At 46.3% G+C, this 72,089-nt stretch overlaps 2 protein-coding genes across 8 annotated transcripts in view; both read left to right on the top strand.

Annotated features, from left to right (window-relative positions):
• LOC119390836 (uncharacterized) overlaps positions 1 to 8,386 on the top strand; it is a 13,604-nt gene extending 5,218 nt beyond the window's left edge. Inside the window, exons 2-3 of the mRNA XM_037658545.2 lie at positions 840 to 889; positions 7,800 to 8,386. Coding sequence (XP_037514473.1) covers positions 840 to 889; positions 7,800 to 8,195 — 446 coding nt within the window. The 3' untranslated portion in view covers positions 8,196 to 8,386. The remainder of the gene's footprint in view (positions 1 to 839; positions 890 to 7,799) is intronic.
• Positions 8,387 to 25,796: 17,410 nt separating this feature from the next.
• LOC119390835 (nascent polypeptide-associated complex subunit alpha, muscle-specific form-like) lies at positions 25,797 to 71,061 on the top strand. Of its 7 annotated transcripts, none has more exons than XM_049414940.1 (7): positions 25,797 to 25,884; positions 31,414 to 31,484; positions 33,202 to 33,303; positions 43,905 to 44,031; positions 58,552 to 63,884; positions 64,137 to 64,281; positions 66,550 to 71,061. In XM_049414940.1, the coding sequence occupies exons 5-7, from the start codon at positions 61,255 to 61,257 to the stop codon at positions 69,994 to 69,996; spliced, it is 6,222 nt and encodes a 2,073-aa protein (XP_049270897.1). In that variant the 5' UTR covers positions 25,797 to 25,884; positions 31,414 to 31,484; positions 33,202 to 33,303; positions 43,905 to 44,031; positions 58,552 to 61,254; the 3' UTR covers positions 69,997 to 71,061. The 7 variants fall into 7 exon arrangements, with proteins under 7 accessions (XP_049270897.1, XP_049270895.1, XP_049270894.1 ...); XM_049414938.1 differs by having other exon boundaries at positions 64,137 to 64,533; XM_049414937.1 differs by having other exon boundaries at positions 58,552 to 63,632; positions 64,137 to 71,061.
• Positions 71,062 to 72,089: the final 1,028 nt, after the last annotated feature.

Below are 72,089 nucleotides of genomic sequence, written 5' to 3'. Positions count from 1 at the left end.
TGTGTCATAGGCTCGCGAACAAAGCCATTGGCTGATTCAAGCATCGCGGGTTTCATAGTCACCGCGACCGCCGCGCGGCGACGCCACGTATCTGCTCTGCGCTCTATAGTGCTAGAATGAACCACTATAGAAGTTCACCAACGCGCTCGTGATCACGCTGAAAGTGAGCCGCGCTTTAATACAAGACCAGACCAAGAAGTGCTCAAGATCATGACGCGCGCTGATGTACAGACATAGTTTCTTACCTGCTGGTCATCCGTGCCTGTGAAGCTTTCAGCGCGCTCGCTTGGACGAAAGCAGCGAGAAAGCGATTAGAGCGTTCGACAAATCCATGTACCTCCTCTCGTAGTTGACGGATTTGAAAAATATCAGCGGCAGTCGATTCGCGAGGCAGCGAACTAACTCCGATGGAGAGTTCATTCGATGACTACTTGGGAATGTGTTGCGGGGTGCCTTTAAAGTTTACTGTCAGCAATTTATTGGAGCCCTAGCGCGCAACTATTCTGGATAATATTATTACTGACTGAGTGCCGTAGTAGCTTGGTGGCGATGAGTAGAATCGCCTTTCCTTTGAGAAAAACTAAAACTTGCAGAAAGTTGCTCCTTCTCAATAAGCGAATGAAGCTGTAGACTTCATATGGAATCATTAAATATTTTGAATGTATTGAAGCTAGTCATGGTTTTTTTAATGCTCTGTTAACTTTGCATGGTGGTGAATTAATGCTTGAATGTGACATACAATATGTGAACATAGTATAATCACCGTCATCAATTTCGTGTATCTTTCAGCGCATGTAGTAACCAAATGACTCGGCTTCTTTTTTTGTGTTCTCATGTAGCGCTCCTGGCAACTGCTGGAGAGTTTCATGGTGTCGATGTGAGCGATCATGTAAGTTTCTCTCTCTCTCTCTCTCTCTCTCTCTCTATATATATATATATATATATATATATATATATATATATATATATAGCTTTTTTTCTCGCCTATCATATCAGCGAGCGATGAAACTAGAGCAAATTGCGAGTCGGAATTATAGCAGAATCATAATCAAGTGCCGACTTTCTTCAATAGATGTCCGTCGTTTTTCTCGGTCACTGTGGCCTCACTCTTTACCTGTTCCTCGTGAGATTTAACCCCAAATTTAGGATTTCTAGCATATAAATTTATATTATACTTGGAATATATTCATAGGAATAGCAGTCATCATACACGAATAAAAGGTTTTAATGCGTCCAGCGAACTAGCCGTTTCTTTTTCTTACCTTCTTGCTATTTTCTCCTTTTCTATTGCCATGTTTGTGTGCCTTATCCGTGAACAATGGCCACTGCTGTAAGTGCACGTTTAAGTGTTCGCGGCCGGCTAGCCTGTTTTGTTGTTTGTGTTTTCTTATTCTATAAATATTTTCTAATTAAATACTAATATTAGTTCCTTTTCTGTCACGTGCTACTGTGCACATATGTTAGAAAACCTTGTTCAAATGACCTAATTATTCTTGAAAAGCTTTGTGATATCCGTGACCATAACATATATTTGCATCGCATTTCATATAGCCCTTTAAGCGTTTGCAATTATATGCATATATGAATGTTTTCCACACCAATTAGTAATAAGCGGGCCATCATTTGTCTGTCACTCTAGTGTACTAACTTCATCTACACTCCTATGTAGATGAGCAATGCAACCTCAGCGCATGCGCTGGTTTATTCTGGTTCTCTTAATGGGGTCCTGAATCACTTTTCCAAGTAAACATCGAATGACCTCATTATCAGAGTTTGTTGTCTCACGAATAGATTCTTTCAAACAGTTTCTCGAATCCATAAAGAAGGAGCCGAGTTGCAAGGATTTGTAGCACGCTTTAAGCGCTTTCCCTCTTCTGTCCTCCCGACGATCGCGCTGGAAGCTACGCAGGAAGGATTGGCAAGGGGCAAAGAAGTTACATCAGCGCATGTAATGATCTTGAGAGTGCGTGATGAAACGTGATCGCTCTCTCGCGTTGTGATTTCTGAGCGCGAGTGTGACCCACTGTGCAATGCTAGCAGACTATGGAACGAGGCGCTGGCTTGTGGCGGCACGCCGTTGCAAGAAGCGCCTTAGATTCAAACGCCGCTTCTCACTTATGTCAACTATTGGCAATAGGAGGTTATCTGTTGTTCGACGTCAAACAGCGGGAACACCGATTAGAGTGAGGACAGGCCCCTGTCTGAAGACAACGGGCTTGAGAATATATTCACTTCGCGCTCCGCTTCTAACCTATCTTCGCCGCGCATAACTGCACAATTTGGCTGAGCTGTTCATACCAGCGTCTGCTTCCCGCAGGATGTGCTTTCTTACCAAGACCGATGGGTGGTTCATGACCTTTTTAATTTTTTTTTCTGGACCTTAAGCTGGTTTTGTTGCCGAGTTCGTCACATTTCTATAGCTGTTATTTTTCTTCGCTCACTTTGTCGCTTTTCTGTTGTGGATTTTCTATGATCCATGTTTATTGCCTCCGTTTGCCTCCTCCGGAAAGTTATTCAGCTTAGTTCTACAGTCACACCCGACTATATCAAACTCAGATAAATCGAATTATCCTTTATGTCGAACCCTTTTCGAATACAACAAAGCTTGAACACGAGTGTATAGAAAAATCTACGGCTATATTGAGCAAGAATGGCCGAAACTCCACATGCATCGAACACAGGGCACCGTGAAACGCCCCAAGAGGCTGGCTTTTCTTTACAAAGAGTTGGCATTTTCGGTAGGATGGGGCTTTACCGCATGCATTATGGAGCGTGCGCAGTGTACTTAGGAGTACGTCGCTCGAAGAGAGTAGAAACTGCTGCTTGCAATCGCATGCTTTGTCCCATGACTCCTCGATGTCGTGCCCGTCGGCCTGTCGTGCGCAGTGGCTGTTCGCATCTCCGCGATTCTCTGCGATTCTCCGCTGCCTTTTTTAACAAGATGGCTGCCGTGAAGCGGAAGAACCTGCTGTCCTGCGCGAAGCTGGCCATAACCAACGCAGTTCAACGTGGTGAACCGAAGCCTGACGTCGCTGCTGCGTACATCATGCCGAGAAGCGCGCTGTGCACAATATTGAAGGACCAGGCCGACATTTGGGCCATGGAACACAAGATACCTCTGGCGTTAGAAGCTGATTATCTTTAGCTTTCCTGGCTGTCAAGCTTCTCCGCTCTTCTGCGACGCTTAGCAGCATTTGCGCTCTCCTTCTCCGTGGCTATAGACCGTTGCATCGGGCGACGAGGACCGGACTGGGAGCCAGCGCTTTTTTCTTTCTGGCTCGTGCGCGACGGCGCGGAGTGTGCGGGCTGGTGCTTGGATTAGTGGCGTTTTCTAATCATTTTTGCGTGCTTTAGGTCTACCTGTGGATTTTGTTCTCATTTATTGCGCTGTCAGCCAGCGAAACGTCAACGGGAAGCCGCTGTGCAGTTTTTCGTTTTTCTGACAACTACTGGAAAAAGGAAACTGCTGTCTGAATAAGCATGCGACGTGCATCACCAAACGCGGAGTGTGTGCTGTTGCAAACTCTTCAAGGTAGATCGTTTGTGTTACGTTACGGGTTCCAAATCGGCAAGTGCCGGAATATATCCGGAATTCCCTTTGTTCCACGCAGTCAAATACCAATCGTATATGGCCAGATTTGCGCGCAAACATAAGCGGTCAGGTACTGCCCTGTCTGGTAAAAACATCTAAGTAGCACTCGAGTAGTCACCTGAGTTGTTTTAACGCAATAGCGTTAAAGAGCTCGTATCGCAGAAATTGCGCTGTCGGTGTCGGCGCAAAATATCACGTCTATTACAAGAAAAAAGAAAAAAGAAGCGCGCCGGCATGTCAACATCAGCATCATTTTATGTACCAACACCTCCCTGTAAACAGCTCTTACTTCGTCCACACCGGTGGGCAATAAACGAGCGGGTAATAGGCGGTCACCTAAAAGTTGAGAAACAAGAAATCGAGACTGCATGCTCACGCACGACCGCATGTACGAGCGGTAGTCGGTGCGACAGCACAAACACACCGCGACTGAAAAAAACAAACTAAAAGATTACAGTCCAAGAAACAAAATTCATTGTATACCCTAAGAGTGACGGAACTTGCATGCACTGCTAGAACGAGTCGAAATATTTGCGTGGTTTTCCAACAGACAGCGCCGAAAATATGTGACATCAACCACTTGCGACACGTTCGCGCCGCCATGTACTAACATCATCGACCCTCAACGAATAAAACACTTGCAGGACATCTCACAGACTCATTTCCTACATAGACCGCATCTCTTGATACGAAATTCAGCGCGCCAGAACGAAAAAAAAAAAAAGACTGCAACTGCGCGCCGCACGCATAACTTCCATACAAACGCGGTGCTTCGCACATGCCAGTGGGCTGCCAGGCTGGAGACGCCGCCGCCCGCTAGGCAATATGGCGGCGCTCACATAAAACGGGTCTATAATACACTGGCAAATGCCAGCCATCAAGTTTGACAAATGGCTAACCTCCCTTACCTTCCGTTCTTCTTTTCCTCCACCTCCCCGCTATATGTATGCCCCCACTGATACGTCCGCGTATCAAGCGGCTCCAGCGCAGCGTCAGGCGGCCACTGCGCAACGGAGGCGCACAGCTGGGCGCCGCCGGCGCCAGTGCGTCAGTCACGGCTATGACGTCACTCCTCCGGATATGCGCAGACCGGGCAGGCGCGCGCAGCGGCAGCCGCTCGGGACGCCAGCTATGTGCCTTGTGACGTCACTGCTTTTTGCGCATGCGCAGCACAGCTCTCAAACTGCCACGCGAAACTGGTTCGCCTCGGCCAGTGTAGCTAACGCTACAAAAAAAGTCCCGCGTATTGCTGCGAAGCCGGATTCCTTGAATTATCGTAAAGCAATGCATAAAGCAATGCGTGAAGTTACCTTGCGCACCGAAATTCGCACCGAAAGTGCGGCAAGTTCTTTAAAACTCTTATATCGAATTATACAATATAGCGAACTAATTAGGGCTTTTGTTGTTTTTGCGAGTTTGATATGCACGGGTTTAATTTATATGCTCCTTTTGAAGTTATGCCTACAACTCTTCTGATCTGCTGGCGAGCTCAGCAAGGGCCATATACCAACTCTACAGCTTCGCTAAATATTATTCATATAGCCGAAGGCGTATGTAATATTCCAAAGCATCGTCCAAAGTTTGAGATACAACACACACCCACAGGTAAGCGCACGAACACAAGCAGCACAAGTCACCCGCCACCGTTGCGCGGAGGCTACGGCCTTTCGCAGCTGAGCACGGGGTAGTAGATTTTATTCGCGGAAGCGAATTATTCCTTCAGCCGCGGCGAAGCATGAAAAAGCTCGGCACTTAGGTATAGGCACGACGTGAAGGTGGAAAATAATCAGGAGCCCTCTATTACTAAATCTCCCATTAACCTTTGTTAGTCTTGCAGATCAGACAAAATGAAAAGAACTCGCAGGGTTCCTTCTCGCATACTGAGACTTCACGTTGAAAGCCATTGCACCTGCGCTGTTTTAACGTCTATTAGCTCAATTAGCTTGAATTACTCCGAAATACTTTGAGTTACTCTTAATTACTTCCAATTACTTAAATGCTGTCAATTACTTCTTAAGTACTCTCAATCACATAGGCACTCACCATCACGCTTCGGTGGACGTTGGCAATCTTGTATGATGCATGAAGCCAGGAGGCGCGCACGTTACTTCTTGGTTTTTCTTAATTTTTTCACGCAGCGTGATTAATCGAGCATATTGGTTTCCGATTGTGATGCCACCCCAGCGAAGGAACTTGCAGTACAATGTAAGCAATCCGGGTACCTGTCTGACGGGAATGGCCTAATGGTCTAATCATGCCGTTGGATATCATATGAAATCGCACCAAATATCACATTACATCGTTGCAAGCAAAGGCGTGTTAACAATTTGATATTATCATAGTGCTAAGAACCGTAATGTTACCAACACGATGTTATAGCAACTCGTAGAAAGCCGTGAGCGAGTTATTGGTGGCAACATATTTCGTTAATCGGTACGAATCTGAAATTATGAGCGCAAAAATTATTTCGATTCGTCCTTCGATGCAGTGAGATTTAATGTTACAGTTATCCGTGTTACAGTTATCTATACCTGCTCGGGAAAAGAACGTGTTATGAAACTTCTTTATTCTTAGTTTTTTTTATGTGCGTTTTTTCACCCAAAGTTTTCTTTTGCAGGAGATACGCTAAATTTTCACCTGTAGTGATTAAAGGCAAACCGTATTGTTAGGATGTGTGCCTTCTATAGTAGTTCGATATTCTTTTTTAACTATGAGCCCCATGCCTTACGACCATAGTCAAGCACTGACCAGACATTAGTTTGATATAATAATCGTTTACTTTCCATCAGGGAATATCTTGCGTTTCTGTGTAGCAAGCCCAGTACTTTGCAGAATTTATCTGTGACATATCTAGTATCGTGCTGTCATGATGGATTTGAATATAAGAACAATTTGGCTATTTGTACTCCCTCACTAAGGCTCACTCACTCCTCGCTGTAGTTACAATATATATTATAAACAAACCCATCAGTCATTCGTTTATGGGTAAATGACATTCTTACACGTTTTCCAATATTAACTGCACTTTTCCTCTGTCGCACCAATGACACAATTCAAGTCATGCTGGAAAGAAATGCAACAGCTCGGGTCACGTAGTACTCTGTATAAAGAGCAGTTATCGTGTAAGGAATTGCACAGAAAAAGTGAGATCGCTACTGATATCTCGCAGAAAATTTAAAAGTAGCAAACATACATATTTTCACAATGCGCAGAAGTATAGCTGCCTATTTTTACGTCAGAAAGATGGAACTTCTTCACAGTAACAGTAATAAAGATTGGTAACATGCGAAGTCAGATAATGCTTTTTCATCCTAATACAAGCTTTTCTTACCTGGTGTGTTAATGTACCATTCCTAAACATGTACCGTTCAATATTGCGCATAATACGACAACGCTGAATGTTATTGCTTACAGGAATTCGTCAGCCGAGACACTCTAGAATGCTTTCGACCAATTTTTTTCTACATTGCATGGTATCTAAAATTTCATCGTTTCTTAATAACGCCTCCACTCACAGGGCACGCACCCACAGATTCTCTTATCATCAAAATATTTCGATGAGCAAATCACAACTGAACACTTGAATGACATGTAAATGTAAATAAATTGCGTCTGGAGCCACGGTAAGTGCGGCTTCGGGCAGGGGTGGCCCTTACACCAGCTGTTATCTCAACATGGCACTGGTCGCATTGACCAGTTGGTGCCACATGCCCGAACTATTATGTTCCGGTGATGCAAGCAGATGCATACCACCTTAGATGGACATGCCAAGGATTACAGTCGGAACGCTCCCGTCATCTCCTGCAAGCTGGTCTTCGCTACAGTGACACAAACAGTTATGACCGATGGATACATGACAACACATTCCACAAGACACTTCTTCACTTCATACACAACACCGGCCTAGCGGCGCACATTTAACACAAATATACACAACAAATATTATGCCTTAAGGGCAAGTCCATGTCGCAAAAAAAAAAAATGCGGTAAACAGTAACACGCAGTTTACCTTTGAAGACGAGCTGTACGAGCTCTCCTAGGTGCCGGCACATTTAAATATCTATATTTTATAGACGCCAGCTTGATATCGCGGGTGGTAATATAAATAAACAGCTGCTTTATTCGGGCGTTTTAAATTGGGCCGAACTGAGAAAGAAGTGGGATTAGTAGAAAGGTAACGCGTGTTGTTATGTTCCTATTTTTGCAGAATCAACGAGATGACGGCTTGGTGAGCAGCCTAGATAAGCGATCGGTCGCTGCCGACGCAAACAAACGCGTCCGACGAGGAATACTTGACGCTGCCAAGGTGGCCAAGGACATGACGACAGCAGCTATTCGCGGAGTAATGGTCGTCAAGGATAAAATACGTGCGTTGAAAGGTGAAGACGACGACGAGCCATTTGATCCCATCAACGTCAACGCGATACTTAAGGCTGAAGGCTACAACGACGAGCCATCGATACAGCACAACACTGAAGATGCATCCGTACCACTATCCCCTAATACACCTTTCCATCAAACAACATTCCATCCGCGAATGAATCCTTACAATGAAGGACACATGGAAGGCATGGAAAGTGAGGAATTCTACAAGGGTCAATAAAGTGTGGCGGAACGGTAACAATCTTTGGGGCACAATGGGTGCCGAGAACACTTATTTTTGTCCGATAAAATATTTGAAATGTGTCACGTAAATTTTTGCCGCCTCATATTTTCAGGCACCGATTTATATTAAGAGAAAAACGCTTGTTGTATAATAGAGATACAATAGTGGTTGCGCCACATGCACCAATCTCGCACCGTGCATCTATCAGTAACACGGCTCATGTGCTTTCGCTTGCATCTCTGATCTGACAGCTATATACAACATGCTGAGTGTTTACGTGCTCTTCTCATTGAGGGAGGCCGGTATAAAAGCAAGGAAGGGGTGTTTAATAAGCAAATAGCTGGAAATGGTTGCCCTGTTACGCGGAGTAAAAAAGGCATGCGAAAAATAGGCAAAAGAAAGAAAAAAAAAACATGGTTGATCCCCCCCGTCATAGGAATCGGTATAACAGTCAGCTAAAGCATGTCCTTACAGAAGTGGTTGAATGTTTACATTAGTGTGAGAGAGCTTGCTATATGTGTATTCGTGTTTGGCAAATATGTTGCACCATGTTGAAGATTGGTGGCACATCTCCATCCCGACGACTAAAGATCAACTATTAAAGAAACCTTTGTGGTAGCAGTAGTAGCTAAAGGTGAGAGCGCAATCACAGAAAGTGCTGTGACAGCCAGAAAAGCGTCGCCTAAAGGTACGAACACACTGGCGGCGCGGCACTCTCCCGCGCGCCGCTCACCGCTCGCGAAACGCCGCTTTTCTCTCTTTCTCCCGCGGAGCGTCAACGTATTTCTGCCGCCAACAGAATCGCTCTGGGACCTATTTTTGCCGCCGCCGCCCGCTGCCGCGCAAGCAAACCACCAATCAGAGCCTTAAGAAAAAACTGCGCAGCAGGACGAGACACCGAGAAAGAACTGACGAAAACGAGCGCTCGTTTTCGTCAGTTCTTTCTCGGTGTCTCGTCCTGCTGCGCAGTTTTTTCTTAAGATGTTCCCGTACCAACTCGCCCAACTTTCAACCCTTGTTATATAAATCAGAGCCTTCTTTTTCTACTCTTCCTTCTCGCACGGGCTGTCGTCATAGCAAACAGACATCGTTCTCCTCCCCCGCGCCACACCTCTCCGTCTTTCGGGGAGAAATTGCGAGCGGGTGGGCGCGCGCGCCTCGACATGTCCACTCTTGTCTCGTGACTCTCGCGCCTGCATTGTGGACAGCGCGCCGCTGCTTGCCGCACGGAAGTTCGGGCGGGCGGGACGCCGCCGCGGCCTTCTTTCCGCCAGTGTGCACGTACCTTAAAGGCCAACTCCGGCGATTTTTCGAAGTCGATGGATCTCAATGAAATTCGCTGGGTACGTTCCCTTGCACGTTTCCGTCAATTATGCCATATTACAGGCTTGAGACATGCGCAGATTCTTTGCAAATGAATTTTAAAGATTGTCTACAAACGCCCTCCTGGCTTCCCACAATTATTGGCAGCATTGCGTCTGTGACGTCAGTATTGGGAAGTGACGCGGCCGAGGGCACCGCTAACTTCGGCCGCTACAGCGAGCGTCTGCTGTGCTGGCCGAGACACTGTCACTATCAGACGCGGCACTGTCAGTAGCAGACATTAAGGTACATTCACACCGAAGGCGGGGCGGCAATGCGGCCAAGCGGGCTTTTCAAGGCGGCGAGGCGGCGAGCGCGCGTACCTGTTCAGACCGCATGGCTCTCTTGGCTGCCCGCGCGGCCGAGGAGGCGGGGCCTCTCGCGCTTTAACGCACGTGTCGCTATCACGTGGCACGGCTTCTCCCAAAGAGACACCCGCACCACCGCCGCAGCGCGTTCTGATTGGCTGCGGCAAAGCGGCGAGTAGCGGCGAGCGGCAAAAAATTGGTCCGAGAGCGATCGGACCTGCCGCCTCGTTTTCCGCCCCACTTTCGCCGCCTGGAGAGGAGGTTTTGCCGCTTTCCGCCTCACCGCTTTGCCGCTTTGGCCGCCCCGCCTTCGGTGTGAATGAGCGTTTACAGCTAATGCGCGGCGTGCTCACCTCTCCACTGTGCGCCTGCTCGTCCCGGCTGTCACAGTTTTCATACTCCGCGCCGGCGTGACCGGCATGTCTTGCACGACTTCCGGTTCGTTCGTAACAACGTCTACGTCATACGTAGACAGTACACTCGGTTGGGTTTCGGTTTCGGTGTTGCGCTTTTTTGCTTATTTAAAATTATTGTCCAATTTGTCGAGTATTTTTGCTATCGGGCCCATGACAGGAGCGTCTCAGGAACATAAAAGCACCATGACTTCGACATGGCCAAAAATCGCCAGAGTTGGCCTTTAAGGTCGCCATCCCACGGCATGTTAAAGACTAAACCGAACACCGTGGCCAGACTAGAAGGAAACGCAACGCGTGTCATGTCTCCCCTCTAGCCCGGACGCAATTTTCCTCTGGGCAAGCGTAAGCGGAGAACGCAGTGTTGCAGCCAGGCGAAGGAGGCGTGCGTCGCAGAGATAGTTATAATACGGGTAAATCCTATGAGCGAGGTCGAGGCTTCGAATAAGGTCGCCACCTCGCGGTGTGTGAGGTGTTCACAAAATTGCACTTCTCCTATAGCAAACACGCCGCAATGGACGGACGCGTAGCAACGACGCGCTGCAGGAGCTAATAGCCAAGGCCACGGTGATGATGCATTACCTCTCTTTACCGCTCCCAGACGGCGACACCTCCCCGGCAACCAAGAGCACCGAGAGAGGAAAGGGTGAGATATAAAAGGTGGGTTTGTTACGCCTTCAGAATGTGTGGCGGTGGCGCAATGAATAGCGTGCCCAGCATCTGCTGTTGCGGAGCAAGAGGTCGTGCGTTCGACTCCTATTGATGCAATTTTTTTCTTAAGTTTTTTGCCATCTGATCATCTGCATTTTTTAATGTCATTTCGGTGCGGGAAATACGCTTCGCCCTTACAATCTTCTCATGAACTTTTCATTCCCTAGACCATCAACGATTGGAACATATTGTCTCTTGAAATATTTTGCGATTATCCTTACTTTCATAACTATGTATCCTTCTCTTCCTAACCATACAACAAAAGCTGTCGGGACTGTCTAATATTGCATATGATTTGCATTATCTCTAGTTACGATTTGTATTATCGAGCTGCCATGTTACGATATTTATTTGTTATATTGTGTTCTACTGCCTTATCACGTTTTTACTGCTTTTTTTAATGCAAAGCATTTCTGAGCGAACCTTTGGCATTTTGAGCGTTTCTATCTATCTATCTATCTATCTATCTATCTATCTATCTATCTATCTATCTATCTATCTATCTATCTATCTATCTATCTATCTATCTATCTATCTATCTATCTATCTATCTATCTATCTACGTCTGGGCGATCTCATGATCGCCTCCTTAACTTGGTGCAGACGAAAATGGGCATGGGAGAGTAAGAGCATTTGAGGAATATGACTCCGGTCATAATAGGAATAACGTGACAATCCTGTCAAGTACGTTGTCAAACCCTTTCCACCAGACACGTGTGGCACATACCCGTTTGGCACATATAGCCGCGGTGGATACGGGTATGCGCCGCTGTGATTGACAGGTTATATCTACCCAGGAACGACGAGAACAGACATTAGTGATTTAAATGCGAGAGTGTTAAGAAAAACCGACGTATCTGCAGCATTGACCCGACGAATGGAGAGAATAAAAATAAGGATCCCAGCAGGAACCGAACCCAAGCGTTCTGCGTAGCAATCACGTATTCTGCCACAGAGCCACGCCAGGTCCAGAAACTGCTTTGGAAAAACAGCCTATGCAGGCGTAACGTCGGTGCAACGTCGATTGTGGTTGTGGTGCTTGCTATCTAATTTTACAAGAAAGCAATAAACCGGGATTCGATCCCGCGACCTTCGAGTCAGCAGTCGAGCACCAATTCTTTAACCAGGCGTCACACAATGCGAATTGAGCTACGAGTGGGCTGTTGGATGCTTCCAACCCACTACAAGGGGCTCTGCAATAATTCTTCATGGTCATCAGGCACAACACCAACAAACTGCGCATGATACCTTACACGTTTTTAGCGGGTACCACGGCTCTCCGTTGAATGACGAAAAATGGCATAGTGGCTGCTGCCCTACTTCACAGAAATTATGATTTATAGCGTAGTGGGTTCCTCGCAAGTGCACTTGCATTGGTTGCCAAGGAAGCCCATGAGCCCATCATCCATTTTCTCAGGGTCTCAAAAAAGTTCTTCCCCCTCCCTCTGTCTCTCTTTCTCACGTCAATATATGTTATATTGCATGGTGGAAGAGTTAAATAGCGACCGGGCGTCACACAATGCGAATTACGTAACTGGTGAGCCGTTTAAAGCTTCCAACCCATTACAAAGGGCTGAGCCACAATTCTTCATCGTCATCAGTCGTCACGTAAACAAAGGGCACATAATGCCTTACATATGTGTAGCTGGAACCTCGCTTCTGCGCACAATGACGAATAATGGCGTTGTAGGTGCTTCCCAATTCCAGAAATATTAAGATTTATGGCGTAGTGTGGACCTTGCTAGTGTACTTGTAATAGTAGCCCCAAGATAGTTTACAACGGGCTCTCGAAATGCCGCTCTTCCAGCTTTCGCTGTGACTGTGCTGCGCTTTCCGCGCAGGCCTGGCATTTTTTTGCACGGCATTTGTCACTGGTTTTCACGGATGGTGGTGTAGAGCTCTTCAAGCATCGACAGTAATGATTACGCTCTCTAGGAACATAATAAACGGTGCTGCAGGCAGGAAAAGTGAGAACCACAGTCGCCCTATCTGAAGAGCTGTGTAATTTTGCTACATTGACGTATCAAAGAGTAATGTGGTCTTTTTTTCCTAAAACAGTCAAATCCACAAAAGCAAACTGGGCTAAATTTCACAGCAGCGTAAAGCGCACCCAAATATCTTTGACCTTTAAAACAATTGTCACCAAAATGGGACAATTGTTTTGTCCCAATTGTATGGGACAAAATGGTCACCGAAATGGGACTAGTATATTCCTTCTGCAGCCAATGAAAGCTGCTGAGCGATGTGCCGGAGTATTTGTTGCATGAGCACCGGAGTAAAATCAGCGAATAGGCGCCCTTTTCCTCCTTCCGTCGCCCGCGGGAGCAGAACGGCGGTGAATAAACGTATATACTTCGGTACAATGCGATGTGTTCGAGTTGGGGAGAGGTCACCGGAGATAAGTTGGAGCATAATCCCCCAAGAGCTCCCAGCTGGGTATATTTTCGTTTAGAGTGATAGCTTCATTACACCATGTGTCTGTCGTGCCTGTCGATAAGCTGAGATGCTGAGGGTGAAGAAGGTCTTCAGCACGTGCAAATTTCGTGGCAACCAATACAGTTCTCTTGTAAATGCGAATAAAAACTCGTACTGAAGTGCGGAGCGCTTAACCAGCAACTCTTCATCGTTGAACTTCACAGTCTCTTCAGTGTCCTCTGAGGCGAATAGCGTGCAGGGGGACAACGAGTATGCTCTAATAGACATGCATATTATTTGTGATGCAATTAGACCGGATTGAGCACGCATGCTTTACGGTGCAAGTGTTGAGCTAATGCGAATTGTATCGCAGAGTGCTTGCTGTCTTTTGTTTAGGCTTCAGAGACTTAAGGATCGTGAAATTGGAAGTTGTTCTTTCGTTTAATGATGACATTACCGCACAAGACAAATGTCTGGTATAATTAGAATTGTAGCCTGGGCAAAATACAGTCAATCTGCTGAAAAAGGTAAAGGTGACCACAATCGACGAGACATTGCAGATATAACTGCATGACAGCTCACAAAAGAAGCAAGGCAAGCCAGACGAGAGGCTTCAAAGAGAAAAATTGATTTTGGCAATAATTACCAAGCTTGTAGCCACAAAATAAAATAGTTGAACGGTGTTTGTGGCAAAGTATGTTTGCTTTTCAGCTATTTTCTAACTTTAAAGTCGATTATCTCAAAACCATATTTTTTATTACTTAGGCACCATTATTTCCTATGTATTTCATGATAACCCGTTGATCATTTTTTTCTTGCATTTTGCATTAAAGCATACAACTACTGAAGCAGATTTAAAATTATGCACTTTAGAGTTTTTGTGTTACAAATTTTCAAAGATGCAAAGATACAAATTAACTCGATATTTAGGTTCTAGTGTTAAAAAATTCACCAAAATTCTAATATTAGTCATATTTAAATAAAGCGTCTTCAGCTAAAATAGCCAACAGTTCGGAAGAAAATGATTTATGCAATATGTAGATGTTTCTTCTAGTCACTGAGACAACGGTACCTCAAAATGATCAAAAATGCTTGGGGCGTATAGGACTTATACCCCTGTCACACTGGACGGTTTAATGTCATTCGAATAGAATGACATTCGCATCTAATGACATTATGAGGCTGCTACACAGTGATATTTAATTAATGTCATTAGAAACGAATGACTTAAGCAATCGAATGAGTTCGAAAAACACATTCGCTGTCGAAGTCGAAGCGAATGTATAGTCTCTAGACCAGAGACTACTTAAAATGTGTCATTTAGTACTCTCAATTCGACACGCATGCGTGCAAACACGCTATTAATGTTGCTTTTTTAAAGGCGTCTGTGATTTTAACGAGCACAGGTGTTTGAAAGGCTGTCGCAAAATGTTTTTACTCTCCACCTCAGTGGCGTCTGGCCGCCGGCACTGTCGGCCATAATGTAAACAAACAGACGCCTGTGTGCATATGTATCTGCAGCGATGAAATGAACCCCACGAGCGCACCGGACCGACGTGGAGATGTTTGCTATCATAAGGCTATGAGAAGACAATTGTGCGCAGTTTCTTTGAAAGCTGTTTTCCCGCAAGGACGCGTGCGAGACCGCGTTTTGAAAGCGAACAAACGCGGAACGCTCCGAGTTTCCGTCAAATCTCTTCTTGTGGCTTATGCGCGCTCCTTGCAACGCTAAGTACAAAGCAACTGAATGTTTTACTTGCTGCAGCTTAGCGTCGTCGTTCAGTGGTATTACAGTGCCTAGAATAGCGGTACTGCCATGTCAGCCATTCTATCGGCTGTGGCCCTGGCTAAGCGTCGTCTTGGCTTATGGTGGCCAGATATTCTGCGATATGAAATTTTTATCCGTGTTTATCTAGCGATGCGACTTCCCTCATGCCTTTTAAAATAAAGAACTTCGCTTTCATGCCACTCTACATTTACCTTCCTCAACTTTTCCAGCCATTTCTTTTTCTGAATTATCGACATTGATATCATGAACGAATGACACTACTTTTTCCTTTGTAGCACCGCCGCGGATCGAATGGCATTCGTTGCGCCGAATGACATTCGAACCTAATGACATTAACACCTCCAGTGTGACAGGGGTATTACCCTGTGGCTTTAAAAGGCGGATTGCGCGACCACCGAACGCATGTCTGACCGGAAATTTTCGCAAAGCCGGAATTTTCCTCATGTGTTATTCTCCATGTGGGCTTTATATCTTGTGGTGCAGAGGGATTTTACACCAGTACCATAAACTCGACGAAACCTTCATAAAAAGTGTTCTCTTTTTACATTTATTTTGCACTGTGCGCACGACGCATTCATGTGGTTCTGATATATTTGTTTGCTGCAAGCATCGGTATGTAGTTAAGAAAGAAGACAGTCCAAAAAGTTCCATAATATTCACCGAAAAAGTTGGCATTGAACTCACCTAGGTTCGATAGAACATAGGTGACTTCAATGCAAGAACCGACGATTACAAGGCAATTGGAAGTGGAAGAGCGCATTAAATTGGGCATCCACATGGTTCACCTCGCTCTGCCGAAGGCGGTGGGGGTGAAGGAGGGACTGGCGTAACAAATTGAGTGAGACAAAAGGAAAAGAGATATTAAGTGAAAAAAGCATTTTAGAGCGCAGCTCTTCGGCGCTCATTCCTTCATTGAGCGGCCTCGCCGTCGCCGCTGTCGTCGCCGTCGGTGGCGTAACAGATGACATGAAAACATAAAACGCAAGAACAATACCCACAGTCAAATAGAGGTCATTTGCGAAAAGACACTATGCAGGCGTCATGTCGGGCAAGGAATCGCGTTAGTCTATGTAATATAGCATGGCAGACGAGTAAAATAACAACCAGTAATCACATAACGCTAATTGCGCAGCGAGTGTGCTGTTTATTGCTCCCACCTACTGCGAACGTTTCAGCCCTAATTCTTCATCGTAATCAGCCACATGCAGCATCAACAAAGGGCATATAATACCTTACAGGTGTGTAGCTGGTACCTCGCTTATGCGCAGAAAGACGAATAATGGCGTAGTGGGTGCTGTGCTACATCAGAAAACTTATGATTCATGGCATAGTCAATACCTTGCGGAAAGCCAAAAGTTCAAACACAGTTGGCAGGACACTGTGTGAGCGACTCAATGACGAGGAGGCGTGGAGTGGTGCGTTACGCAGTCCCGACCCGGGGCCACAACTCTTGGCTGTCCGAAGGGCCCGGGCCGTAGCGGAGAAGCTACATCTTCCCGTGCCGACCTAGGTGGAGCCACCGACCGGGTGAAGAGATGGAGCCTCTTCGCTTCCACCCCTGATCCCGATCCCTTTGGTCTTTTTGAATAAGGTTCCTCGCCCGCTCGCTCAAGCAGAGTTGAATTTGGCCCAACACGAAGCTGCGATTAGAATTCGCATTGGGCAGTATCGTAATCATCGGTGAATTTTTTTCACGGAAAGCCAATTTTCACGAATATTTCTCGTTTCTTTTGCCTCACTCAATTAGTCACGGTAGCCCCTACTTCTCCCCCACCCGACACCTCTTTCGCAGTTGCCCTCTCTTCCTCCTTTGTTTGGATCGGAGGACAGGGTACGAAACATATACACAAAAGCGCTAAGAAAAGTAGTGACAGCCTTGAAGAAGACAAGTCCACTTGTCGAAACGTCGCTCCAGCACACCCTCTGTTTACGAAATTTTTATCGCATATGCATTAGCAGTTAACAAGTGGAAAGTCTCCGTAATCAACGTTCACAAACTTCCTGCGGCCGATCGTGGAAGATATCATGAATAACTATCGGTGAAGTTACGTTTTAAAAAACTTGAGACTAAAGAGTCATGTATAACTCTCAGTTGCAGCCTTGGTTGCATACTCTTCCAATATTACGCTGCTGTCAGCAATCGATTCCAAGGTTTAGATGTCGTAGATAAGGAACCGGCCGAGCAATGGAATGATTACAACTCTTAACACGCAAGAAACTAAAAGCACACTCTGAGACCAGAAACCTAGAAAAATAATAGTATGGCTCTCAAAGGAAGCAGTTAGGGTGGCAAAACAGGAAGGGTTAGTCCAAGCCAACAAAGACTTGTATAGCTCTGTGATAGTGCACTCCTTTACGACGACAACTACTATGGAAGCGAAGAGAAATAGCCGGCGCCGCACATGGGCATCAATCTCTGCTTAAATACATTTCTTTAAAAAAAGGACGTGGGGACACGCAAGGTCACTCAAAATGCCAAGTTTTCAGAACGATGCGAGGATAGACAAGACAGCTTTAAGGCACAATGTAAAGATAAGCACAATTGAAGAGACGAAGAAGCTTCTTCAACTAAGTAAAGAACAATCAGAGGTATTTTCTAACCGAGCTTTAGCGTCAAACGAAAGAATCTGATGACGAGGGATGAAAAAGAAAAGTTGGAAGAACCAAACTGAAAAAACGTTTACGAAAACTGTCGGGAAATTCGACGCATTGTGAGAATCGATGTTATGCAACGCGATCAGCGAGAAGCTACCTATGCCACATTGTTTGGCTTTGAGCCAAGTGTTACGAGGTGGACTGATGTCTTTGTGCAAATTGATTTGTTGTGTGCGTGTAGTCCTTTGCATGTCGGCTACACTGTGACGTCTAAAGGGTAGCTTATTGTCCGACGGGACGTCAGCCTTCACGTTCGAGCGCCGACGTGAGATTTATAGAAAAGAAATCAACTCTACGGTGGCACATTATACTGGGTCAAGCAACGGCAGACTATAGCTCATTCAGTCACATTCGTGCCCATATAGCGTTTAGTACATTGTTATAAGTGCAGGCAGCCAACAATACGACCATAATTGAAGTTAGACTAGCACCACCACCCCAAACGATATCAGACGACCATTATCACAACTGCTGGTGTAATAGGTTTATTTACCATGCGTACAGCATGGTTGGCATCTGAGGTTCGTAACAGCAGGTTTGTCAGCGTTTGTCTGGTGCATGAAATCGCCTAATACAAGAAGCGGCGTACCCTTCCTTTGTTTATCCACGAAAAGTATGTCTACAAAATTTTCAGTGCCTATTTGTCTATTTCGGCTGTGTCTGGGCTGATACAGACTCTAAAGGTTAATATCGTGATAGATAGATAGATAGATAGATAGATAGATAGATAGATAGATAGATAGATAGATAGATAGATAGATAGATAGATAGATAGATAGATAGATAGATAGATAGATAGATAGATAGATAGATAGATAGATAGATAGATAGATAGATAGATAGATAGATAGATTGGAAGCAGCCTTTGTGAAAGGTTGTCATTATTTTGATGGTTCTCAAGAAGGCGGTCTCCGTACTTATTACGTGTCTGCATATTAATGAATATGTCTTCACTTTTTCAATCAGCTAACCTAGAGTTAAATTAACCAGGGCCAACGCTGGCTGGTGGCGGCAGCGGAACTCTGCGTGAAGAAAAAAGCGCTTCCCTACAAAGCATTATCTAGCCGTAGTTATAACTGAGTATTGATATTTGAAAGCATTTTTTCTCCACGAAATAAAGTAACGTAGAAAACGCGATGTGCCTTGCGTTCTTCTACGTGTCCCTCCTATTCCTGCGCAATTATGGCAAAAGATTTCTTCATGTTAGGATTCTAACCTGTCCGAATACTGTGGTCCGCAGTTGTTGGTAAACTATTTCGGCAGAGTGATCATAGAGCGTACAGTGGCAGGACAATTGCACTGTTAGAGAGATGTGAACTGAAGGCTTAATATTGTTTTCTTATAATGAACGAAACGAGCATACTTGGTTAAAAGGCTGAAGGATGCCTCTGCTACTACGTGCTGTTTCACATCACACATTACAATGCTCATCAATTGGTGTCGGCAACGAGATATAAGCACAATATTTGGAGCGCACTGCAAGCGTTACTAGGAGCAGCTAACACGAAGATGAGAGCAGATGAACTATATAGGTGCATGACGCAAAATAATAGTGAAAGCTAATAAATATTATTCAGCCATTCATTAAAGAACTTTGCATAAATACCAGAATGAATATTCTTCCATACCTAAATAAGAGTTGCGATTCCCTAAAAGTTTAGTTTCTTGTATTGCACAGTTAATGCGACTTTTATGAACCTGTTGTATTTGCAAACAATGGATTCTCTGTCATTAAAAGCACCTGTGTTTTAACGCCGAAGCTGTTATAGTTCGAGGTAAAGCGCATGACCGAACAAAACTATCATCATTGCAAACGGTTATGTGCCACAGAAGTTGGGTAAATCCCACTACCCACCACTTGTCCGCTAAAATGAAGAAGGCACCAGTTAGCCCAAGAACTGGCTGCGAAGCGACAGCGGCGAGCCGAAGACCCCGAGTACGTACAACGAGAGAATACTAGGAAACGGGAAAGGCAACATCGTCTGCGAGAAGACCTCGAAGTGATGGAAGGCCTACGCCAACGACGACGTGCCGGTAGATCTATGAGGGGTGCGAACGCTAGGTTTCAGCGCGAGCTTCTGCCTCCTGAGTTTGGACATCCGTATCGCAGTGTCTGTGACTGTGTGGTTTAAATGGAACCTCTATGCGCTGAGAATCAATATAGAAACAACCTAGCGTCACCCAGCTAAAGCCTAGAAATAACATAGAAGCAACCAGATTATACTTCAGGATCGTCCAGTTTCGATGTTTCAAGCCTTGCGCAATTTAGTGCAAGCTTTGCCATTTTTTGGTAAGCAAATGATATATTTTTATACGTGGCAGCAAACGAAACGGGTAGACGTGATTTGTCTCAAGGAATTCATACCTGCTAAATGACGGAAGTACGAGAATATTTCGTCATGAAAGGGTAGGCATTTTCACTGGGTTGTTGATCATTATAAGCGGAAAACAGCGCTTAAAGACGGGACGAAAAGCAAAGGAGCTCACATCATAGTGCTGGCTAAAAAACATGTTCGTTCGTCAGAGCCATGGTCTTTGTTCTTTCGTTTCGCTCTATGTTTTAGCGCTGTTTCACGGTTATATTTCGATATAGAAACTAATCATGGATTTACCGCACAACGCTCTCTTCTGAACCATTCGCCATTTGTGATAGCTAGCATTAGATGCGGTCTCTTATGCTATAATACGATAGGTGAATTTAGAGGGGACAAGTGCATGACAGCTATGCAATAATAACCACAGGAAAGGTGCTACATTAGCCTGATTCGTAGGCAGACAACACCTTTACTTGAATGAGAAGACTGTTCTGATATAGTATTTGCTAGGAAGGATCCAGTGAAACCAAACGACAGAAAAACTGTGACGGATCCATCCGTCATAGGAATCGGTATAACACGAAGGTGAACCAGTGTCTTCACAGAAGTAGTTGTTTGTTTATTGGACATTGATATGCCATTGCTTGCACAATGTATTTTGGTGTTTGGTAGCTATAGCACCATTTGGCGTGGATTCACCCACGTTCACGCCTAGTGGCACTTGTCCAGCCCGAAGACTAATGTTCATGATCATGATTATACTTTTGTGGCAGCAGAAATAGCTTAACATACACCAGGACACAGCATATGGTCAATTCCACCTAAGGATGACATAGACAAGCATATATAACACTGGTACTCAATATGCGCCCATTCAAAGCGTCATTATTTCACGTAGGAAACGCCAAGGTGTGCGCTGCCCAGTCAAAAGGGTAACGTACGCCTGTGCTCATGGGTATACCACACAGTGCTTCAGGTAACGCGAGAGGCCGAGTTGTTTGCTTGATCCGTGAACGCGGAAAGGCGTTCCGCTTCACGCTGGCGTGTCTCGCTTCACCGAAGCACTGAATGCGCGATATTCAGCCGTCGACGTGGGTGGCTTCGTGCGGCACTTACTGCAGCAGATTTCTTTAGTCGGTGGTGTCGCACTCGAACTAGTGGGTGGCGAAGAAGCACCGTCGGTGCATGTGGAAGCTGCACTACCCTGGCAACGACCCATGAGGCGCTAGCACGACGCTAAAGGCCAGGCACGTGACTGCGTCGTCACCTAATCTAATCACCGCGTACGCGACATTGCACCGACCATAAAGTTTCGTACAATATTTCACCGAAAGACTCCGTTGCCGCCAAGCTGCCGAAGCACTTTATTTCTGCTCTTGTTATTGTGATGATGCAGTACTTCACTTCACCGCTCCCAGACGGCGACACCGCTCCCCGCCAAATAATAACACTGTGAGATATAAATGTGAGACATATAAGGAGCATTTGTGAAACATTGTGCGTGTACGCAGCGAGCGCAGTGGGTAGAGCGCCCGGCACTTATCGTCGCGGACCGAGCGGTCGTGTGTTAGAATCCGGGCAACTTTTAAAGACGATAGTCTTTCTTGGAGAACTTAAACGCAGAAATTTTGGTCTGTCTTTCTGTTTGTCGGCACGTCACTCGATTCAGCCACCCGGCCAAAGTTGAACCACTTGCTTACCGCCCACCCATCTTGAATTGGTACGGCTGTTCCTACTTGTGAACGTTGTCGATCAAAAAGTAAATATTACGCATATCTGAGGCGCAACATCATTAGGTAAGTATTAGGTAGTGTGTTCCTTTAATATAAAATACATAGATACGCAATTTTAAAGACCCTAGTTTCTTAAGCTGCGCTGAAAATGCGACTGCGCTGAAACTTGTCTTCCTCCGTGCCCTCTGCACAAGCTCATGTTGTGTTTCGGTTTCGGTCAGTATTGCATTGTACGAATGACAGGGGGCGCCGCTCTGGCATTCCTGTTTTATCCAGGCAACGTGTAAATAAGAGAGTTTGCGGAGAGTACTCGTTGAGTGCGGACGTTTCTTCTCCTTCGGCGCATCGCGCCAAACCGCGTGTTCGGGCTGGCCGGCGTCCCCGCCGGTCGCGTTGGTCACCGCTTCTGGTTTCCTTCGTCTTCTGTTGGCGTGCCATTACCGACATCTCTTCCGTGGCTAAATGATGTCAGTGAAGTCCTAATGGACCCCGGCATAAAAAACACTTTCGTGTAAGAGAATGCAAACAGCATCATATTTGAGATCTTGCGCGAAGCCAAGTGTTGCATTAATGGGGGAGCACGATGCGGCTTCACAAGCCCGGCTGTCTCCATTTCAGTCATATTCTGGCAAATATGATGTAATGCTGGGTGACCCTTTTATGTGGCTGAAGAATTACAACACTACAATATCTTGTTTTTAATGCTAGAGGAAGTTAAAAGTCTGAAGGCTGAAGAATTACAACACTACAATATCTTGTTTTTAATGTTAGAGTAAGTCTGACAATCAGGCAGGCCACGATTGTTTGGGGAGAATACAATTTTCAACATGAGACGCACAGCACTCATTCGTTCTGGAAGGCCAGCTCAGGAAATGCGAGTCACTACGAAACAATGTGCCTTAGCCTCCTTGCCCATCTCGCACTTCGAGCCGCTGCGGAGCTACAACTCAAGCGTCATACCTCCACTGACCTACTTGTATTTAATTAATAACAACAATAATAATAATAATAATACTAATAATAATAATAATAAAAATAATAATAATAATAATAATAATAATAATAATAATAATAATAATAATAATAATAATAATAATAATAATAATTTCTTTATTTCCATGAGCGATGGAGGAGACTGCGGGTAAAAGTTGCTTGAAAACAAGCAACTTCACAGAGGCCCGCAGCCACCTCTACAATGCAGGCAGCGACAGCACACATTCACAAAAAGCAAAGAAAATCATACAGAACACATATTCACAATACAAATATATCCAAACAATTTATACAATTTCATACAAAAAACAGCCACATCATTAAGAAAGAATGAAGGAAGCAATACTTTACTCTCATTTGCTATGCGAGAATCTATCGATGAAGTGTTCGCGCAGTGTTCGTGCAGAAGTTATCTGCAATTCAATGTGTAATTTATGAAATGAATTTAAAAGGGTTGGTAGCGTGTATGATATTCTCTGCATAGAATAATTTGCTCGCGCAGTGACCACCTTCCACTGTTCTATGTAACGAGTGTCATATGAATGAGTGTTCCATCTATTACAGCGAAATCTGCTATGAAATAAAAAAAAACAGCCTATTTTAGTGGAGTAGGTGTCGCCACTGCAGGTCTCCATAACAGCTATCGTACGCAATAGAAATAAAAGCAGTGTTCAAGCGGAATTTGTACCGATGCGCTCTGCGGGGCAGTCGAGTATTCTACTACAGGGCCACGTTGGTGCTTGACACTCCTTTGCAAAAATACCTTATGCATGCGTCATGCAGGGCAACGAATCACGTTAACGGATGTAATATAGCGTGGTAGAAGACCAAAATAACAACAGGCGTCACGTAATGCGAATTGCGTAACGAGTCGGTGGTTTCAATCTTCCCATCCACTAAAAATTGCTCAGCCGTAATTCTTCATCATCATCAGCCACAGCATCAAAAAAGTGCACATAATGCCTTACAGACGCGTAGTGGGTACCTCGCTTCTGCGCACAATAACGAATAATGGTAGAATGGGTGCTTCCTAACTTCTAAAAGTTATGAGTTATGGCGTATTGGGCACCTTGCAACTGTACTTGCAGTAGTCGCTCCAGTTTACAACGAGTTCAAGAAAGGCCGCTCCTCCAGCTTTCGCTGTGACTCGGCTGCGTATTTTGCGCATGTCTGGCGTTTTTGCTGTGTTTTTCTCTTATTCTGAACATGTCGTAAACAAAACAGTCTTTGCGATAAGCCTTCGTGTCGTCTCTTCTCGGTATTCGACTACCAATGAACAGCGCCGCCACTCCGGCATGCTACCACTCAGAACCGCCGGTGCCCAGCTCGTGAGATAAGCACCCGGAGTCCGAAACACCGTGTTAGAAAATGGTTAGAGAACCCTTTAAGATCACTGTATGGTTGTTTGTTACACACTTCGCAGTATCTTGAGCAAAGAGCTCGTTAGACGGCACCCACACATGAAGTAAAGCCTGAGTTATGAATGAAATGAATTGTTTCTGATTTCGTATATTGTTTTGGGGGCTATTTGATAGAAATTTCCTTTTCTCTCTGCTTCAACTGATAATGCAACGCTAGTACAGTTGTTCTATGCCATCGCTGACGAAGTGAGAATTACAATATTTACGTTCGTGAAGGACACGGAACAGCTTTCGTCACCGCACATATCACCAGTCAAAAAATATTTGTAAGATGGGTAGACCTGGAGCTCATAAACGCTATCCGCGTTTAACCTTGTTTCATATGTTACTGAGGTCTGACCTGCCGTGGTGGCTTAGCAGGAGAAATAATGTCCTGGTAGCCTAAATGACGTGGCTCCGATTCGTGCCCAGATTGATTAGCGGCGACATGCTAGAAAACCAGTACCTAAATGTTGGCGAGATGCAAGAAAACCCTTTCCTTAGATTAAAGTGAAAGTTAGAGAATACCTCGTCCTCAAGATTAATCCGCAGTCCTCCACTACGGCGCGCCTCGTAATATTAAAGTGATTTTGACACAAAAACTCTCAACAGTCATTTGATTACAGTCGAATACAACTTGAGATGTCTGTAGATGTACGGAAACAGAATACCGAAGCACGGTAGCGATCGACTCCGCGACCACAGAAATAGTCCAGCTCATGCATGCTTCAGTGTTCTCCGAAGGCGGGCTCACTGGCCGCCCGGCTCATGACGTCAGTCTGGAGCGCGCGTCCATAAGTGTAGACCCGTGTACATTCGTATTTAAGCAGGAAATTTTCCAGAATCCTAACGATGTATCATACTGTAGTGAACTGAGGCATGGCGTTTGAGTTTTTGTAATGTAGGGTTCCCGCGATGCGCCATGTGCATCTGATGATGCCAATTTCGTGTTTTACTTACAGCTAATAATAAACGTCTTGTATGAAGCTTGCGGAAACAAGCCAACTTATCTTCAAACTGAATTGCAGTTCTGCAAAGTCCCGCAACCTTGCTCAACTTCTCCCTTTCTCTTAAAAGAATGCCGGATAAAGGAATAACAATGTCAGAACAGCGAGATGCAGAGATTATCGATGGCCCGTTTGGTTAGCTTAGGTCTTTAGTAAAGACAGGGTTAGCCTGCGAACGTAGGCCGGAAATTGCTGTCCTCGTTCGTCTCATTCAATGTTCATGAATCTTCCACCGTCGTACTTACGTACATCAGAAGGTCTAATAAAGTTTGCCGAAGTGTGTGTAATGGCTCAAAACTCAATGAATTTTTTCATTGCCCATGAACTCAGACTATATATAGATATGAGGGGTCAAAATAGTAGCCAGCCTTGCAGGGAGGTCATGTCGTTTTTTTCTTTAAAAAATGTTCAGCTGCCATTAGACAATGCGAATACGGTAGAAATACGCGTGACGTAGAAGGATGCGTTCTTCTCCGCGTCTTTTTCTTCTTGTCATAGACAATAGAACACATGACACGATGCAGTTGCCTCTCAGAGACTCGGTGTTGTGGCCATATTTTATTGCAATCACGGTTTCTGCCGTAAGTAAGTAAATATTTATTTTTGGAAACTTTCCTGTAGCCATATTCAATATTCAAGCGCTTGAAACAAATCAATACAATTGTGTAAACACCTTCTAGCATGTTTGGATGATGTTTGGTGAACAGCTTTCACAATTTTCAACCGCCAGGTGTTCAATATTCTGATAATTCTTTTTGATAAATTAATGACAAAGCAAGCTTCCGGGCCTTTTCCGCATACATTTTGTTAAGACTTGGATTCCACGCCGACCTTGCTACTATTTATGAGTCCAACTAAAGACAGAATACTCATTTGCAGGGCACTATTATTGTTCATGTTGATAATCAGAAGTCTTAAAGGACCCCTGACACCAAAATTGAAACCTCGAGATCTTTGTGTTGTTTGAGTTTCCTGTATACGGGGGCACATCTGACCGATTATTAGTGACGAACGTTGCCTTTAAGATATCTTAATTTGGTTTTAAAGTAAGCGTGAATGCTCACTTGAGTTGGCTGCACCTTGCGACATCCTGGTACGACGTAGATAGAGGCCCCGTGTGACGTTCCACGAGTAAAGCAAGTATTGTGGACGTCACAGAAGGTTTGCGGGGCGCACGTGCACAATACGATGACTGGCACCCGGCGAGGCCTATTGTTCCGCACCCCTCTGGCTCTGTTGTCGGGCTGCTTTCAAGGTAGTTTTCCTGAGGGGACACGCGCTTAACAGGTTTAACCCATACCGAGGCACCCACATACTTTCAATCTCTACTGCGCGCGGGGCCCCGATTTGAAAACCGCGCTGTCAACGTCACCGCAGCTTGAGTGCACGTAGTCTTTGACACTCCCCCGCATGGGGCGCCGGTTTCTTGGGGTTTTTAGGCGGGCGTTTTGAAGTGATGCTAAAATGGTGGCAATTAACTACGCTAGAATTAGTTGCACGATACGCTAGAGCATTTACGATTTAATTTAGAGATTACCAGACACAAAGCTACAAATTACAGCAAAAAAGTCACCAACAAAAATTTCGCTGTCAGGGGTCCTTTAAGCCATAGATTTACCGTCTGGTGCATGCCATGTCGGAGCCCCATTATTTAGAGATATCTGCAGATAGTAGTCTTATTCTCGCCTTAATGTTTTTCCATCGTTGTCATTGTGTTCTGGTTCATTGGTCTTGTTTATTTGCTCCTACTTCCTGTTTACATGGCCGTGTGTTGCAACGTCTATCCCTAACGTTTATTATCATTAGGGAAACATTGCTTGTTTATCTGCCATCAGTAGACTTACTCGTTCGGAAAAGAGTTTCTGAGACCTTACAGCTGTCCGATACATATCTGTGCATCTTAACATTGTCACAGTAATGACCTAGGATACTTGTTCGACGACGCAATTATACGATTTGATTGCTGGCAAGAGGTCGGCCATTTTAGTCTATAGAGTCATTGTATAGAAATATTTCATGAGCTGCTTGTCCACGTTCGCAGCCTGGATGGTATGGCACGCGCAGCTTAACTTCCCGGTCGCCCGCTCAGTGACAGCCGCAACGACCACAATTAGTTTAAGGTGGGGATTGCGCTGATGCTCATCGTATCCTTCGTGCGAAAGCTATATCGCAGGAAAATTTGTTATCCCTTGCTTCTAAATTAATTTCATAACTTCCAATAGTTGCATTTTAATCATTGTGCGTTTTTTTGTAGTCGCTACACCTACGCCCTGACATTCAGTTTTCAATTCCCACGCGCTCCTCATTTTCACTTGCACATATGCCTGTTATGTGTTGTATTCGGCTCTTTAGCAGCATGTCTACATATCTATAATTGCTAGATCTAGGAATTTAACTGCAGAATTTGCACACAAATTTCTCAATGGTACGCCTTCTCCTAATTTTATTCTTGAAATGAAGTAAAAGGATACAAGTCGGCAGTTTTGCCACTCATTGCATTTGAATTTTCCGCGCATAACTGATTTTCTGTTTTACGCCATGCATTTTATGGACTCTGATTACGGCTCTGTGCCCTCCAAAGAGGCGGAGCTGCTGAAGAAAACTTACGTCCTATCAGGGCAAGCAAGCGCTCAGGACAATGTAACTCGCCACAAAAAGAAGCAACGAACCATAACAGGCCCCTTGGTTCACATCCCGGTTGGTTTCGATTATTGTGTAAGATGAATTCCTTCAGGACAGCGCAGTGCCTGCGGTGCGCTGAACAATGCCGACAGAGCCATATCCGCATAATCTGTCAAGAAGCAACTTAGGTGTTGTGCATGGCAATACAAGTGTAGAACGTTCAGCCACGATTACCTGATATCAAAAAGTCGATGCTATATTTAAAGAACATTAATCGATATGTAGCTTCAACGGAGTGACGACTGCATGTTCTTGGTCATGCTGTCGTGGCAGTAACAAAACGTTTCTGTACGTCAATGGATATCCCCTGCACTTTGGCTGAGACGTATGACACAAATAGCAGCCATGCAGGATATTGAGCTCCTGCTGGGCAAAGCGCATTTTCATTGTTGTATTGTTACGTGTACGTACATATATACTGCTTTCATTGCTTAAAACATGAAGTGGGATATGGGCATGCTGTGTTTCAAGAAAAGTATAATGGCGGCTCGTCTCTATTATTTATGAGCCCGCAAAAAAAGAATGACATCTCTAGGTTCTGTTCCACTTTACTTGCGTTTGAGAATGTCATTCCCCTTTCAAGGACCACATTTAAGAAATTTTGTGGCCGTGCTTCACACAGCGGTTTCCGGTTTGTCACAACACTAGGCATTTTCATGAGCTTTCCAGTAAAATGGAGAACAGCGTTCTTTTATCGTTAAGGAAGCACGCGTCGGGAAATTAAGAAAAAATGTATGCAGTTGCGCTCAACGTGGAAGCCGTAGGAAGTGCGGAGCAGTGATCTGCCGGTCCTTCAGCGACGCTCGTTGTCACTGGAAAGTGCGCGCTGCCAAGCGTACAGCCTGCTAGGCGTCCATGGTGGGAAAGGAAACCTGTATTTGTGATGCAGTGGCGCCATCTGCTCACCTCCTCAACCTTCTCCTCACTATCACCGGCCTTTCCCCGCCCCCTCGCTATACGTGGTTATGCTATGGCTATCATATACATGGCTTTGCTGCGGTACGCCAAGCGACATGACGCGACGACGACAGCATACGACAGCCCGAGCCCCTAAAGTGCTCAGAACTTAAAAATGCATACGTTTATCGCATATAGGCTTTCGTGCAGTCTCTGCTGTATGAAACAAATGTTTGCGCTACAAATACGCACGTGCAGCTCGTCTACCTGCATAAATCGAGTTGTTCAGAGAAGTAGGCAAGACGCAGGACATCTGACGCCTGATACAGTTAAGCATAGAATGGCTTGCTGCATTTTGCGTAAAACACTGGATGACAGTACTTCTTGCTCTTTGGCTCAACTACGTCGACAAAGCGTTTTGTTTCCTCGATAAGGTCCGCTACTTCATGCAAGAACCTCCCAGAGACTGCTGACTAAAGTTTGCCTTAGATCATATAAATTGCATTTTGTGTGTGAAACGTTTCCCATTTGTTATAAAGAACTGCCTACACTGTAAACTTTTTCCGCGGCGGTTGTAGCGAAAGCGATATCCTTTGCAACGTCTCATTTTAGCAGTTCGGCAACGCAGTGGTCTGAGTAAACGACAATGCCGGATATATATAGGGTACTCGTCCCTATTTGTTTTCTGAGTGTGTAACACTGTTTTATGCCGCATGCAAAATCAGTTTATTCTATCGTGAGGTAGGGACAGCTCAAATAATAGAGACTCCATAAGAATAATGTTGGCCATCTTTTGCGAGAGAAACGCCGCTCTTTCCATAGCTTTCCGTGACGTGCTCCCTTGTTATCGACTTGCCTTGCAACACGACGATATTTAAATCCTGCTTATAACAGATAAAGTACAAGGCGCAATGAAGGTTGCAGAGACGTGTGTCACACCCCCTACGCCATGAAAACGCTTTAGCTTGACAATTAACTTAACGAAAAAAAAATGAGTACTGAGATATACCGCACATATCCCGCGCAATAGTTCTATAGGTGCATTGCTCTCCTGTTATAAAATCATTAATTTCAAAGAGACGCTTGATGTTCGATGAATGTGTACTCATTTCGTTGCAAAGTAACAGTTTCGAATGTTTATTAAATATTTATCTGGCATAAGCATGCAATACGCTGATTCACGCACCCGAAGCGCAAACAGGTGGCTCGTTGATCATCTCAGTCTCAGGAGTCACACTACCGTCGCTACTTAATATATAATATACAGATAATGCCCTAGCATTTTTTACGTTTACAAAAGAGAGAGAGAGAGAAGAGGGAGAAAGGAAAGACAGGGAGGTTAACCAGAAGCAGTCTCCGGTTTGCTACAATAAGAGAAATTCCTGAATATTTTCTCACCCTTCTGTAATGTCTTTTTTATAGTATGCTGTACCAACACCACCACTTTGAAACATTACTCTTTGTATCGCGTTCCTTGCTTTTATCACGTTTATTTATTATTGTTCATTGTATATATGAGCGTACATCCGCCCACAAAAGTTTACGAAACAAAGGCTCCACTGCAAATGCAAATTTCTCGGCTCTTAGTGCACGGCGCTTCTACCCTAGCGGGTATCAAGGACTATACTGCAGGCTGGAACATCTATTTGGAGGCTATGTTCTCAGAAAAAGTGGGAATACGGATTTCTCGGAGATTTCGTGTTCCGAACACTTTTGCGGCGGGGCGTGGGGGGTACATAAGTAAAGATCTCATTTGTTCTAGTGTTCTCTTTGTGCAAAATCCGTGTAATATTTTTTCCCCAATTATTGTACTCTATTTGTTAAAAAGCCGGAACTTCAAGACTGCTGCCAGGCACGTCGGCCGTCAGGCACTCCCATGTGCTTCTATAGCCGTTTTTCACCTGAGGGACGCCCATTTCTAGTTGGAAATGAAGATTTGATTTGATTCTAACACGACTGACACACCCACTTTAACAAATGCGGAAGAACTAAAAACGCGGCAATCACTGTCGGAAGCAATGCCATCATTCTTATTATCTGCTGTGGTACGATATTTGCACTCAACGGCGCTTGGATTTCGGTTTCACCTGTGAACTTGGTCGAATTTCATCCTTTCGTGCATGCTACCTGAGGCCGCCTATTGCAGATCTCGATGCGGCATTGGGCTGTTCTCAGGAAGGACTTCACTACTCATTCGATCCTACCACCAGTCTTTTCGGATTAAGAATCTGGTTATTTTAATTTATATAATTAGTGCTATAATTAATGTTCCCCTCGTCGTAAAATGTCTACCACAGCAGCAAAGGCTATTATGAAGGCAGCGAGCAAATGAAGCCCTTCTCTTATTCTTCAGGATCCTGAACTGTTGGATTAGTATGTCCCGTCCTCGTCAAAGGTAGCGCTGGAATATTTTAAATAAGTGTTTGTCACCAACTAGCCCTGCAACGTGTTAACTTTCTTCATGAATGTGGTATTTGTGTGAATCTTCTGTTTGGGGTACTGATTCCAAATTTCCCCCTTTTCTTCTGTGTTTAGGTGCTTTCCCATCACTAAAGCAATTTCAATCGCAGAAGGACGACTGCCAGCGCATTTGGCCTCGCTTTCTGGTGAGAATTCTGGCTTCTGTGATACCACTGTTATTGTTGACGCCCTCTAAACGTACAGTGTATACCGAAAATACCCCTGAAATAGTCGTCGCTTTTAGACACATCTAAAATGTTTATACTCATTTTCCTTAAACACGGGCAAAGATCGATATAGCGTGCATTGGCGACATCAGCTCTTTAGACGCTCATAGTTTCATGATATCTTCTTGAGATATGCTATCATAGCGAATAAGCTGAATTAGCAAGTTAGAACTCTAGTAAAAGTAATTGAACAAAAAATAGAGTAAATATCAGGCGCCTAGCTTATTGCTTACGGTTTTTAATTCCGGCGCTTCAGGATACTATACATCAATCTGATGAAGAAGGAAATTTCTTGCGAAATAAAATTCAATGCACTGGATACTGGAATTAAATTCACCTGTATTCAATGTGACCAGTGCAACGCTTTGTAAACAACACAACTTCGCAATTTTTTTTTATTATATAGAGTTCCATTAGTTTTAGCTTCGGCGTAAAATAGAGTGCTAAATTGTGGACCTAGATTGTTTTGACAGGGTCTTAAGAAATATCCTGGTGGTAGGGAACACTTTGACCGCCAACCTACATAGACTAATACACTAATGTAACTCAATGGATAATTTTGTGGCGGTCTTTTATTCTTCGCTGCTGATCATTCAGACGCCGGCCTGGAGACGGCAAGACGGCACGTAAAACTTCGTTTTCCTAGCAAATATATCAAATTCTCTGACTAAGTGAATGAACACATGGCATACTGATCTAAAATGTGTAGCCGTGCAATGATAACGTGTTTCCGTGCGTTGATAATATATTCTAATATATCCGCGAAGTGGCCTGCTCTGCATGAGCGTCTGGTAACCACGTGCCATGTGACATTTGTGGACGCCGACGTTTGCATGCACAGTGGTACACAGATTAGGTCAATCATTTAATGTGCAGGCTTGCAGTGGCCCCAAGACATCTATATGGTCCTGTTTGAATAGCGTCCGCTGTCGTTGCGTGGTGGTTATCGGTGAATGGGTTTGGCTACACATTTTCTAACATAACCACTTAATCTCAGCCAGAGCTATAAAAATAGCCACCTTTGGAGTACGCAACGCGCACGATACTTTGAGTAATTAGCTTTACTAGTTCAGCAATAAAAAAAAGCAGGGTAGTGTTTCTTACCAAGTAAGGGATGACTTTAAGCAGAACTTTTTATTCTGAAAAATATACAGCACACATGAGCCAGCCAAACAGATGATTCAGTTGAGCAAGCTTTCGCCATAATTTAGTTTTCCTGGAGTTTGAACCTGGCCCTCAAAGAAATGTGGAACTAAAAAGCTGGTCTGGCTTCAGCATTCCCAGTTGATTTTTTTTTCCAAATATAATGCGAAACACATGCGCCCTAATCTGACGCGGCTTGGGCCCATGCCGTTGAAAGCATATGTTTGGCTGCAATTGTGACGAGATGCAGTTTTTCCCAAACTTTGGCGCACCTTAAACTCGCCCATGTATCCATACACTGTAATGATTATATGCTCTGGAAATCATCGTTGTGTTCAGGTTAACGCACAACTTGTTTCCTCACTTCAGGGGTGTCACCATGGATAAGCGCTGTGTAATTAACACAACATCCTCAACAAAATTACACGTAATAATTACTTACTTTATTTAAAGTTTAGCAGTGAAACTACAGCTATTTCATTTCATTTTTCAGTCGTCAAGACTGACTCCTTGTCACTACATATGCGCGATAACTACTACGAGCGCAGGAATTTACACGCTGGTGCGGCCTGAACCCGATGGAACTGATTGTTGGGTACGTCCAGCATTTATTCATTCCACATTAAAGATATTATAGAAACATTTATGAAGTATATTCTTGCAGGTTCTATATTACATATTTATGGTAACCAATAGGGAAGAATTATTCTTAATTATTCGCTAAGCTATAGTTTATGAAAGAAAACATTTTAACAATAACGTTTCGCAATAACAGTACTATTACTCACGGGTTTTCGTGTAAAGATTTCCCCTTTTACTTTTTCTGTGTGACAACGTTTCGCCCTTCAACAATGCGCCCTTGCACTACAACTTGCTATATTTCTAGTTAGCTAACACGGCATACGATGGCAGAGTGACTGCTGCGGCAAAAGCATTGGAACGACGTTCGAATAACGGAACAAAAAGAATTTTTATTATCCCGAAAAATCTGCACCGATTTCCTAGTAACTTTGAGCTACAAGTGCATGAAGGACAATTTTAACAGCGATGCTCTTTAAGCTTGGCAAAATTTCTGGTGTGGTTCGAACAAATCTGGGCGGGTGGTATGCACCACATAAAGCTGGTGGCCAATTAGCTGCTAGCATAGCATAGCAGTGCATAGTATAGTATTGCAAGGGGGTAAGGAACGGAAGTGAGGTTGGGGAGGAGTGATGTGAGAGAGAGATAATGAAATGAGAGAAAGGCACGGATGTCAACCAGAATTCTAGCATCCGGCATGCTACCCTACACTAATGAAAGGTGGAAAGGGAAAGAAAAGTGGAAAGGGGTGAACATTAAGGTAAGGAGAATGGGAGAGGGTAAAGCACTGCATAGCCTAGAGTAGTGTAGCATAGCAAGGGGTCAGCAAGGAAAGCGAGGGTGAGGCGAAGTGATGTGAGGATGAGGAGGAGAGAAACGAGGGGAAGGCCACCAGTTCCGCCGTTTTCTCAGTCTCCGCGCTGCTACTGCGTAGCAGCCCCATTTTTTTGTTTTAATGAGCCTCACCACGCCTTTAAGGCTTTGGCACAACTTATCAAATGTGAAGTTTTTCTTAGCCAACCAAATGCGCTTCTTACTGTTTTAAATGTGAAGCGTTTCTTAGCGGACCCAAAGCACTTTGAGCGTTTCTATTTATATATATATATATATATATATATATATATATATATATATATATATATATATATATATATATATATATATATATATATATATATATATATATATATATATATATATATATATATATATATATATATATATATATCTTGGTGCTCTCGTGATCACCTCCTTACCTTTGTGTAGACCAAAATTGGCATGGGAGGGTAGGAGGGTTTTACGAACATGACAGTCGGGTCATGACATGAATGTCGTGAAAATCCTGCCGCTTACGTCGTGAAACCCTTTCCTTCAGACACGTGTGACACATTCCCGTATACGCCGGGCAGTGGTAAACGGGTATGTGCCACAGGTGATTGACCGTTTAAATCGATCGATGAACTGCGAGACAAGGCATTGATAATTTAAATGCGAGAGCGTTAAGAAAAACCCACCACGACAGCGTTGACACGGTTAAAGGAAAAAAAAATTCGGCAGATCCCACGCACAGTGGGAATCGATGTAATGCGAAGCAGCCAGCAAAGAGCTGCATACACCGCCTTGTTTGTCTTTGAGCCAAGTGAAATCATTCGTGCCATGGCATCTAGTCCACCATATATCGCATGTTCTCCATGCACGCATGCATGCATAATGTAGTGTACATCATGCCAATGAAACGCATATTCTGGTATATAAATGCATGACCTGTCGTTTATGTTCATCACGCACTCGTGTCATGCCATACCAATTTTGGCATATATCACGTTAACAAAACGGCCGGAAGCGCACCATGACAGTGGCATGTAAATCATACCGTACATGACATGCATAACATGATTCGCATGTTAAGACCTCTCATTTATGTTCTTCATACAGTCGCATCGCGCAATACCAATTTTGGTGTATATCAAAGGAGCAAAATGGCCGCGAGTGCACCATGAGTAGAGCATGTCAATCATGCCGTACATGACATGAATATTATGGTTTTCATGTTGCCACCTGTCACTAATGTTCATCATACAGTCTCATCGCGCATACCAGTTTTGGTGTATATCAAGCTATCGAAACGGCCGCGAATGCGCCATGAGCGTGGCATGTAAGTCATGACATACATGGCATGCATGTCATAGTTTTCATGTTATCACCTGTTATTCATGTTCTTCATACAGTCACATCGCGCAATACCAATTTTGGTGCATATCAATCTAGCGAAACGGCCACGAGTGCACCATGAGCATGGCATGTAAATCATGTCGTACATTTCATGCATGTCATGATTATCATGTTACCACCTTTTCATTTACGTTCGTCACACAGTTGCGTCGCGCAACACCAATTTTGGTGTATACCAAGCTAGCGAAGCGGCCGCGAATGCATCATGAGCGTGGCAATTAAGTCATGACATACATGACATGCATGTCATGGTTTCAATCTTACAAAATGTCATTCATGTTCTTCATACAGTCACGTCGCGCAATACCAATTTTTGTGTATATCAATCTGCTGAAACTGCCGCTAGCGTATCACGAGCGTGGCATGTAAATCAGGTCATACATGACTTGCGTGTCATGATTTTCATGCTACCACGTCTCACTTACGTTCGTCATACTGTAGTGTCACGTAACACCAATTTTGGTGTATATCACGCAAGCAAAACGGACGCAAATGCACCATGAGCGTGGCATGTAAATCATGACATACATGTCATGGATGTCATGGTTTTCATGCTACCACCTGTTATTCATGTTCTTCAAAAAGTCACATCGCACAGTATCAATTTTGGTGTATATCAATCTAGCGAAACGGCCGCGAGTGCGCCATGAGCGTGGCATGTAAATCATGTCATACATGACATGCATATCATGATTTTCGTGTTACCACCTGTCAGTTATGTTCGTCATACAGAAATGTCTCGTCGTACCAGTTTTTGTATGTATCCCTGCATTTAAACGGCCGCGAGCGCCCCGAGACCATGTCATGTAAATCATGCTGCACATGACATGCGCGTCATGATTTGCATGTTAGGACCTGTCATTATGTTCGTCAGGAACTCTTGGCACGCCGTACCAATTTTAGTATATATGAAATTAACGGAACGGCCGCAAGAGCCCAAAGGCCGTGGAATTGTAAATCATGCTGTTCATGACATGCGTGTCATGATTTTCATGATATGACCTGTCATTTATATTCGTGATAAGGTCATGTTATGACACACCAATTTTGGTACACATCCAATTAACGGAACGGCCAGGGAGCCCAAAGGCCGTGGAATGTAAATCATGCTGTTCATGACATGCGTGTCATGATTTTCATGATATGACCTGTCATTTATGTTCGTAATAAGGCCATGTTATGACACACCAATTTTGGTATACATCCGATTAACGAAACGGGCAGGAGAGCACAAAGTCGTAGATAGATAGATAGATAGATAGATAGATAGATAGATAGATAGATAGATAGATAGATAGATAGATAGATAGATAGATAGATAGATAGATAGATAGATAGATAGATAGATAGATAGATAGATACGCTCAAAGTCGCAGAAGTTCGCTAAGAAATGCTTCGCATTTAAAAATCCCGCCATCTCCCCGTAAAGGGAACCCTGAGTAGTATGCGAAGCAGCCATGAGTCGACTTAGATTTCTGTAAATGTCTTATATGCGTCATCACTGTTCATGGTCCTTCTATTGGAGGTTCCCCTGATGTTGTTAATCGTCATATAGGACTTTAATCTCAGGGGAACGTTTTCCCTTGTGTATAACGGCCTTATGGTCCGTAACGTATAACGTTAATGCCTCTTGCTGCAAAGGTTGCAGCTTCAAGTTTGAGAATGCGATGTCAACACGCCCGTTTCGCTTCGGCTTAGCGAGCCCGCCGCTACGGATCGGCTGGGGCACTAGCTATGTCAACGCGACGTCGGGGAGACAGGCCTCGTTCATAAGCTGCTTCGCATCTAAGGGTACCTTGCATGAGTTATGGCGTAGTGGGTACTTTGCGTGAATTACGATGATTTATGGCGTAGTGGGTACCTTGCATGATTTACAGCGTAGTGGGTACCTTGCATGAATGACGATGATTTATGGCGAAGGGGGTACCTTGCATGGTTTATACTAGAGCACGCGCCGCAGTGGAGCGAGCGCTCTATCGCACGTTCATATGTCAGGCAAACATTCCTTTCTGCACACCATGCGCGGGATCACCGCTCGTGCGAAAACTTCGTTCTCTTTCTTCCATACATCTAGTGGCACGCGGGGCACTGATCACGCCGGGAGGACAGGTCTCGTTCATAAGCTGCTTCGCATCTACAAAATTAAAAGTATGATCCCAGCAGGAATCAGGCCCACCCATTCTGCGTTGCACTCAGGTATTTATACAGAGGCACGCCAGGTCTAGAAACTGCTTTGGAAAAAAATTACACCATTTCCCGCTAAAGGGGACCAGGAGCCGGAGCACTTGCCCGATCGCGTTCCGTTGGCGTTCGTTGTGCGTGCTACCGACCTCGCGTCGTGGAATGCGAAGAGGAACGCTACGCGCGCCTTGTATTCCCTCTAGCCTGGCTGTTAATTCTCACAGGGCGAGCGGGGAATGCGGTCGACAGGCGTGCGAGAGGGGGGCAGCGTACGAGAGGAGGGAGAGGGGGGAGGGGACGCGCATGCGCTGGTGCTCATCGCGGCGTTGCGCAGGAGAAAATTTCTGCATGTCTAGCCCGTGTTTCAGAGGAAGAGTGGGAAGGGTAAGGGGAGAGGGAAAGTAGAGAGGGGGAGGGGGAGGGGAAGTGGAGAGGGGGAGGTGAGTGGAGAGGGTATACGCATGCGCTTTAAGGGTGGTCACGCCGCACACCACCACCGGATTGAACTCCGCCATAAGATACTTCGCATCTAAAAGACGCTGTACAGGCGTGATATCAGTGCAACGTCTATTGTGGTTGTAGTGGTGGCTGTACAATTCCATAAAAAAGCAATAAACACTACATATGTACTACTATGATACAGGCGTCATGTCGGGTTAACGTCACTTGTGGTTCCATTGTTGGGTCCGCTTTCATAGCTGTCTAATAAACATTACATATGTATTCTTAAGATTCAGCAAGCTATATTCGAGCGTTGCTCGACACAGGAGAAATACGCTAAAGAAATCAACGTGTGATATTCACATCACCGCACCACAGCGAGCACTTCGTTTAGACAACGTAAGCGTCTGTGCTATAATGTAAGTGATGGCACTACGTCAGACCGTAAGTTACCATTTAAACTTCAGTGTTGTCGGAATCCCTGGTAAGCCCATGATGTGCACACAACTCCTCCATTTGCAAAAACACGTCGATCCACCTCGTAAAGCTTGGATCAAAGCCAAAAATGCAGCATAGAACGGCCTGCTTCGCATGAAGCCGATTCCCACAAGGCTTGGGATCTGCCGAATTTTTATCTATCTATCTATCTATCTATCTATCTATCTATCTATCTATCTATCTATCTATCTATCTATCTATCTATCTATCTATCTATCTATCTATCTATCTATCTATGTAGCTACCTTTGTCTGGGCTCTCTGGTGGTCGTCTTCTTAACTTAGTGTATACCGAAATTGGCATGGGCGGACAACAGTATATGGCGAACATGATTTACAGGTTTTGACATACATAGCGTCACTTCCCTTTCGCGTACGTCATGAAACCCTTTCCGCCAGTCACTCAACGCATATACCGCATACCACGGCCCGTGGTATGCTAATGCGATATCGTTAAGGAGTAATTGATGCACAGTGTCCGGTGCCGGCGTCGTCGGCGTTGTCAATGAGGCAAAAGTCTTGATGGGAGCAGAGAAGGAAAAACTATGGCAGCTTCGCTCTAGCGGTACCAAGCCTGAAGGAAGAGAGGAGCCCGGAGGACCACCTTGTTTCTCTTTTTTTTTTCTTTGTTTCTTGTTCCATTTCTTTCTCTTTCTCCGTGTTTCTTGTGTCTCTTTTGTTGTGTCTCTTTCTTTCCATTTCTTTTTCTCACTCTCTTTCTTTATGTTTCTCGCGCTTTCTGTGTTCCTTTCTCTTGGCTCCTTTTTTTTCCTCTCTCTCTGTCTATTTATCGCTTCCTCTTGCTTTCTACCTCTTTTTCTATCTGTTTCTTTCTCTCTGTTTCTTTGTTTCTCTCTCTTTCTTTGTCTATGCATTGGACCATATGAGCTATCCTTTACGCGCCATCGTAGTCGACGTCCGTGACAAACCCACGGTATGTGCCCTGCTGCTAAATTGACCCGAATACGTCGATCCATCTCGTAGCGCTTAGCTCAGTGCGTAAGATCCAGTATTCGCTGCTACTGGCTGACTGCTCCGCATGAAATCGATTCCCGCAATGCGTGGCATCTGCCGGAATTTTAGGTGTCCATGTACTCCGAGTTTGGTTATAATCCAGCGTCGTTCTTCATTACGTATGTGCTTCGTTTGTGCTTCGCCTTTGAATCTGCACATGTTTTTGCTGCTCTGTCTTTTTTTTTTGTCTTTTCGCTCTACTGGGCCTCGCACACTTCTGAAGCTACCATCGTAGCCTTTAGCTCGAGGGCCATTTCCTGCGTTTTGCTGGAATAACGATTCTTCTAGGCTCCCGATTAGTTCAGATGGCAAAGCGAACGCTCCAGAATGACGTTGACCCTGGATCAAGTCAAATTTTTCGAAAACTAGGAAGCTTTCTTCATGCGCCAATTCCACAGGAATTGCCCTTTACCGCTGCGCTGCAGTCAGGTGGATCCCTTTTCTTCCTTTTAATGAAGCTTGCTCCACTTGCCGGCTTTCGCGGAATTTGTACTTGTCATCTAAGCTATTCCTGTGCTTTCTCTGGAGCGGTTTGTCCATCGGTACACACTAGATGTGAAGATTAGCTTAGTCACTAGATACAGTGCCTTTCGGGTACATTGCACCAAGAATTAAAAAAAAAACAAGTAAACTGCTTAACCAACGACATATGGTTTACATTCGCCTGTTTATCTTTAAAGTATTTTTATATTCCGCCTAATTTGTAATTCAACTGTGATAACTAATAGTATTTATACAATTAAAATATTTATTTTGGGGCCAACCGCGTTTCCTCACGTTGCAGAGGGGATTCAGAAATGACCGATCCATTTTCCACGACAAAACAAATGCGGAGTGGTGATCTTCGCTGGGCGTTTAAAGAGAGCTCGCTAAATAATATATAAAACGTCATGACTGCGCTCATATTGGAGCGTTCTCAACATTGCTACGAGCGAAAATGCCCTATATGCGGCATTCGGTTATCAATGACAGCGTTCCGCCTATTCCGCGTGCAGCCACGTTAGGTGCTGACGATCTGAAAAGCCCCACTATGATGCGCGTGCATGGTAGCCTGCTTTCAATGAGGTGACGGAGGTACTGTTATCTTTCTCAGAACAACTTAAAGGGCCCCGCCACGGTGGTCTAGTGGTTAGGGCGCTCGACTGCTGACCCGCAGGTCGCGGGATCGAATCCCGGCCGCGGCGGCTGCATTTCCGATGGAGGCGAAAATGTTTGAGGCCCGTGTACTTAGATTTAGGTGCACGTTAAAGAACCCCAGGTGGTCAAAATTTCCGGAGCCCTTCACTACGGCGTCTCTCGTAATCATATGGTGGTTTTGGGACGTTAAACCCCAGATATTATTAGAACAACTTAAAGGGACCGACAACTGATTTTTCTCGACCCATTTCTTTACGGAGCCACACAAAGCTCACCCTTCGCAGTGTTTGTAGCTGCAGTAGTTAATCCCAAAAGCACGTAGTTATTTTCCAAGCAGTATTTTCAGATCTGAAAAGCTCTAAACACGGACGTAGACGTCCGTGTTTAGGTAAGGTATACCTTACCTCCAGCAACGCTGAGAACTGATAGCGATGTCGCCAGCCCTTCTCGCGATTTGTGAAAGCTATCGTTCTGCTTTCGCAGGAGTTCCTATAACTACGCTTAACGACCTTTTTTTAAGGCTTTTAAACTATTTTTGAAAGCACCAAGCTGTTACAATGAATGATGTGGTATTATACACCTTCCCTGTAGTTATACCGCTTTGTATGCGCATGCGTCAGGGCTGCCTGCGTCTGTGTCATGGGTGGCTTGTACCGGCGTCGTTACTTTCTCAATGCACGAGCCAAGCCAAGTCATCAAAAACGTCACTACGCATATGCGCGGCCGCTCCGTGTAGCAGCGCGCGTCATTTCTTAGACGAAGTGTAGGTAGCAAAACTATGTCGCTCCAAAATCCTAGAGACCTGGTAACTTCGTGCACGGTTGCATGAGCACGCTGAAAAGATTCTCAAACGCGCTGACGAGCATGCGATCATTATGTCACGCGAAGGCAGCGCCACTTTATTGCATACTACTAACGCAGGCATATATGTACATTTTTATGGAGTAACAACTTTTTATATGAAGAAACGAACAATAGTTCAATACTAACAAAAAAATCGGTGAACGCGCGCAGCAATCAACGGCAACGTAGCCGGGTACATCGGATCGTTCATATTCTTGACGCCAGAGGCGCCGCAGGTGATTTTCATGGGACATTCAATTAAGAAATAAAAACATCAATCCACCTCTCAAGGAAATAAACAGAGTTGGTTTGAGTCAATGCAACGGACAATCTTTACATCAGTGGATCATCTCATTTCATGTTCTAGGAAGTTGTCGGTCCCTTTAAGGAATCTCGTTATCAAGTACAAGCGCTGCATGGCCTGTCCAATAATAGGAATGTTATTTGCACGCGGCAGTGCTTTCTGAGTAGCTGCTGACAGAAGTCGGCCCAAAAAGCTTATAGTAATGGCCCGGTTGTCTGTCGCAGATGCTATTAAGTTCCTCGCGCAATTACATGGCGTGGCCAGTAGAATGGCTTGGTTAGACTTCTTATTTAATACTATGGCTACCAAAGCCAGCGCCAGAGACCGAGAGGGACAAGGACAGAACAGAGTGGGTCAGAGAACAAGTGCGTGTTAAGAACATTTCAATAAAAAGGAACAAACAAATTAATCAAAAATCAGAAGGAATGGGCATGGGCAGAACATGTATCGAGAAGGCAAGGTAACCGCTGGTCATTAAAGGGACCGATAACTGGCCACAACGGCTGATTAGATCCTGGCGGAAATGAAGAGACCGTACATTATAGTGACAGATTCAAGCGCCCTTTTCACGGTCTGAGTAGTATTTATATTTTTAAATCGCGTTTAACAGTCACCAAAAAAAGAAGGTATGTCGCGCACCCTAGCTGCAGAGTTTTGAAGCTGGATTATGGAGTCGTTCCTTTTGCTGTACGTAGTCTGATGCTTTCATGCACACCATAAGTTGTGCTCAACTTACGTATGTATAATATTATCCATCCACGCTCCATTCTGTGCTGCTTACGATGTAAAAGGGGTTGCACGCTGAGAGGCAGCTAGTGGTCAATGTCAAGCTGCGGCGCATGCGCGCGGTGTGCACCCATGCGCAGCAAACCGCCACGCACAAATATGAACCCCTCTCGCGCTCACCTACCATTGTTTGCAGCATATGTTGTGTGTATACGGCTTTATAGTCGCCAAAGATGGAAAATGTTTGAGTTATAGCTGTTTCACGGCGTTTTCTGCGATACCATTATGTGATTAGGCACTCTGACGGTCTGACCAGTAAGCTTCCCGTTGCGCTAAAGAAAATAGGTGCCTTAAAAATTTGTTGCCGGTGCCTTTAAGCGTAACATACTGGATTCCAAGAGAACGCAAGCGCGCCCGGGTGTGGCCAAATGTTAGGGCAGCACAAGAGAGCAAGAAGTATGCGGGGATAACATAGCAGCAGCAAGCATAAAAACGGCTTATTTGGAAAAACGTGGGAGAGACCCTTTGCCCTGCTGTAGGCGTAGTCCAACTGATCATGATGATGATGATGATGATGGTGATGATGCTGGCGATGATGATATTGTTGGTTTTTGAGCCATGCACATTAAATCTACTGCAACATATATACCGATTTTTTATGACTTCCATATACGGGTTCTCAAGGAAGCTTGCAAGCATTGTCTCTTTATATACTGTAGAGTCTCGATGATACTTTCCTGTTTCGTGCGATTTACAGGTACCAACCTTCGCAATACGGATATCAAGCCAAGCCGTGCAATGTTTAAGTTAATTGGGATTCGTAGTGAATGGTAGATTTCCCCGGATACCAAGTATTTTCCAGCGATTTTGTTTCTTTCTTTTTCAACTAATCATCGATATGCTACTGTACACGAAGTGATTTTCTTGTGCGTGTGAAATACACAAATATACAATTGCCACATAAAAGAAATGCGTGTAGAAACATTTGCTAGCTTTACAACGGGACACTTCTCACAATTCTGTGCGTCTTTTTCTGTGCGTAGCGCAGAAATACTCAAGATATGCCATTGAATTCGAAGGAAAAAATTCATTTTTCCATACGATTCTCGACTGTTTGATACATTTTAGGCCAATACGAAGAATGAAAGCTTTGAAATCATATGAAAAGAACTTTTGCGGTTTATTTATTGTTGCTTAGACAGCGTAAAATTTCACGCCATAATGCCAATGTTAATTTTGCAGGCGCCAAATCGAGGAATCTGTCTTAATGGAAAATGTCGCATCGACGAACCTTCTGCCAGTCGCAACTTCCTGCAGCAACACCGATTGCGAGATTCTCTTCGACCTCGTCGCTTCAAACGGAGTTTGGGTTAGGAAAAAAAACAGTTTTCTCTTTTAAAACTCTACAACCATACGCTTTTTTTAAGTTAAATGTGTTTAAGGAGAGGTTGGTGCCTAACATGGCTCCGGCTACTCCTCTTCCCTTACTTATTAATTATCGTCACGAACTTATAAATAATAGTAGACTCACTCTCTGCAATGATGCTGTACAGAATCGTCAGTGGGCTGATCTGAAATATTATGAGGCAAGAGGGCCTCGGCAAATGTTCCTATCATGCACATGCTTAGCATGTGAGGTGAAATATCTTGGTAAAGACCCGTGGTCACCGAACATGCATCGTATACACGCGTTGTTTTCTATCGCTGCCGCTCGGAAGGTCTAACGATCATCCGAAGCGTAGCGCAATCTAGCATTCCGGGTGGTGATGTAGCCTCGAATATAACGCAGCTGTCACCATCTGGGTCAACAAACTCGTCAGGCTAATTTCGCCTATATTCATCTTTGTTTAAAAATTGGGGGACGATAATGCTTCCAATTTGAGTGCAACGACATAGCGTTTCGGGGCCCGCTTGCATCGCACTTCTCACTCGATTGCAATGCTTCGCGTCTCATTGGACACCGCAACGCTGCAATGAAGAAGAGCAACGTCTCTCCGCATGACATCTGCCGTTCTATTCCGTCCATTGGCGCCTACTGCAATTAGAGTTGTGATGTGCCCACCACGGCATAATTCACCATTTTGCAAAGTAGCGCATAACGTACTCCGAGTTTGTAAGGAACTACGAGCACCTGCGTAGCTTGACACTTTTTCAATGTTGCGGCTGATCTTGATGATGGTGACGATTATCGTAAGAATTATGGCTGAGCATTTGTAATGAGTGGACAGCTTCAGAGCACTCACTCGTTCTGAAATTGACATGGTGTGACGCTTGCTGCGATTCTCCGCTTCTACCACGCAATGATACGTCGGTTAACGTGTCTCCTCGAATGACATGACGACTGTCTTGCCAAAGCAGTTTCAAGCACTGGCGTAATTCTGCGGTAGAACAGTTGACTGCCATGCAGAATGCGGAGGTTCGATTCCGGCTCTAACCCTGATATTTATTCTCTGCATCCATCAGTATTTATCGCTCACGGACAACACAGACTTTACGCTCAGAACCAACGTTTACAAAAGCACTGCATTTTCTGCGGCGTGGGCTCTTTGACATATCATGTTCAAAATTATTGCTGACTTTCGAGAACATGCAACCCATCTGCCGAACATCAGGCATGAAAATTTTCAGGTTCATATTAGTGTCAATATTATCGTGGCACGATCCGACGATGAAGTCACCTGAAATAACGATATGTTAAAATCCTTAAGGGTAATAGTCTCAGTGTGCGAGGCCCTTTTGTAGTGAGGTAGAAGTACAGCCGTACTGATGTACCTTTTTTGACATTGGTCTTGAAAGAGACAGACAACATAAAACGACTGTAACGTGGTACATTAGCCTGCACAAGCCAGCATTCGGCAATACTAATGCAGCTCGAGTATTCTACACCCAATCAACTTCAACTGCTTGAACCATAGTTCCCAGTATACCTTTTTTGTCAATAGCCTAATGATTACATGCAGTGGATCACTTGGAAAGGCGTACAATTACAGTGATCTTTACCGTGTCATGAAAGTATTGCAATTATTGAAGAACCATGAAAAATTACCTGCAACACTTTTCGATGCAATCATCGAATAACGTCGCTATCAGTGTTGCCTCATAAATCGACTGCCGCTAAAATTGTTCGCATCGTCAAAAAAAAAGGTCACAGTTTCGCCGCAACGGCGAACCAATGAATGCGATAGCAACAAATTGGAATGTTACGCGAAGAACGGAAAGCATCTCGAAATTTCCAGCGCGTCGCTCAAGCGCAAAGGACACACGAAAAGAACACACAAATAGCGAGCGCGAACTATCAAGTGTCAAAGTTGTCGCTTATTTCTGTTTGAACAGCTTGCTCGTTTCGTAAACGCGGCCGCTGCGGCGAGCGAAGTAACCTTTGTACGCTCTGTAACTTCAGCGAGGACATCGTGGTGAAGCGCAAGACATACAACCCCCCTGCTCCCTCCACGAGCCGCACGCAGGCGACCACGCCCCGTACGGCGAAGTGCACCGAGGCGCGTGAGCGCAACGCTACGTGCGGGGCGATAACCTTTAAAGCGCGCCCCTCGCGCACTTCGCGCTATCTCGCTGGTGAGTAAGAAAGCACGCTGAAGTAAATGGTGTATATAAATATCTTCCCCTTAGCACGCTGAAAGACGGTACTCTTCGTAGCATAGCCGTCTAACGCCGCGCGCCTGCGGAGCGAGAGGTCGGCCGTTCAATTCTGCGCGTCGGAAAGTATTTGTGAAATGTTTTTCTTTGTGGCTTTTGTATAATACACATATGCATATTGTCACGTGGTCGTGACGTCGACGAAGACAACAGTCAGCACGTCCGAGATGAAACTGTTTATTTGGCCGAACTTGTGGCCGAGAAACTGAGAACTAGAACTACAGCAATACATGCTGTACAATGATAGCGGCGAACAGGGCGTCCGTCGATCAACTGACAAGCGGTCAAGCGCGTCGGCTTTTATACAGGCGCTATGGAACTTTCCAGCAATATCGCTGGTGGCGGCGTTATCTCTCGACAAAGCTGGAACATTCGCGTGCGGCGCGCAATCTCAACAAAACGATCTACCAAAATCGTGAAGCTTCTGGAACACTGCTTCGCGGCCAGCGTCGAGCGTTGATAACCGTCCTTGCTGGTCAAACTCGAACACATCAAAATAAAAGAAGAAGTGGGCGTGGCATTGCCCCCCTCTGAAAAAGCATCGTCCCGATGCTTGCAACAGAACATGGAAAGGAATAAACAAGTGCATACACAAATAAATTACAAAAGGAAAAAGTAGAGTCCCGAGGTTCGCTAACGCGCAAAAAACGGCTTAAGGCGCACGACATGGACGACTTCAGGTCGTGCGCGGCGTCGCTGGGAGTTCGTAATGCCGTCCGGGACGACCTCGTAGTCAAGAGCGCCGTGACGTCGAAGCACCTTGTATGGGCCGAAGTATCGCCGAAGAAGTTTTTCACTGAGCCCACGTCGGCCTATCGGCGTCCAGACCCACACACGGTCACCGGGTTGGTACTCCATGTGGCGTCGTCGAAGATTATAGTGACGGCTGTCGACCCCCTGCTGGTTCTTGATGCGCAGGCGGGCGAGCTGTCGAGCTTCTTCGGCGCGTTGCAAATAGGCGGCAACGTCGAGATCGTCTTCGTCGGTGGCGGTTGGTAGCATTGCGTCGAGCGTCGTTGCCGGGCTCCTTCCGTAGACCAGCTTGTACGGCGTCATTTGCGTCGTTTTTTGCATGGCCGTGTTGTATGCGAAGGTCACATACGGAAGGATGGCATCCCACGTCTTGTCTTCGAAGTCGACATACATGGCCAGCATGTCGGCGATGGTCTTGTTTAGCCGCTCGGTGAGGCCATTGGTCTGTGGGTGGTACGCTGTGGTCCTGCGGTGGCTTGTCTGGCTGTATCTCAGTATTGCCTGAGTTAGGTCAGCAGTAAACGCCGTACCTCTGTCGGTGATGAGGACCTCTGGGGCGCCATGACGCAGGAGGATGTTCTCAACGAAGAACTTCGCTACCTCGGCGGCACTGCCTCTGGGTAGGGCCCTTGTCTCGGCGTAGCGGGTGAGGTAGTCGGTAGCTACGACGATCCATTTGTTTCCGGTATTGGACGTCGGGAACGGCCCCAGTAAGTCCATCCCGATTTGCTGGAACGGCCGTCGAGGTGGCTCGATAGGCTGCAGAAGTCCGGCTGGCCTAGTCGGCGGTGTCTTGCGTCGCTGACAGTCCCGGCAGGTCTTGATGTAGCGAGTTACGTCGGCGATAAGGCGCGGCCAGTAGTACTTTTCCTGTATTCTTGCGAGCGTGCGAGAAACACCCAGGTGTCCAGACGTCGGGTCGTCATGCAGAGCCTGGAGGACCTCTGGTCGCAATGTCGAGGGCACTACGAGAAGGGAATTGGCTCGAAGCGGCGAGAAGTTCTTCTTAAGGAGAACACCGTTGCGCAAGAAAAACGACGTCAGTCCTCGCGTGAATACCTTGGGAACAACGGTGGTCCTGCCCTGGAGGTATTCCACAAGGCCCCTGAGTTCTGGGTCCGCTCGCTGTCGTTCGGCGAAGTCTTCGGCACTTATGGTTCCCAAGAAGCAGTCATCCTCCATGTCGTCCTGCGGCGGTGGGTCGACGGGGGCGCGGGACAGGCAGTCAGCGTCGGAGAGTTTTCTTCCGGACTTGTAAACAACGGTTATGTCAAATTCTTGAAGTCGTAGGCCCCACCGTGCGAGGCGACCTGAAGGGTCCTTCAAGTTAGCTAGCCAACACAAGGCGTGGTGGTCGCTCACAACCTTCAAGGGCCGGCCGTAGAGGTAGGGGCGAAACTGCGATGTAGCCCAGATGATGGCCAGGCACTCCTTTTCTGTTGTGGAGCAGTTGATTTCTGCCTTTGATAGCCACCGGCTAGCATAACTGATGACCCTTTCGAATCCGTCGTTCTTTTGCGCAAGGACGGCGCCGAGTCCTACGCTGCTTGCGTCGGTGTGGATTTCCGTATCGGCGTATTCATCGAAATGCGCAAGTATGGGAGGCGTCTGCAGGCGTCGTTTCAATTCTTGAAATGCTTGAACTTGCGACGTTTCCCACCTGAATTCGACGTCGGCCTTCGTGAGTTGCGTCAGTGGCTCGGCGATCCGTGAAAATTCTTTGACGAAACGTCTGTAATAGGCGCACAAGCCGAGAAAACGGCGCACGGCCTTCTTGTCGGTGGGCGTCGGGAAGTCAGCGATGGCAGCTGTTTTCCGCGGGTTCGGGCGAACACCATCCTTGCTGATCACGTGACCCAAGAACAAGAGCTCCTCCTACGCGAAGCGGCACTTTTCAGGCTTCAAGGTGAGTCCGGAGGTTTTGATTGCTTGAAGTACAACTTCAAGGCGCCGAAGGTGTTCGTCGAAGTTCGAGGAAAACACAACGACGTCGTCCAAGTACACGAGGCACGTCTGCCACTTCAAACCGGCCAGTACTGTATCCATAACCCGTTGAAAGGTCGCAGGTGCCGAGCAAAGACCAAAGAGCATGACCTTGAACTCGAACAGGCCGTCTGGTGTTATAAAAGCAGTCTTTTCTCGGTCTCTCTCGTCGACTTCTATTTGCCAGTAACCGGTCTTGAGGTCAGTTATGTTTTTTCTTCTTGTTCGTTTTCTCCTTGATGTGGATTGAAGTCCCGTCAAGGAGATGATCGACGTCGATGAAGCAGGAGGCAGGTTGGAGGTAATAAAAACTTGAAGGTATATTGTAGGGAAATATTTACAGTCATATGTACATCTTGCCGAAGCACACTGATGATAACATAGACATCAACAGCATCTTACTCTTCTACTTAACTTTTCTTAAGTTAGAGCCTAGAACACTGTTACTACATACGAAGAACCGAGTCTCACTGTTCGACCACCAAGTGGTTACGGCCCAGACGAAAGTTGCATCGTACGGAGTCTTACTGATCGATCAGTTTAGTGATTACAGCCTAGACTGAAGGGAAACGAATTCCGTCCAGTCTTAAGTACCTTGCGGTAACAAAGAAAGGGGAGGTGGCCACTGGTGGTCCGCCTCGACATTCCCTTATCCAATCCGTTCATTCTCAGATTAAGCCACTCCCTACCGGGCTGTCCTTAATCTCGACAGCAGTGTCTTTACAGCGCAGACAGGCGTTTTGGCACTCTTTCCCATCATGGCTCTCCCTCTCCTTCCCACGCTCTCAGGGATTCTCACGGTCGAAATACATCTGTATTTTAGCCCTGGTGCATTCACGCCATTTTCCCATACACATCGAGTTGAACTCGCGGAGCCAGTCGTCAAACCGTTCCGGGAAAGAAAAGGCGTCTGCGTGACCCTGCCTCCCACGCATTCGACCTTGCATTGTTGCAAAAGCACATCTTGGTCCGTGTTGGGGTCACGCATACTGTCGCCTCGAGCGACTGCTTAGAGCGGGGGATGTCCTCCTCATTTTCCCACACATTCAGGCCGCCGACCTCTGAGAACGGTCGCCTGACCGCAACCCATGCTGGCCATCGGGGCAGACAAGCTTGCTCAAAGGAAGCCGTTTGCTTTCTCTTGATAATTGCCCAGCGAAAAGACCAGGCAGGGGGAGAGCCGAGAAAGAAGCTTTGTACGACGTACCGTGCCGCGCCGTCCTGTCTGCAGGATCGACTTATGAGCGGCAAACATAACAAGGTCCATCGACGAAAAGTACTTTGCGTTGTGTAATCGATCCAGGGTGTCGTCTATCCGGAGAAGGGGATACACGTCCTTCTTCGTGACTTTGTTCAGGCGACGATAATCGATGCAAAAATGTAGAGACCCATCCTTCTTCTTCACTAGCACCACCAGGGATGCCCACGGACTCTTCGACGGCTGGATGATGCCGTCGCGTAGCATTTCGTCGACCTGTTTCTTCACGGCCTCGCGTTCTCGCGTCGAAACTCTGTACGGGCTCTGACGGAGTGGTCTGGCGCTTTCCTCTGTTATGATGCGATGTTTTGCCACGGGAGTCTGCCTAATTCTTGACGACGACGAAAAGCAGTCCTTGTATTGCAAGAGCAGGGTTTTGAGCTGTTCTTGTTTGTGCTTCTGAAGGCTGGGATTGATGTCGAAAGCTGGTTGCGGCGCTTTATTCGTCGGAGTAGGCTCGGGAGAATCGGTGAGAAGCCGAAAGCATTGCTGTCTTCTAGGATTTCTTCGATGTAGGCGACCGTCGTGCCTTTGCTCACGTGCTTGTACTCATTGCTGAAATTCGTGAGCATAACGGTTGCTTTCCCTGCCCGCAGCTCTGCTACTCCTCTTGCGACGCAAATCTTGCGGTTAATCAAGTGGTGCTGGTCGCCTTCAACAACGCCTCCCAGGTCTGCTGATTTCTGAGTGCCGATGGAAATGATGACGCTGGAGCGAGGGGGAATGGTGACCTGGTCTTCCAGCACATTCAAGGCGTGCTTTCTTGGCGGAGTGTGCGGCGATAGTGCCTTTTCCGTGGACAGTGTTATTGACCTAGACCTGAGGTCGATGATTGCACCATGAAGGCCTAAGAAGTCCATACCAAGGATGATATCTCTCGAGCAACGCGGCAGGACCACGAAGTTCGCGGGATAAATCTGGCCGTTAATGGCGAGTCTCGCTGTGCAGATTCCCTCCGGCGTTTCGAGGTGACCTCCAGTTGTCCGGATTTCGGGGCCTTCCCAGGCTGTCCTAACTTTCTTCAGCTTCGTGGCGAACGGTCCACTGATGACAGAATAGTCGGCTCCGGTGGTCGACGAGGGCTGTGATACTGTGGCCGTCGATAAGAACGTCGAGGTCGCTAGTTCGTCGTCTTGCGTTGCAGTTAAGTCGTGGCGTCGGGTCACGGCTACGTCGGTTTGTTCCGCTGCTTCCACGTTGCGTCGTCAGGTCTTCTTCGGTCCGCGAGGTTTCGTCGTCAGGGGTTCGCGTCGTGTCCTGAAGCCTTCGTCGTGGCGGCGGCGTCGGCGGCGGAGGGTCTTCGGTATTTCGTCGTACAGCAACCGCACCTCCATCGGTTTCTGCCCTTAGTTTTCCGGATGCGGGCTAGGTGACCGGCCCCGGGTTGGGCCAGTGTATGGTTGGCGTTGGGGAGAGGCGTAGCGGCCTGGCGACGGCGATCGGGAAGGTCCTCGAGGGGTCCACTGCGTTCCTGCCAGATAGTCGGCGATGTCACGTGGTCGTTCACCCTGCTGTGGACGCGGCGCGTCGACGGCGAACCCACGCAGTCCCATCTGTCGATAATGGCAGCGGCGGTAGGTGTGGCCGGCTTCTCCGTAGTGGTAGCAGAGTGGACGATGGTCGGGGGCGCGCCAAACGTCGGTCTTCCTCGGCGTGTATCGCTGACCGGCTGGCGGGCGGTATGACGTCGGTGGTGGCGGCGGTGGTGCCTGGCGTCGGAACTGCTGGGGCGGCGCGGCGTCTTGACGTGGGCGAGGAGGGGGGGCGTTGCGTCGGGCTGCAGCAGCGTAGCTCATTGCTTGCAGCTGCGGTAGTGCCGGCTGAGGAACACCCAGTGACTGTTGGATTTCCTCGCGTACAACGTCCGCAATTGACGTCACTTCGGGCTGTGCAAAAGGTGCGAGCTTTCGCAGCTCCTCTCGCACGATGGCTCGGATCGTTTCGCGCAAGTCGTCGGAGCCGAGGGCATGAACTGCTGCGCTGTCTTGGAATGCGCGGTGATTGTACTGCCTAGTGCGCATATCGAGCGTCTTCTCGATGGTTGTCGCCTCCGAGAGGAATTCTTGGACGGTCTTGGGTGGGTTCCACATCAGCCCAGCGAAAAGCTCCTGCCTGACTCCTCGCATGAGAAGGCGAACTTTTTTCTCTTCGGGCATGGTAGGGTCTGCGTGGCGGTACAGCCTGGTCATCTCTTCCGTGAAGAGCGCCACGTTTTCGTTCGGCATCTGCACACGGGTCTCGAGCAGAGCCTCAGCCCTCTCTTTGCGTACGACGCTCGTGTATGTGGTGAGGAACCTGTCGCGAAAAATATCCCACGTTGTCAGGCTTCGCTCTTCGTTCTCGAACCAGGTCCGAGCGGCGTCTTCCAAAGCGAAATAGACATGCCGTAGCTTGTCTTCGCTGGTCCAGGCATTATAAACGGCGACTCGGTCGTAGGCTTCGAGCCAGCTTTCCGGGTCTTCGAACGACGATCCTCGGAAGGTTGGCGGCTCCTTGGGCGTCCGGAGAAGGATCGGTGCGGGCGGCACAGCGTTGGTCATCGTCGCTGTGGTCGAGGTCAGGATCTTTGTTTGCCGGGTCTTTTCAGGTAGAGGCCCGTGCTCTGGCGGTAGACCTTGTTGCCTGCGGCTTGCTCGACGATCCGGGTTTTCTTTGCCGTCGTGCTCCTCGCGGCTTGGGCTTGGGTCAGCGCTTCGCGGGGGCGTCCGGATCATGGAAGAAGCAGCACCTCCACCAGATGTCACGTGGTCGTGACGTCGACGAAGACAACAGTCAGCACGTCCGAGATGAAACTGTTTATTTGGCCGAACTTGTGGCCGAGAAACTGAGACCTAGAACTACAGCAATACACGCTGTACAATGATAGCGGCGAAGAGGGCGTCGTCCGTCGATCAACTGACAAGCGGTCAAGCGCGCCGGCTTTTATATAGGCGCTATGGAACTTTCCAGCAATATCGCTGGTGGCGGCGTTATCTCTCGCCAAAGCTGGAACATTCGCGTGCGGCGCGCAATCTCAACAAAACGATCTACCAAAATCGTGAAGCTTCTCGAACGCTGCGGCCAGCGTCGAGCGTTGATAACCGCCCTTGCTGGTCAAACTCGAACAGATCAAAATAAAAGAAGAAGTGGGCGTGGCAATATACTATGCATGACGGCGGCGACGGCGACGGCAAAAACCAGCCGAGAGTGTCCATGTAATTTCTATCGCAATAAAACAAGCACAACTACGGATATTCGTCGTAGGCTTGTAGCGCTCTTTCTCTCCTTTCGTCACGATAAGCACGCTGGAAGCTACACGGGAGGGCAGAGGGGGATTGGGGGGGGGGGGGTTGATGACGCTTTATTCCTCCAGTGTCGTAAATGTAGGGAGAATAAATTTTTACGTAAATGCAAATAACGTCAAGACAAAGACGTGCGCGACCTGCATCTACAACAGGAAAGCAAGAAATGTTATTGTTTCTGGTGGAAAATGCGCCAACCGTTCAACATATTCGTTCAGTTATCTCTATTCCCGCACGGTTTGCAGAACGCGGTGTCTCCTTTAATTCTGTAGCATGGTGAGTCAAGTGTCCACTGTCGAATCAACGCGCTTCTGGTTCTCTTTCTTCTCGGCATGGCTTGGAAGTCCAGGGCAGGAACAGATAGCCGGACCGCTAAAAGATCAGAATGGAGGTATGTCTCGTATTGCCCGGGTCGATTCGCATATCCCCTGTCGGTGAACACCCTAAAAATCAAATTACAAGCAAAACAAAAGCCGCGTGCACACCACATTTTTCGCTCTTGCTTTGCTCTCTGCGGTTTCGCATTCGCACTTCCTAAAAGAGTGCTCACAGTGAAATTTTTATTTGTTAATTTTTTACTGAAATTTGTAGTTTTCTGACTGGTAAATCGTAAATTGAGTCGTAAATGCTCTAACGCATCGGATAATTCATGCTACCGTCGTTAATTTTAACTAATCTTAGCGTCACTTCAAAGCGGCCACCTAGAATCATAACAAACTAGCGCCCCCTCGCGGGGGAGCGCCTAAGATCACATCACGCCCGTTGAAGCTTTCGGGACGTTGAATGCGCAGTTTTTAAATGTGGTCCCCGCGCGCAGTGATGAATGACACTATGTGGGAGCTTCGGTATAAGTTTAGCATGTCAAGAGCGTGTCCACTCAGGAAAAAAGAAAAGGATTCCTTGCGTAAGCAGCCACAACCACCTTGAGAGCAACGCGACAACAGAGCTAGAAAGGGCGAGGAACAATAGCCCTCATCGGGTCCCTACAAATCTTCTGTGACGTCGTCATTACTCGTTTTACTCGTAGAAAGTCATACAGGGCCCATATCAACGTCATACCAGAGGCGATGTCGCGAGGTGCGACAACCTCAGAGCGGCAGTGCCGCTTACTCTAAACCAAATTCAAATATCTTAATGGCAACGTTCGCCGCAAAAGTCGGTCAGAAGGGTGCACGTATACAGAACAGTCAAACAGCAAAAGCATCTCGAGGTTTCAGTTTTGCTTTGAGAGCCCTATGACACTATGAGAGCCCTACAAAAACACTATGAGAGCCCTACAACAGCCTTTATGAACCTCTAATCCATGCTAATATATCAACGTGGGGCTATACGGGCGCAAGGAACAACACAGGGATTTGCCTAAAATCCCGCCTTTACGAGTCGTGACTTATAGCAATTTCTCTTCTTTTAACGCGAAAGTATTTTATGCCGGAGTCCACCACGGCTCCACTGACGTATTTCCGTCACGGAAATGACCTAAAATATAAAGGCTAATGGCAAAGAAAAAAATTAGAAGAAAGCGTTCCGTCATCGGGAGCGAACTTACGAGTGTCATGAGTAAAGGGGTACGGGGCGCGCGCCGGACAGCACAAGGCGTCGATGGTGTGCGGGGAATGGAAAAATACCCGATGGTGTGCACCCCCGCCACGTGGACGCAAGCCATTGGCCGGAGGAAGGCGCGTGCCACGCGACCCGAACTGAGGTGCAGAACCCCAGAGGATCGAGCAGTCATTGTTCGTTGGAGTCGTCAAGAAGCAAGGTGTTGCAAGCCAGCGTCGCACCCGCGACGAGAGCAGTAGGGCTCCGTTCTGGGGGCAGCAGCACGAGAAGCTCGGGAGGGTGGCCGTCGACCTTGGTGCTATCCAAGTGAGGCTCCCCGGGCTTGCAGCAGCCCCGTCACAGCAGTTCGCAGGGCACCTACGGCACTCCCACAGCGCGGCAAGACGACGACGACCCACGGGCAATCACCGCAGAGCCACGTCGACAGTTCGACCCGGTGGCACCAAGGGGAGGCCAGGAGATAGGCCTAACTGGACGAGACGGACGTTCTCGACGAAGGGCCGGAGTATCGGCGACGACTCGGACGACTAGCAAGGCGACGGATCGACGACGACGACCCCAAGACGTCGACAGCAGCTGCGACGACGGGGCAGGACGTCGATCTTCGCATCGAATCGGGACGACGGGCAACACGAACCGTAAGAACGTTCGATTCGCATAGCGAGACTGAGGCGCCATAGTGGCTAGACTTTGGAGTCCGGAGGAGTTAGGCATAGCTTGTAGGCTTTGCGATTTGTTGTTAGTGATTGCGCGCTATAGCGTCACCTTTTCATATGTTACTTCTGACTGTAAATTTTTAGTGTGTTAACTTTTGGTTTGCAGTGGTGTGAGATATAAAGTTTGTTTGCAGTGAAGCCACGGTCTCCCGCCTCGCTCACTCTCCCAACTCCATCACACATTGCAAGCGCTCCCGAGATACGTGACAACGAGACCCCGCTCCACAGCACGCGGCGCGAAACAATTCGGCCACAGACGGCACGTTCTCTGCCAAGCTAACGGCGAGCTATTTATATACACCGTTTGCCGGTGGCGGTACTCGGAGATCGGTGGTACATCAGCGTATTTTCGTCATCACTAGTGAGGTGGAGCGAAAGGCTCGAAGAGCGCGTTTTAAAGGTCGACGCCGCACGCGGATGAAGGCACGCCCTCTACAGGGCGTGGTCGCTCGTGCGCGAGCTTATCTTGTGACGGCGGCGGTTTGTACGTCTTGTGCTCTCACCGCAAGTTTGCGTTGCGAGCACAAAGGTCACCTTGCTCAGTGCAGCGGCCGCGTTTGCGAAAGGAGATCCATGCTTACGCAGAAATAAGTTACAACTGTGACAGTTAGTTCGCGCCCATACTGCGTACGTTCGTTCCGTGCGTCCTTTCCGCTTGAGCAGCGCGTTGCGAGTTTCGAGACTGCTTGCCGTTCTTCGCGTGGTTTTATAATATGTTGCTGTAGCATTCATTCTTTCGCGCTTGGCACGATAGAATGCACAACAAACGCTCAACTACGTCCGTGAAGACACGTGTCACTTTCGTGTCATACCGATTCCTATGACAGAGGGAACAGCCATGTTTTTTTTTTCCTTTGGACGCTCTGGCTCACTTTTGGTGTAATCACGAGTGCGCTAGTATCGCTACTGTATTATTCTAGCACACTACAGAGTGCGGCGCCGGCACGTGGCAGCCGCGGTAACTACGGACCCACAGCCCAATGACGGACTCACAGCCCAAGTTGCAGTATTGCTTCATAGAACGCCTGACTGCGGGGGCGTGGCTTGCATCGACGTGGCAGGCACGTGTTAACACAGTACAAAGACGCTGCTGCATCGAGCACAGGAGCACGCGTCAACGCCTCAAAAAAAGAAAAAAAAAGCGTCACCTCAATGTCATCTCTAATCTAACCGCGAAGGCGGATAAAGGCCTCCAAGATTCGCGCGCATTATCTTGGAGGAAACGACGCACAGTTGATGGTCGCACAGCTCGCATGCCCGCGCCCGCGCGTGACCGCCGCGTCTTCCGCGACAGCGCGGGCAGCACATGTTCGTACCTGTGCGTCAGCGTACGTTCGTATCAAGCGTCGCGGGGTGCAAATCGGTTCGCAACAACCGTACTCCGATACAGTGCAGGGTAACGGGCCTTGGCCAGGATCACAGAAAAATTCGTATCACCCCGAAATTCGTACGAGCCGAGATCGTATCACCGAGGTTTTACTGTATCGGGCTCAAATGCTCAAACATGTCTCGACTACCGATCGGCACCGTTTTCTAACAATGTTCAAGCAGTGTTGCAGGGGCCTCACTGCGGCCACCACCGAACTTAGCGACGACGGCCCCGCTAAGCTCGCCACCGTCAGATACGCAAATGCGATGGTAATTCTCACATTCACGTATCGGGAAGCATACATGGCACCTTCATAAAAACTTCTACTCTCCAATGCGATAAAAATTCGCGGAACACGCGGTGTTGCTAGAGCCAACGTTTCGACAAGCGCACTTGTGTTCCTTAACGTTGCGCCCTTGAAGAAGATGAGTGCTTCACTAACGATGGCTCGCCGCTTTCCACGATTTATTTTTTAAGTTTCCTTTTACTTTCGTGCACCGGTTTCAACAAACACTGTCCGATAACAGCTGAGCTAAAATGAAGCTCCCCGGCTTTACCTACGCCTACGCTCAAACTTATTTTACTGTAATAAGACAACTAGATTTTATATACAAACTCCAGTCACGGTTATTGAAGCCAAAATTCTACAAAAATATTCTAACAAAATGCACTGAACATTCCCTATGAATATGGCCCGATGTTTCCACTATTCATTGCACATATACGTTCTACAGGACAAACATATTACTGCAGCTTGGCAGTGTTACTCTAGACATTGTAAAAAACTCTGTGTGGAATGACGGAAAGACATTGTAAAAAACTGTGTGTGGAATAAGAGATAACGTACAGCATGTACACTACTTTATATATTGCGGATTCTGATGTATACAAGTTGCGCCTTTTTTACTTCTTTGGAGCACCGCACTGCATTAAAATTTTGGGGTATAAACAAGGCATTTATTTTCTCTTTGAGCTCACTCTTCACAAACGGGCCTCACAACAACCGAAAAAGTCATGCTATTGGGGGAACCATCGCACACATCTTTTCCAGGACCAGTGCTAAAGACAAAACATCAGCTGTGTTGCCGGAAGTGCATGTTGCTCAATCTAAGCATTTAACTCTTCATGATGATGTGTTCATTAAAGACAAAGCGCACATATATTTTAGTTTGTTTAACCGTTCTGTAATAGAAGCACTTCATCTAAATAGAACTTCAGATAGGTTTGCTAATCGTGCTGCTATGTACAACAGATAAAAGTGAGAAAGAACAGCTCCAGTACCTATCCTACTTCATATACTTTATTTTCTGTGCAGGATCGTTTTTCCAAAAGCTGAAGAAGAAAGGAGAATCAGAATTCGGGGCTCTTCGCGAGCGCTTCACTCTCCTGAAAGAGAAGCAACATCGTCAGGGCGAGTCTTTGCAGGAGAAAGTGGGACAAGCAACCGCCACTTTGGGTGAATTTCTCAAAGACAGCATGCTAAACGTCACGAGCCAACTGAAGACTGCGGTGCACCATGACAAGAGTGGTATTGCGGACGTGAAACTCGACGCGCTCGGAAGAGCCTCTGGAGAACCCATTGAACAAAGCAATGGACAACCTTCTGCGACAAAGGGCGAATCAAAGGCTATTGAATTATCAGGGGCTTCACTCCGTAAAGAAACAGGAACAAAGGAAAACAAGGTCGGAGTCACCATAGACGCAAGATATTCTGGTAACGCAGCCGGCCAGCATGTAAACCAATGGCCCGAAGCGAAATTCGGTATGCCGTCACTCATTAGGAAGGAAATCACCAATGAAACACCGCGGTTTAATGGCAGCACAAATGATAATTCTCGGGTTGCAACCACCGAATCACCGATAGACTATAGTAGCGAAAACCTAGGTGCTGAAATGAGCGCACAAGATGTAGAAACAAGCAGTGAACATGAAACATCGTCTGAGGTAATCGGTAACAAAGACCAGCCTGTGACCCCTCTTTTAAACTTACAATCCAACTCACACATCACGAACGCAAATTCGTACAATAATATAAACATTTTCACGGGCTTATTGGCGAATAACGCTGAAAAAGCCAGCGCAGTGAAAAGCGGGAACACTGGTTCGCTGTACAAGCCCCCACCTCTTGAATCTTCACCAAAGCCTCTCGTTTTTGTCAGAGACGGTGAGGTTTCTCTCCGTACAGGAGCTTACCCTTCAGAGAGCCGGCTAAGGTCTTCCACGTCACTGCCATCGGCCATCACTCGGACTAACATGCCAAGTGCCCATCCTACAAGCATGTTTACAGGGGCGCAGAGTGAAGCAGCTGCAAGAAGTAACGAAAATTATAAGGCAAGCATATCCTATAGTCCAGAACCCACAGCTCTACCTAAAAAAATGTTTGAGTCAGATGGACGGAAATCAATCAAAAATTCCACGCTGGTCAAAGTTTGCAAACGGGGAGTGTTGTGAAAACAAATGCTTATCTCGCGGGTAAAGGTCTCAGAACTGTAACGCCCCTCTCGTCGACCAATAGTTGGCCAAACACACCAGGTCAAGTAAACGGAAATTTTTCCACAAAATCGCAGAGTGGAGCGGAAGTTCCAACACGATACTTAAGCTTCAATAGTAAATTGTCGTCTAGCTCAAAATATGAAGCTCAATATAGGCCAGGGTCATCCTCACACGCTCCAAAAGTTAATTATGACTTTTCTAGCGCAGCAATTTCCCCGAGTAAATATAATCCACCATCGAGACCTTACTTCTCTAAAGAAGGATTGAGTACTTACGCGCGGCTGCGATCGGCCTTCAATTCACCAAACCCACCGCCTCACGCAAGCATGAAAGGCATTTTTACAAAGCCACAGGATGAAGCGCATGAATTTCTTCACCCTGAAAAATTAGGCACTGACCTGTCCTTGCGTTCAGTAGACCAAGGCATTCCTGCGAAAATTATGGAGTCATATGTATCGGAAAATAAATCGAATCTATCCACTACACTACATTCGCCAACAGAAAATGATGCCAATCAAGGAATCAAGGCCGTTAACTCAAAAAGTTCTTGGCCCATACAAAATACGTATAATGAGTTCGAGACAACGACAAAGAAAGGCTTTTCTGCACACGTAGCCGGAGAGCCTATAACAGCGTTGCCACATGAAGCACCGTCTCCAATTCAATCGGTACCTTTCCCAGGAGTTACTTCATTAGGAGAAAATAGCGACGCGCTCTCACAACACTTATCACGAAATCAAAAGAAGTCTTCTCACATGGCTGTTTCAAGACCTTCGACGCCACTGCTTCAACCTGAAGAAGCTTTCTTGTCTAATTACAGTGCTGCCAATGAAAATATTAATATGTCCTTGTCAGCAAATGCATCAGTGTTATTGCCGAAGCATACTTTTGAAGTAAAAATCGAACATCCATCACTTGTTGAGAGTTCGCTCGGTAAACTGAAATTCTACCATCCATCAGATAATGAGAGTCCATCACCGGTAATGAGAGTCCCATCGACAACACGAAGAGCGCTCATGAGAGAAAGCAAAGAAGGAGCGAGTCTGCAGCCACCTTCACCTGCACCTATTGTTGCACAGACGAAAAGTGATTCCTTTAAAGGAAAGCTTCAGAGTACAGCAGAACATTCGAAGGACTCCGGCTCTTCTTGAGATCCCAAAAGAGAGTCCCGCTAGGAAATCTATCGCAGAGTTACCAAATCAGCGATCAGCCTCGCTCATAAAAGGAATAGTTGCACCGCCATTGAATGTCCTACCGACAACGCTGCCGCTTCCTCAAGCAGGCAATAGAGCAGTGAAATTGAGGCCGCCTTCGCCAACGTTTGAGCAGACGGGAAGCTTACTATTTGAGGGTAAGCGTAAGAGAATCACAGAACCTGCAATGGCTCCTTCTTTGGTCGAGGTTGAAGAATCGATTCCCGGTACAAAATCTGCAGCAGGATTACCTGAGAAACCACTTGCTGTGCTCCCGAACGCGGTAATTACACAGAGATTGAACCTCCCACCATCAGCACTGACAATACCCAATGCAAGGAGGCAATATACCGAGGCAAATCCAGCCGCCTTCACCAAATGTTCTGAAGATGAAAAGTGTATCTTTTGAGCGTACGCTTCAGAGAGCCACAAAACTCGCCGCGGCTCCGTCTTTTCGAACGATCGAATCAATGAATCCCGCTCTGACATCTCCAGCAGAATTAACAAAGGCACCTGCTGCAGCACACGCGAACGAAACAGCTGCAACGGTATTGAATGCCCCACCATCAACACCAACAGTACCCACGCAAGGGCGCAATATAGCAATGAACATTCAGCTGCCTTCACCAACGGTTGAGCCGACGAAGATTGTTTCAGTTGAAGGTGAGCTTAAGAGAATACCAAAACCAGCAACAACTCCGTCTCTTCCCACAATCGAAACATCGACTCCCAGTGCGAAGCCTCCAGCAGAATTACCAAAGACACCTTCTGCACCATCAACACCGAGAGCATCTGCTCAAGAAGACAACGTAGAGGGTAAAATTCAGACGCCGTCAACAAAGCTTGAGCAGACGAAGAGTGAACCTTCTCAGGGCGAGCCACAGAGGGTCACAGAACCTGCAACGGCTACGTCTGCTCCAACGATCGGAGCATTCAATCCCGCAGTTAAATCTGCAGCAGACTTACCGAAGGCACATGCTGCAGGGCATGCGGGCAATATTATTACACTGCTATTGAATGTCCCACCATCAACACCTACACTACCCACGCAAGGAGGCCATGTATCAATAAAAATTCAGTCGCCTTCACCAAAGGCTGAACAGACGAATACTGTACCCATTGAGGGCGAGATAAACACAGTCAAAGAACCTCCAATGGCTCCGTCTAATCCGATAAACGAATTATTTACTGCACCTGTGAAATCGGCAGCAGAATTAACAAAGACATCTTCTACGATGCATGCGAATTTAACTGCACCTGTATTGAATGTCCCTCCATCAAAATCACCAGTGCTTACACAAAAAGGTAATGTAGCAATGAGAATTCATTCGCCTTTACCAAAGGTGGATCAGACGAAGAGTGTTTTTATTGAGGGTGAGCTTAAGAGAATCAAAAAACCAGAAACGGCTGCGTCTCTTCCGACAAGCGAATCATTGATTCCCGCTGTGAAAGTTGCTGCAGAATTAGGAATAAAGCCGTCTGCAGTGCACGCGAATGAGATAAGTACACCAGTACTGATTGTCCCACCATCAATCCCAAAAGTACCCACACAGAAAGACACTGCAGGAAGGAAAATTCACCCACCTTTACCAAAAGTTGAGAAGACAAAGAGTGTACTTTCTGATGGCGATCTAAAGAGGGCCACAGAACATGCAATTGCTACACCCCTTACAACGATCGAGACACTGATTCCTTCCGTGAAATCTGCAACACACTTACCAAAGGCATCTTCTGCAGTGCACGCACAAGGGATTATTGGACCTGGATTGAATGTCCAGCTATCAACACCGAGAGTACTCATGCAAGGAGGCAATGTAGCAGTGAACATTCCGCCATCTTCATCTAGAGTTGAGCAGGCAAAGACTGTATCTTTTGAAGGAGGGCTTAAGATAATCACAAAACCAGCAACGGCCCCGTCTATATCAACGATCGAAGCACGGACTCCCGCTGTGATACCTGCAGCAGAATTAGCAAAGACGCGCTCTGAAATGCACGCGAACGAGATAGAGAGCCCGCCATTGAATGTCCCACCATCAGCAACTAGAATACCCACGCAAGGAGGCAATGCAGCAATGAAAATTCAGCCATCTTCAGAAAAGGTTCAGCTGACCAAAAGTGCAGCCTTTGAGGGTACCATAAAGACGATGACAAAACCAGAAACGGCTCCGTCTCTTCCGACAACCATTTTATTGACTCCCCCTGGCGAATCTGCAGCAGAAATAAGAATGAAATCTTCTGCAGTGCACGCGAACGAGATAAGTGCACCGGCACTGAACGTGCCACCATCAATCCCAAGAGTACGCACAGAGGAAGGCAATGCAGGAATGAAAAGTCAGCCACCTTCACCAAAGGTTAAGCTGACGAAGAGTGGAGTCTTTCATGGTGAGATAAAGACAATGACAAAGCCAGAAACGGCTTCGTCTCTTTCGACGACCGAATCATTCCCTGCCACTGGGGAATCTGCAGCAGAATTAAGAATGAAATATGTTGTAGGGCGCGCGAACAAGATAAGTACACCAGTATTGAATGTCCCACCACCAACCTTAAGAGTACCCACAGAGGAAGGCAATGCAGGAATGAAAATTCAGCCACCTTCGCCAAAAGTTGAACTGACAAAAAGTGGAGTCTTTGAGGGTGAGATAAAAACAATAACAAAGCCAGAAACGGCTCCGTCTCTTCCGACGACCGTTTCATTGACTCCTGCTGGGAAGTCTGCAGCAGAAGTAAGAATGAAACCGCCTGCAGTGCACGCGAACGAGATAAGTACACCGGTACTTAATGTTCCACCATCAATACCAAGAGTACCTATAGAGAAAGGCAGCGCTGGAATGAAACTTCAACCACCCTCACCGAACGTTGAGATGAAGAAAAGTGTAGCTTTTGAGGGTGAGACAAGGACAATGATAAAACCACAAACGGCTCCGTCTCTTCCAACGACAGTTTCATTGACTCCTGCGGGGAAGTCTGCACCAGAATTAAAAATAAAGCCGTCTGCAGTGCACGCGAACGAGATAAGTACACCTGTACTGAATATTCCACCATCAATACCAAGAGTACCTATAGAGAAAGGCAGCGCAGGAATGAAACTTCAACCACCCTCACCGAACGTTGAGATGACGAAAAGCGGAGCCTTTGAGGGTGAGATAAAGACAACGGTAAAACCACAAACGGCTCCGTCTCTTCCAACGACAGTTTCATTGAATCCTGCAGGGAGGTCTGCACCACAATTAAAAACAAAGCCGTCTGCAGTGCACGCGAACGAGATAAGTACACCTGTACTGAATATTCCACCATCAATACCAAGAGTACCTATAGAGAAAGGCAGCGCAGGAATGAAACTTCAACCACCCTCACCGAACGTTGAGATGAAGAAAAGCGGAGCCTTTGAGGGTGAGATAAAGACAATGATAAAACCACAAACGGCTCCGTCTCTTCCAACGACAGTTTCATTGACTCCTGCGGGGAAGTCTGCACCAGAATTAAAAATAAAGCCGTCTGCAGTGCACGCGAACGAGATAAGTACACCTGTACTGAATATTCCACCATCAATACCAAGAGTACCTATAGAGAAAGGCAGCGCAGGAATGAAACTTCAACCACCCTCACCGAACGTTGAGATGAAGAAAAGTGGAGCCTTTGAGGGTGAGATAAAGACAATGATAAAACCACAAACGGCTCCGTCTCTTCCAACGACAGTTTCATTGACTCCTGCTGGGAGGTCTGCACCAGAATTAAAAATAAAGCCGTCTGCAGTGCACGCGAACGAGATAAGTACACCTGTACTGAATATTCCACCATCAATACCAAGAGTACCTATAGAGAAAGGCAGCGCAGGAATAAAACTTCAACCACCCTCACCGAACGTTGAGATGAAGAAAAGCGGAGCCTTTGAGGGTGAGATAAAGACAATGATAAAACCACAAACGGCTCCGTCTCTTCCAACGACAGTTTCATTGACTCCTGCTGGGAGGTCTGCACCAGAATTAAAAATAAAGCCGTCTGCAGTGCACGCGAACGAGATAAGTACACCTGTACTGAATATTCCACCATCAATACCAAGAGTACCTATAGAGAAAGGCAGCGCAGGAATGAAACTCCAACCACCCTCACCGAACGTTGAGATGAAGAAAAGTGGAGCCTTTGAGGGTGAGATAAAGACAATGACAAAACCACAAACGGCTCGGTCTCTTCCGACGACCGTTTCGTTCACTCCCGCTAGGGAGTCTGCCGCAGAATTAAGAATGAAACCTTCTGCAATGCACGTGAACGAGATAAGCACACCGGTACTGAATGTTCCATCATTAATAACAAGAGTACACACAGAGGAAGGCAACCCAGGAATGAAAATTCAGGCACCTGCACCAAAGATTCAGATGAAGAAAAGCGGAGGCTTTGACGGTGAGATAAAGACAATGATAAAACCACAAACGGCTCCGTCTCTTCCGACGACCGCTTCATTGACTCTCGCTGGGGAATCTGCTGCAGAATTAAGTATAAAACCGTCAGCAGTGCACGCGAATGCGATAAGTACACCGGTACTGAATATGCCACCAACAATCCCTAGAGTACGCACAGAGGCAGGCAACGTAAGAATGAAAATTCAGCCATCTTCACCAAAGGTTCAGCTGACAAAGAGTGGAGCTTTTGAGGGTGTGATAAAGACCGTGACAAAGCCAGAAACGGCTCCGTCTCTTCCGACGACTGAATCATTCCCTGCCGCTGGGGAATCTGCAGCAGAATTAAGAATAAAACCGTCGGCAGTGCACGCGAACGCGAAAAGTACGCCGGTACTAGTTGTCCCGCCATCAATACCAAGAGTGCCCACAGAGGAAGGCAATGCAGGAATGAACATTCAACCATCCTCAACAAGCGTTGAGATGAAGAAAAGCGTAGCCTTTGATGGTGCGATAAAGACAATGATAAAACCTCTAACGGCTCCGTCTCTTCCGACGACACTTTCATTGACTCCTGCTGGGAAGTCTGCAGCAGAATTAAAAATAGAACCGCCTGCAGTGCGCGCGAGCAAGATAAGTACACCGGTACTAAATGTCCGACCATCAATCCCAAGAGTACCCACAGAGAAAGGCAACGCAGGAATGAAAATTCAACCACCCTCACCGAACGTTGAGATGAAGAAAAGCGGAACCTTTGAGGGTGAGATAAAGAAAATGATAAAACCACCAACGGCTCCGTCTCTTCCGACGCCAGTTTCATTCACTCCTGCTGGGAAGTCTGCAGCAGAATTAAGAATGGAACCGCCTGCAGTGCACGCGAACAAGATAAGTACACCGGTACTGAATGTTCCACCATCAATCCCAAGAGTACCCACAGAGGAAGTCAGGGCAGGAATGAAAATTCAGCCACCTGCACGAAAGGTTCAGATGAAGAAAAGCGGAGGCTTTGACGGGGAGATAAAGACAATGATAAAACCACAAACGGCTCCGTCTCTTCCGACGACAGTTTCATTGACTCCTGCTGGGAAGTCTGCAGCAGAATTAAGAATGAAACCGTCTGCAGTGCATGCGAATGCGATAACTACGCAGGTACTGAATTTCCCACCATCCATCCCGAGAGTACCCAGAGAGGAAGGCAATGCAAGAATGAAAATTCAGCCACCCTCACAAAAGGTTGAGTTGAAGAAAACTGGAGCTTTTAAAGGTGAGGTAAAGACAATGATAAAACCACAAACGTCTCCGTCTCTTCCGACGACCATTTCATCGACTCCTGCTGGGATGTATGCAGCAGATAGAAGAATGAAACCGTCTGTAGTGCACGCGAACGAGAGAAATTCACCGGTGCTGAATGTCCCACCATCAATAGCAAGTATACCCACAGGTGAAGGCAACGCAAAATTGAAAATTCAGCCACGTTTACCAAAGGTTGAGAGGAAAAAAATTGGAGCCTTTGAGGGTGAGATAAAGACCATGACAAAACCAGAAACAGCTACGTCTGTGCCAACGACCGCTTCATTGACTCCCGCTGGTAAATCTACAGCTGAATTAAGACGGAAACCTTATGCAGTGCACGCGAACGAGATAAGTACTCCGGTATTGAATGTCCCGCCAGCAACCCTAAGAGCACCCGCACAGCAAGGCAATGTAGGAATGAAAAATCAGCCACCTTCACCAAAGCTTCAGCAGACGACAAGTTTATCTTTTGAGGGCATGATTAGGAGGGCCACAGAACCGTCGACGACTCCGTTTCCTTCTACCATGGAATCATTGTCTTCTGCTTTGAAATCTGCACGAGAATTACCAAAGACTCCTTCTGCAGTAGACGCGCACAAGATAAGTACACCGTTATTGAATGCCCCACCTCTAACACTGCGAGTGCCTCATGAAGGAAGCAGTATAGCAAAGAAAATTCCACCGCATTCAAGAAAAGTTCCGAAGGCTAAGAGTGCTTCCTTTGAAGATCTGCTTAAGAGGACAACAGAACCTGCAATGGCTTCGTCTCTTCTCAAGATCGAAAAACTAAGTCATGGTTTGAAATCTGTGGCAGAATTGCCAAATCACCCTTCAGGACTGCTTGTGAAGGGGGTAATTACACCGGGGTTCAACATGCCCCCGACAATACCGAAGGTTATCACGCAATCAGGCAATAAAGGAGTAAGAAGGCAGCTACCGGACGTAATGGTTCCTCATAGGAAGGTTCCTGCTTTTGAAGTCGAGATTAAGAGAACCACAGAACCTTCAGTGGCTTCGTCTCAGACCCTAAAATCGGGTCCGTCTATACCAGCAGTAGTTTCAACAAAGGAAGCTTCAGGGCGGCTAGTGGCAGAGGTAAATCCACCAGGATATATATTCCCGCCGACACTGCTGGGAGTACTCAGAAAAGGTGGAAATGAATCAACAAATATGCAGCCGCCTTCAGCAAAGGTTCTGCAGCCGAATAATGGTTCTGTTAAAGGTGCACTTATGGGACGTGCAGAATCTGCAATAGTTCCGTCTCTTTATAAGACTCGAACTTTTATTCCCGCTATGAAGTCTACACCAGAAATGCTAAAGGAGCGTTCAGCGCTGCTCGTGAAGAAGGTAATTTATCCGTTAGTGACAACACCAAAACTACTCCGTAACGCGGGTGTTGAAGCAATAAAAGTGCAGCCGCCTTCACCAAGTGTTTCCCAGCCAACCCCTGAATCAGTTGCGGCTTCGCTTAAGAGGTCAGAATCAAAAATACACAATGCCGTTACGGAGTTTGAAATAGCAAGACGCACCCCAATACACAGGGAAGAAAGCAAAATATTTTCTAAAATGTTGCCACATACGGCAAACATTTTTCGGGAGAAGGCGGCTCTAGCTTTAGCAATACGAAATGCCAGTCCTCAGCCTCACGCTGCTTCCAATGTACTTTTAAATCAGCGTGCTAATCATAAGGTTGTTGCGGAGCTTGCGACAAATGCTTCATTATTGCCTTTAAAGAAACATGTGGAAGCAAACTTCACGTATCATGCAGCTGAGGCACCGTTTACCAGCAACAAAGTTGGCAAGCAAATACACAGGCAATCGCCCATTTCTGTCCTTTTCCAGCCCGTCAATATAACTGATTCACAAGCTTTAGATGTCGTCTCGAAGTCCCGCTCAATACCACAAGCCCAACCCCACGCACAACATGCTTGGTACCACATACACAATGTTCGACCATCCAACGACCGCGTAACGTCTTTGAAATTTTTACACCAACTTGCGCAAATCACTCCTTCAGGTACAGCTGTCCCTTATAATTCGGATGAAGGTGATTTATTTGAGGCTACACTTCGAGCCATTTCACACAACATTGGCAACCCTGTAGAAACACAAAGGACGCTTCTAGAAACAATGAAACCAGTACGTGGCATTCCTCAACTGACGACACTGAACGAGGAAGCCTTATCCAGAAATCTTGATTTTCCTGATGTTAAAAATCTGTTATTCAGAGGGAACACTTTCTATAATACAGAACCTCAACCAGGGCGAAATGGCATCGAAAATTATGCTCTTATTGGCACCAGAGGAATACGTCCATTTCAACAGCCCTCTTTAGTAAAGAGCAGGGCACTTTTCGAAGAAAACCCTGGAGCTGTATTTTCTGATAAGTTGTCTGGACTTTCACCGTACCTTCCTAAACCACAAACTTCATTACAGCCCTTGCATTTTATTTATGAACATATGGGGGTTTTACCAGACAGAGTACCCGTCCTCATCAAGAGTAATATAAATGTCTTGACGAAGCAGCTATATGAATTCTTGGACATCAAAAGACCTGACGGATGGCATGACTACTATTCAACTCTTATTAACGCGAAATTATCTTCGCGCCTGTACGCAATTCTGCCGTACTGGCTTTCCGCTACGTTCGAATACCTTCTCAGTCAGGAAGTGGAGAGCAGCCACGCCTTGATAATAAGACAGAATCCTTTTATAATGAAAATGCCTTTTATACGGAAAGCCAACCGAAATGTGAGAGGCTTACATTTTCCGTTAAGCGCCCCTCTCATGCATGTTCCTCTTATTCCACTAAGAAATATCGTACCAAGGAGAACATCAAGGGAAAGTCACTTCTTACCCAAGACGGACGTGGAGTTGCGATATGCGCATCAGCCGACCGCATTTGCAACGCTGCCGCATTGGTACCCAAAGACATTCGAGCACCTTCTCGGTGAAGAAGTGGAGAGCGGAAATGACGTAGTAACAAGACGGAATTTTATGCCCTCAGAGCAAACTGGTGACAAGTATGTTACAGGCTCTATTTCACCACTACGCGCATACTTACAATATATCTCCCGCATTTTCCCAAAAACCACTGCAACAAGAACATCGAGTGCAAGTCAATTCTCAGGAAACATGAACCTTGACTTGAGGAATATTTATTCATCAAATATACTTGAAAGACAACCTTTGCTACCCATGATGTACCCAATGCAATCGCCATGGTGCCCTAGAACAGTTGAACACCTTCTCAGCCAGGAAGGGAAGAACAGCAAGGGCCTTCTAATTAAACGTATCTTTTTGCCCTTCATAAAGAACAATGAGAATAATTTAGAAGCCCTCACTTCACCATTAAGCAGCTATTCTTATTACATCCCGCACATATAAGCGAGTTTTCGCAGAAAGGAGGACACAGATTCCAAAAGGCTTCTTCGATTTCCGGTGATACAAGAGAAGGTCTTCGCAGTGGTTGCACTGGCAAAGCCCAGCACTCTCAAATACTGCGTATCACATCTCACCGGCATCCCGATATAACAATCGCTTTCGTCGATACCTGAACAACTACACTATTTTAATGTGCACAGAAAAATAAATATGGTTTTCGGTGAAACAATATGCGGGCACAAAAACTGACTGTAATCAATTTTCTTGTTCCTATTTCCAAGGCACGTCCTAGTGCAGGGTAAACGATGCAGCAGTAATACTAAATTATCTTCGTTCCTTATCCTATCGAGCTCGTTTATAGGATTGCCTTCTCTTGAAGCAAGGAGTGGACTAGGCAGATAGGTCAGTGTCTCCCTTAAAGGCATAGAGATTGGAGAAGTAATTTTTGAAATGGACGCGGTAACCTAATCGATATTTTCACTGCTGCAGATGCGAATGTCTGCTGTAAGTTTCAGGCATGAACAGTTTCGAAGAGAACTGATGTTGTGATCGAAGATATTTCAATATCAAGTTTGAAGTACATGAGCGCCCACTCTTTTAGTCCTTTCGATAAGGAACTTGTTTTTGTAGGCGGCGGCGGTATTACGCATGTTTTATACTCTTTAAAAGCAAACTTGTGCTCAAGAAAAAAAACCTTTGCGTGTAGCTTGCAATTTCTGTGCCGTCTTTTCCTTTATTATTTTCCTTACCCATGTGCTATACAATTTAACGAGCCTGCGCCGGTCTCGCCGACAGCATCCAATGGTCTCTAGAGAAATACCCTGAGAGTCCTGTAACTGACTCTGACGGGCCCTGTGCATTGAGTGGAAACATTTCATTTGTAGATGAGTAAAGTTTGTTTGGTGGGAGGTTTTCGGTAATAATAATGCTAAAGGAGTAACTGGTGTAGCACAAATATCAACTAATATCTCGGCACAGTATTATACACGACGCTGAAGACATGATTACACATTCATACATGATGCCACTCGATGCCCAGCGTCAAGGTGCAATAAAATGGTATTTTCTGGAATCCACCTGAGAATTAGTACGGCAAATATTTTCGTAATATAGCCATTACAATGCGCGTAAAGAGAGAGAAAAAAACTTTATTTTTGCATAAGGCGGGGCATTGCAAATGGTCGGGGCCCCTTTCCAGGGCTCCGCCGGCCCTTGCCATCATCTGTGCCCGTTGGTCCAGCCAAAGCCGATCCTCAAAGGCCGAACTCGACAGCAGTGCCTCCCATTGCTCCTCTGTGTTGTTCATGTTATGGTGTTCTTCAATGTGTGTGCATACTCCCATGTAATGTGAAACAGAGTTGGTGCGTCAGCACGGACACATATATCTGCGTCCTGCGGGTTAGAATACATGTAGCCTGTGTAAGTTTGTGTATGTATTTGTCCGGAATCTGCGTAGCGCAGTGGAAATCCAGTGATATGAGGTTCTTATGTGGTGCTCGATACATTTTTCTATTATCCCTGCAATACTGAAGGATTGTAGCAAAATGAGGGCCTAAGGGCGTTGGGTCCTCTAGCACTTCCCTATGTGAACAAGGGTTATCACTCTTGTACGCAGTGGCTTGGACAGAAATTCTTTTCGGGGAGGGGGGGGCACCTCCTTGATCCGACATTGGGTCCGGGCAGACAAGTGGGGTCGAGTGTCATTTTGTCCTCTGTACCGAGTGGGGAAAAAATCTCGGGGGGTGGGGGCACGGGCCCGGTGTAACCCCTCCCTGGATACGCCCCTGCTTGTAGGCAATCTACAGATCAGGTGCTACACTTATCTGCAACACTGGTTTTATTCATAAACCACGCTTCCTATACGTTTCATCTAGATATATGAAAAACTATGCTTCTAAGAATATGACATAAAACGAAACTGTAAACGTTGCTAACACTCCGTAGTCCGATGTGATCTGACATAGCGTCATCCTTTTAGCAGATACGGCGCAAGATATTTAAAGGCTGTGAACTATTATAGCAAATGTGCAATATATTAAGAGGCCTATCATGCGAGTTACTAGGTGAAAAGGACACCGTACCGCGAAAACCGAGAG

The sequence above is a fragment of the Rhipicephalus sanguineus genome, chromosome 4 (assembly GCF_013339695.2).
Source record: "Rhipicephalus sanguineus isolate Rsan-2018 chromosome 4, BIME_Rsan_1.4, whole genome shotgun sequence".
Lineage (NCBI taxonomy): Eukaryota > Metazoa > Arthropoda > Arachnida > Ixodida > Ixodidae > Rhipicephalus > Rhipicephalus sanguineus.
The sequence above is the reverse complement of the archived record's forward strand: the minus strand, read 5'-3'. Positions and strand labels throughout refer to the sequence as shown.

What these genes read in the sequence shown, in the direction of transcription:
- LOC119390835 (XM_049414936.1), top strand. Translation starts at nt 61,255, where the DNA reads ATGCAAGGAGGCAATATACCGAGGCAAATCCAGCCGCCTTCACCAAAT. An exon ending in TCATTGACTCCTGCGGGGAA is followed by an intron (nt 63,885 to 64,136) that starts GTCTGCACCAGA and finishes TCCTGCAGGGAG; the next exon opens with GTCTGCACCACAATTAAAAA.